Genomic DNA, 71,306 nt, shown 5'->3' on the forward strand with positions numbered 1-71,306 from the left:
AGAGAGAGGGAGAGAGGGAGAGGGAGAGTGAGAGTGTGTGTGAGAGAGAGAGTGAGTGAGAGAGAGAGAGAGAGAGAGAGAATCACCATGTGAATGATCACCTGTTCTGTTTCTGCTTTGACATGTTTGTGCTTTAGAACATTTGTACAGATTTCTGTGTACACAGATGTGCATGTGTATTTAAGTGTGTATGGGTGCTTATATGTGTGTATTTGCATGTCTTATCTAGATTATTGCAGCATAATTGTGATACCTTTGGTCAAATACATAATCCAGTATTCCTAGTATAGTGTATGAATTTTTTTTAACTCAAGGTTAACCAAATGGTCGACTGCTCTTGGTGCCTAGAAGTGATACAAGGGCATGATTCTGAACTACCTATGAAGTTAAAGTAATCTAAAACTGTAGATTGACATCAAATTAGGAAAGACCCTTTTGACTTTACCGACAATTCAAAATTAACTGAATACAATTCATTGCATGAATACCTTCCAACAACAACAAGAAAAAAAGATTTCTCTGATAATTGAACCATACGGGCATAAAAAAAACCCAGAAGAAAACCAAACCCGCCAAAAGCACTGCTACTGTATCGCAGTGGATATTATATTTCTCTGATTGGCTCATATGTGTGTGTTGTGTGCTGTTTAAAGAACCCCTCAGTCTGCCATAAAACTGGATGTTTTTGTAACAGAAGGTAAAGATTGCACAACTAGAGAAGCTACAATCTCGAAAGAACAGTTCAAGTCAGTCCCCCTCCAATGTATGGGGTCAGGGTCAGTGGTGGCCCAGGCTGAAGTGGGCCTCGTGTCAGGTGTTCCCATTGTTTTCCACAGTCTTTGAGCCAACCATGGAACTTTAGACTCAAAAGGTGCAATGAAAATTCCCCCGTGTCTACATTTCCCAACATGTCAGGTCCTAATCTAGTGCCCAACTAGAACGTGCAGCAAATCATGGCCAGAACTGTGCTGTTGGGTAACGGCAACAATCAATAATAACTGTAATAACAAATATAATTTTGAGAGGTTAATAATTTATGTATTGTGGCTAAATGTTAAATTTCAACAATAAATAAAATACAAAGATTGTATGAAAGGTTTTCAAGCATTTTAAGGAATGCGCTCAGACAACTTTGATAAAGACAGAAACACTTAATTTGAATTAATTCTGCAGGCCATTGTGGAATTGTTACTACATCCATCTATGTATAGTACACCTTTATCTAAAAGCAACTACACAAGTCTTTTATCTCCACATGTACTGTATGTAGCTTCAACATTTCATGTCTGTGTTTTTTACAGTTAGAAGTGTACACCCATCTCATAGAGTCAGTATTAATTCCCACTATATGAATGTGAAATCACATTCCAAAACTGTTAAGGTGAAATACGTATGATATAGATTGGTAAACTACACTAAAGGTGCTTACGCTCAGTTCAAATTATTTATCTGAAACAGAAGTCATAGAGTACGGTAGTGTTTGTTGATGTGTTTAATATAGTAACAAAAGTATAACAGTAAAACAGATATCACTATTCATACTAAATCTTTGCATACAATACATACAAAATATAATTTATCTATAAGCTGACCCATTTTATGAAGGATACAAGTTTGTGAAATCATATTAGTATAAATAAGTATGTACAGAAACTTGGTAGCAACTATAAGAGCCTCGTTTTGCTGGTTTATGAGGAATGACTCTTCATTAGTCTATTCCCCTTTTTATCATTTTATCAAAAATGTATATCTGAGAGTATACACACTAAAGTAAACAACCACTATACACAATATACATAGTTTACTTCCCATACACAAGAATGACATTGCTCAATGTACAAATAGCAGAGCAAGACCTTTAGCTATGTACAACATTTAGACAGATTCAGCTCTTTACAGAAGTCACCGCTCTGGAGAACTGAGGCAGGGTACACCATTAAATTAAAAGCCTCTTAATAGCTGAGATCTCAATGACATGTTGGGGAATAAGGCAGAGTCAGAGTCAGAGTCAGAGTCAGATCATTCGGAGTCCTCACTGCTGCAGGAGCTGCAGGAGCTGCTGGAGCTGTAGGAGCTGTCGTAGCACTCGGCTGTGTAGAGGAACTTATGGATGTTGGGGTTCAGCTTTGGTATCCAGGACCGGGGCACCAGATATGTGGCGAGGTTGAACAAGTCCACAAAGACTTTGTAGCGGTCACTGGAATGAAATTAATAATACAAATTAACAAAGACAGAAAATGAACATGGAAACAAAAGAAATATAATGGTTACTCAATTATATATAACACTTATAAGACAATATAACTTTTAGCTGCAGTTAGCAAGTAGGAACAGCAGATCATGCGAACACAAATTTTACATGGTACACTAATGATTCCTCATTAACCTAAGTGCGAAACACTGGATAGCCAATCTGAGGTGAAGTGAGCAGTGTGTCATAAAATGAACCATGCGATATTGCTTTACTGCCTGTCATTTCTAGGTGAAGATAGCAGCACATGCCATGTCCTTCAAGGGGTCTCCTAGCTCTTTAGCCTTGCATGGACTCAAAACCTCATCCAGAGAACATTAAGTGTTCCCCATAGGGTCATCAAGGGGTCATGTTACCTGACAGTGGATCGCAGGTAGTGATAGCCAGATGAGCCCCCAGTGCCAGCTTTGCTGCCGATCATACGGTGCACCATGCACACATGGTTATCTGATGGAGAATGGCAAATGGGGCAAATTATTGGGCATTCATAGTTCTCCAGGTTCAAATATTGGCATAATTGACAAACAGATAGACAGATATTGATTGATTGATTGATACTCACATCTCCATTTGGTCATGAGTGTGTCAATCTCCATGAGGCTGGTAAGGAGCTGAAATGGAACCTGGAAGCGAGGCTCCTCCCTGGAGAGAAAAGAAAGTGTGATCTTCGGTACAGACTTTTATAAGGAACAAGGGATCCTGTCCATAGAATATGCATAGAATATGCTGAGAACACTGTGCTTTACCTATAGAAGTTGATCATCAGAGCTCCTTGGAGGGCTTTGAATGAGAGCCGGCGATCACCTAAGGAAAATGTGACGAAACCCTTGAAATCTCCTTATTTAAAACTTGCTTTAGTTCTGGACAAACATTAAAGATGAGGATACGAGAAGGATGATTCTACATAATTCAGCACTGACCTTTGCTCAGAAGATGTTCATGGCGTTTGGAATCAAACAAGGATGTGAAAAGTTCCGTTTGCTTGCTCAGATCCTCTAGCATTTCCTGCTTGGTCTCTGATTCTGGCATTTTCTGTGATCAGATAAAAAAAATGAAGGGACCTGTGGTAAATTCTCTAACGTGTCAGATGGCCACAATTACAGTTTCCTCACAAAATGTCATCATACAAACCTCAATCTTTTGTTTCTCACACTTGAGAGCCTGATCGACGTTGGCTTCAAATTTTCCCCAGAAGTCGAAGCCATCTGTTTCAAGACCAGGAGTTCTCTCCAGCCATTGCTTAGGGGTGAAATGATTGCGGTGAATGAACATGTTTTCTAAGAAACATGCTGTGTCATGGTCACAGAGGCCATCAACATGCCTGAATAGGTTTGCACCCTGAGTGTGTATTAGAGGTTTACCTCTACTAGCTTCAGCAGGGTTGGCTCCTGCTCCGACTTCAGGATAGCTTTGCTGTCCAGCCCTTGGAAGTTGTCCCTGTAGTGACGTCTGTTGTAGGGCACCCTGAGGCTGTCGACCACGCCGATCTTATTCTCCAGGAGGCGGAACTGTAGACTTTGGAACCCTGAGGCCGGGGTAAGGTATTCCCTGTGACACGGGATTGAGAACATGTATTCACTGCTCATTTTTTTTCATCCTTGTGTCATTATGAATAAGCAATGTCTTTGAAATGTAAGGACAGAACTTTCCATCATCCATTACATTAAAAAATGCATAAATACTGTATGTGCTGCATGATTTACCTGAAGTCATAAAAATCCATGGCTGTCATAGTTTCCAGAACTGCAAACTGGTCAACTAAGAGTCGGAAAATCATGGTGATCCGATGGATTCTGCTGACCACCTTAAGCATATTCCGCTCATCTCGCATCTGATCAAGCATCAACAGAACATATTTCAGACACAGCACAGAGCATAGTTTAGACACCAACAACCAAATACACTATGGTGTATGGTAGAATTGGACAGACACATGGTGAATGGATGTCACTGTGTTGCGCAGACTGCAAGCTACTCACGCCATCATTTATGAACAGCTCCCGGACTGAATCAAGCTCCCACAGAATCTGCTTAAACCAAAGCTCATAAGCTGAAATAGCAACACAGAAAAAATACATGAATCCAGTGCACACACACACACGTTTGTTTTCACTGTACTGAAAGTTTATATATATAATAACAGGATTGACTAAGTGGGTGCTGTTTCCAGTCTCCAGTAATTTGATGTAGGTTTTTTATGACCATCACTACATGTCTTTGGTAGTTTGGGATAGGAAACCTGAGTGGCTCATCCAGTACCTTGATGGGTTATGATGAAAAGGTGTTCATCGTGGATTTTGTTTCCTTTCAGTTCACTCTGCAGCACCTGGGCATCCAGCACCTTGTTCAGCTGTTAGAATGGATCAGTTAGAATGGACCAGTTAGGAGTTAGAATGGACCAATTAGAATGGACCAGTTAGGAGATAGAATGGACCAATAAAACACATGTATCTATAGTCTATATAATCTATAGTCCTGATTTACAAGAGAGCTGGTACTTACCTCCAGGTAATCTCCATAAACAATTCCACCCTTGCTTGCTCTGTTGATGCCCTTCTGTGCGTCATCGTCCTCATCAGTCAGGTGCTTGCTTGTAAACAATCTGTTGACATGATTCACATAATACTTAACTCACTGAAGTATCACACCATCATTTGACAATGATCGACGCACCCGTAGGCTAATCTACGCTTAATTTCATGGTCCAGGGCTGCAAAAACCCTTTGTGACGATGACACAACTAAAAAACTAAAACTAAAAAAAACATCTACAATTCACGGAATCAAATTCACATATTATTATAGGCGTTTAAAATATCAGGCAAAAAAAATAAAAAATCCACCTACTGATGTTTCTTGGCAAGGAAAGGACAGCCGCTCATGATACTTCCTCACTCTCTTTGCTAAATGTTTTGGGTTACGCTGTAATAGTTCTCAAAAATATTTAGACAGCTCAAAGATGTTGCCTGTTTTAAAGGTTTTGGTACAGCCAATCAAACGTCCCATTTCGGACCCCTGCCCACTGACAAAACTTCGGAGGTGGCCAGTGGGAGGTGTGTGTACACACCTCGTTTGCGGGGGCAAAGGACCACCCTGTCCCTCCCCCTGATTGTTATCTTAGTACTAGGTAATCCACGTTAAATCTTCAGCAGATGCTGTGTCATCTGTATGTCTGCTTATCAGTGTCACGTGAAAATGTATCTTTCCCTGCATTCTCTGTCAGAAGTGATGAGTTACTTACTTGCGAAGATATCTAGGTCACGTTCTGAAACGAGAACAGATCATATAATTGGAATTATCTCTCGAAAATCTGTTGCTTATTACTCGTGATATCATGTGACTCGCGTGTTCAAATATATATTTTTTTCATTTGTTCTTTGGATGTCTTACTGGAGTGAGTAATGTATTAGAAATTATGCGAATTGCAAGTGTCATTGTGTTAAGCACATCATGGTAAATATTGAAGAGATTGTTTTTTTTTATGTCCTGGAGAATGCAATGTACTGGAACAGAGTGATACTCCCTCTTCTTCTTATTTCTGTAACTTTGTTAAATAGACACAAAGTGAGAGAATTAATCCGATTCTCAGACTGCTTGCTGTTCACTCTGTGTGTTTCTGATCCTTCTGCAGAAGACTAATACACTTTATACTTATCTCTTATTATAAGACTGATCTCATTAGACTGGATATTATCAGATTTCCATCACAGTAAGGTGTTACAATTTCAATTTTGAGATGCATCATAGAAAAATATGAAAAATTGTTCGGTGGTAACAGGCAGCAGGAGAGGATTTGGGCGTGGATCAGATGGACAGATTGCACCTGCATCCCACAGTTGAGATGTACAGTAGGAGAGGAAGACAAACTAAGAAGACAGAACTAGGTGTCATAGTAGGTTTCCTTAGAAACGTATCAGTGAAAATGACAGTGAGGAACAATGTTACCACAGTCAGCAGGGTTGGCAGGCAATAATCCTACTAGATGGAAGAGAGCGGAGGCAGGTTTTTAAAGGTGTACATTTCATCCATCCACAGTGTGAGGTTTTGGTAAAACTTTATTGCAGCTCCAAATTTAATGTAAAGGGTTGAAGGGAAACCAAACACCAGAATCCAACAGCAGGAAAATGATACATGCATATCTCAATATTGAGGAAATGTACTGCCTTCTATTTTAACTATGAACAAATGACAATATCCATATCAGTTAGATTACATCCGTATCATCTACCAGGAATAATCCACACAGCTGGGGTGTCAAATATACACCTAGGTGAGCTGGTGAATGCATTGACAGCGAATGGGACGGCATTTATGGAGTGATCACAAAAATAGTCTGAAGGCAACCGATAAGAGGGAAACCAGTACACCAGTGCGTGTACTTATGGTCAGATTATCATATTCCCAGGCTGGTAAAAGAAAAAGTTGCACATACATTTTTACAGACTCATTCATCTCAGAAACAGCTGTTCCTCTGCTTCATCAGTGCGATGGACACACTCAAGCTTCTCTCCAGTTTAATTAATTACAATTACCCAGAACTAATCACACTCACATTTGTGTTTAATGCAAGCAGACTCTCACCTGTGACACAGTTAGAGGTCAGGATACAAAACTACATAAAGAAATGACACATAAATCTATACAATGTGTAATAGAGATGCTCAGTATATGCGTATTATTGTACAATTAAGAAGCACAGGGCATCTGAATCACATACTGTATACTGAACTTGACAAAACCACTCTGGAAATGAAATGTTGTGAACCATACTGCTTATTGTCTACCTGGATTTTCTTTACGTTCTGAAACATGGACGTTGGCCTTTTTCATGGGCATTTGTCAAGACTGATTTTTGAATGTTTTTGTTGTCATTGCCTTACTTACTGAGATCAGAGGCAAAACAGTGGGAACAAAATCAATCAATGTTGTCTGGCTGGCTTTGGATGCCCTTTGGAGAATGTTTATTTATATAAAAGCGACCTCAGTGAAGACATGTCAATGAATTTGCCTTTTTTGCTGGTGAGTACAGCGCAGTAACGTGCAAGTGCAGCACAACCCCATAATTTCCCTTAAAATCAGGTATCATCAGTTCATAAGTTATGTAAGAGCTAAATGTTTGTTGTTCACTCTTCAGGGTCACTCATATGATATTACAGGAGTTCCGTCAGGGGAACACTTTGCTGTCCAGCTCAGTTCTGGATCCGGCCCAAGGTAATAGTTTCTAATAAGGCGGGCGACCTAATAAAAACAACACAGCCGATTTGACAACTGTGTGTCTTTGACCAAAGGTTGCCTATAGGAGAGACTCTTCAATGTTTGCTGTTTGGTTAATGAGTAATGCTATAGTGCAAACAAAACTGAAAACAAACGACATATGCCAAAAATGGGTAAATGAGGGACGTGACATCTAAAGGAAAGATTACACTTGGCAAATCAACCTTTATACTCACCAGTGTCATATGCTGGCCTGAAAGATTGTACTGTGACCTTGAGGTGTTTTATAGGCCTATGAATGACAGCACGTGGATTCGTAGAAAATGTAGCCAAATTCCAGGTAAGGCATTTTGTATGTTCTACCTAGATCGAAAAAATGCCTATTTTTTTCGGTAATTTAGAAAAAAGGTCTAAAATTGTTGTAATAACAATTGTAAGAAATATCATGAATAGCCTATAACTTAGACAGAAGAAAATAAGATGATGAAGATGAAGATGATGAATGCTTGTCCTTAGGTCTTTTTGTTGTTTTGATATTGCTGCCGCGTGCTGTGAAGTGGCAGTGAAGCTAATGGCCTAAAGCAGAGGTTCCCAAGGTGGGAGGTGGGGCCCCCAGAGGGGGTGCAGAGTCACAGCAAGTGGGGCGTGGGTTGAGGGTAAAACGGAGCACGGAAACTAAACAACTAACCACAAACTTTGTATGGCAGGGCTCTTACAGCATTTAACTAGCCAGGGTCTACCGTTTAGCCTATACTGTATGTTAGAATACAACAAGTGCCTAACATGACCATTGTAGAGACTGATCACCCAGTGAGAAATTCAAAATGTTTGAAGGGTTTTAAACAAGAGGTCTAATCAAATAAAATACAAATATATAACAATAATAATATATAATAAAGAAATGTTTAACTGATAAAATACTGAAGTTAAACTGATTTATGAACTTATTTTGAAATGGTTTAACTGCTCAAATGTAGAAACAATATGCAGGTAATATGTGAGTGTCTCAGTCTTCGCACTTTTTAAATTGTCAAAGGGGGGCTACCATGAAAAGTTTGGGAACCACTGGAGAGCAAATCTTTGATATGTTTTACGGTTGTAGTGTGCTAGTCTGCGCCATCTGTAGGTTATTATTAGCATAGCATGTATTAAAAAACGACTTGCCTGTGTGTCGGTTTAGCCCGTAACGTAGCCTACCAGGTGTTATTTTACCTAGCAGAACACTGACTTTTTTCAATTACGAAAGTTGAAAAAAAAAACTTTACTTAGTTGATAACATACTCGGTGAAATCACCTTCAAGCTCACCCATGCAAATACGCAATTACTTTCCTTTTTATTGTTATTTTTCTATCAACCCCCCTGCATTATAGACCGTAATTTAGTTTGCTCATGTGATGAAGATGTAATGAAGACGTGTCTGTAATTTACGACTTCCTGTCACTTTTTCAACGGTACAGGAAGTCGTCATCGTGTCAGAGACCAAGGAAATGGAGAGGAACAGGGCCTTATCGATACAGTAGCAGACAACATATTTGTGCACATAAAACGATGTTATGTTAATTGACGTTTACATGGTGGACTAATGTAGATTGTCGGAACCAAATGGAGTCCCATGAGGAAAAGCCTATAATCTACACCATGGAAAACAAGCCGATTGTGACGTGTAAGTGCGCCTTTGAGTTGTTGTTAGCGTGTTAGCTAGCTAGTTGGTTAGCTTGTCTACTGGTCGTACGATGCAGTGCTCACTGCAGACTAGACTGTCTTGCATTCCGGTTAGCGAGTTAGCTTCACAGCTACAGTAGCAATTCAGCTAATGTTACTTAGCTAGCACCGGACAGTGGTGTGAAGATGTAACAACACGATGTTAAATCTCTGGCTTGATTAATTGACACCTCCCCCGATACCTTCTCCATTTGTCAGTCGAAATGTAATAACACATTTAAAAACAGGCAACCCTAAAATGAGTCACAGAGAGGTTTGCTCGTGCTCGTGCTGCAGTTCCGACCGGCTGTGTATGCACATTCTTATTTTCTGAGTGGACGGCTCGGGTGGCCGCCTAGGTATTTTGGACCCAATCAAGGCCTGTCAGTGCCCACAACTGGCATTTGAATGAAGCACTGGGCATGAATGCTCGTGCATGAGTGGTGCTATTCAAGCCCACTATCCACTTACACAGACCACTCATAGACTTGATAAAGACAGAAGGTTTTCAGCTTGGTGCAGATTTGGTCACCCTCTGCTTTTATGCTTTCGGACATTCGTTTCATACTGAGCTCGGTGCCCTCTGTCTTGCAATTTTACATACATATCTTCGGGAGTTGACTGAACAGTATATAGCTTGGAATGTGTGCAATGTTAGCGGAGCCAGATAGTGACCTTCTGTTTGAGGTGCTTACATCTGAAATGTGGACATGCATCTGATGCATCAGGGACCTCCACTGCGATATGTCCTATTCATGTAATGGTCAGAGGGCAGGGTAGGCGTTAAGCTCAGAGATATGTTACATGCTCCAGTTGCACCAGTCATTAAGCTTTCCTTTCCTTTGTAGCAACTAGACTTACTTGAGTATTCAGCCCTGAATGGTGTACCTTAATGGAATGCAATCATTGAATTGAAAATCCATGTCTTGGAATCAGCCTTTAAGAGCCTAAGTTATGCATGGTTAAGTCAGGTGAGGTCATTGTAGTATTGTTGATTCCCCTCAATAAACACTGTAACCATGCTATGAGCTAAGTTTGCATGGGTAAAATTGGTATTCCAGGAGAGCATTATCACAATACCTACAAATAGATTCTGTTTGTCTTCTGTTTCACTCGCACACCTCTTTAACTCTCCCACCTGGTTGAGCCACACACCTGTTCTGCACCTGACCTGCCCACCTGTCCGTATGCCTCTCTCAGGTGCTGGGGACCCGGCCCTGTTCGCGGCCCTGTACAGCGCCCTGGCACAGCAGCTTCCGCGTGAGCCCATGGAGTGGAGGAGGTAAGAGACGACCACAGGGCCACAGAGAGCAGAGGTTGCGCAAACACAGCGCTTCCTCTAGGAGGTTGACAGTGCCTAGTCATGTGCCTTCTCACGTTCCTGTGGGCAGACTCAGCTGTGCCGTTTTAAAGCCTGGGGCAAGTGCTGGAGGTTATGGATCATGTGGTTTTCCACTATATTATATTTAGAGATAAAAAAAAAAGTCTTGGGTTTAAAAAAAAAAAAAATAGGCAAACACAAATATTTCCACTTGCTGGCAGAAAGATAAGTTTGTGCCTTTGAGAATAGTTTACCTTGAATGCCGATTTGCCAAAGAACCTCTTCTCAAATGATTCTGTGTGGAATCTTTCAAAGTTTTTCTGTGGAGCTGTGCTGGTGAGCTATGTAGAGTTCTAGCTTATGTAGCAAACCCCCCCCCCCCTCAGCGAAAACATCCAGTTATGTCAGTCTTCAGAAGCGGGATTGGGGGAACTGCTCATTCAGCGTAAAGTTGCTCCTGATAACTTGGTAGAAAGGAAATGAGTTTGCAGTGTTCTGATAACACCCAAAGGCAGCAGTAGATACACACTGAGGCAGTATTGCCAAAATTGTGGAATCGGATTAAATCACTGTGGCACTCCGCGCTAGAGCTATCTGAACTGAATAGCCTATTCTCTTCTTAATGTGACAAATTATCCGGGTGACATCTTTGCTGATTTTGTCTAATTAACTAGCGGCAGTAATTCATATTTTGTGTTCCTGTAGGTCAACTGGTAGAGTATTAACAACATCAAGGTCATGGGTTTGGTTAGGTTACCCAGGAAGAACTAATGTACTAACACAATGTAGGCCTATATCTGTATAATACAGTAAGTTGCTTTGGATAAAAGCATCTGCTGGATGACTAAATATAAGAGATGACTAGGAAGAAATCTAAAATGGGGCTTGATGTAGGGATAGGCATAACTAATCCTTCAGAGCCTTAATGGCTTTGGTGACTGACTGCTGTTTCACCTGGCTTTCAGGTCCTATGGAAGAGCACCAAAGATGATTCACTTGGAGGCTAATTTTGTCCAGTTTAAGGAAGACCTGCTCCCCAAAGAGGGGAATAAAGCTCTCTTGACCTTTCCCTTTCTTCACATATTCTGGACAGACTGCTGTGTGAGTATTATCTGTGATTTTGTTTGAATAACACCTGACATCTCTTTAGATAAGATTGTGTATAGATGTTGTAAGTGGTCAGTAGCACATATTTTTTTATATTTAGGGTAGAATTGGACAAAGTGCTAAATGTTTCAGTACTTCCAAAAGCCATTTCATACCACCATAATAGAATAGGATTGAACCTCCATTTCCCCTTACATTTTTTGACTACCATTGTATATATGTTCTTCCTTTTTTTAAATCAGAAATACTTTACAGATGTCTAGGTATCCCCCCAGTCTTACCGCTTTAGGTTATTAAGTGCAAAATGGTGTTAGCTTGGGCCTCCCTCATTTTGAGCCAAGACTCAAGACGCTCCTGTAAGTGTTATTGTAATGGACTAAGTGTAGGACGTCCCACAGGACACGGAGGTGTACAAGGCCTCGGTGAAGGAGGACATGCTGCGCTGGCAGACAACGCTGAAGCACCACGGCTCCCAGGACTGGCTCATTGTGGTGGTGGAGAGCGACGCCAAGAAGAAGAACAAGACCAACCTCCTGCCCCGTACCTCCATCATGGACAAGATCCGCAACGACTTCTGCAACAAGCAGAGTGACCGGTGAGTGTCCGGAACGCGGCTGAGGAGAGACTTAGTTAGATTCAGTTTGGGAAAAAAAAAAACTTCTCATTTCGTTGGCTTCCAGAAAGTTCTATATGAGTTTAGTTATTGTTCTGTCGTTCAGGTGCAGGCGGATATAGAGGGCTTGCCAGGATTTTGTTTGGCTTTCACAAGTGCACTGACTGGCATTTGACTTATCATTGGGGCCCTCTGGGTCAGAAGCAGTGATCATTTGCCAAAACAAACAAAAAAAGCTTTCACTTTTTGAACCCGGACTGTTGGGTCCTCTGTTGTCAATTGCAACAGTTTTGGCATTACAAATTAACACCAGTCCAGGCTGGGTGGTGTCTTAATGGATTAAGGAGACAGTGTAGAGGTTACTTAGCTGATCTGACAACAGCAGCGGAAGTGTCGAATTTAATTTTATTTCACCCAGCCTTCCTGTCTTCACTTCACTCCATTCTTTGTAAACTCTCTTTTTTTATCTATAAGGAACAATTGGGTATGGAAGTCTGGACTAGCTAAATTCTTAGAAATATTTTTTACTTTTTTTTGCATTGCTACTGATACCCACACTAACATATACAGAGCAGGTTTTAGATTGTTTATAAATTATATCTAAATGTCAAAGACATAAACTTGACCTATGGATGTTGTAGAGGAAAAGTTTAAACCCCTTGTTAGAAGAGAATTGTCCCTTAGGGGGACCTAAAGCTTGAAATAGCTAAAGCATGCATATTCTGAATACATAGCTGAAAGGAAGCCTTGGCTAAGGTTCAGAGTGAAACCTTGAGTTTATTGATGGTGACTGATTTCCTATGGAGACAAGATCTTTAATGAGATCCCCCCTCTACCCCTCCCCCCTCTCGTAGGTGTGTGTCCCTGGCCGACCCGCTGAAGGAGTCGTCACGCTCACAGGAGTCATGGAGCTCCTTCCTAACGAAGCTCCGCACGCTGCTGCTCATGTCCTTCACCAAGAACCTTGGCCGCTTCGAGGACGACATGCGCACCATGCGGGAGAAGCGCACAGAGCCGGGATGGAGCTTCTGCGACTACTTCATGGTGCAGGTAAGTCCTTCGACCGGGATAGTAGTCCCTTGGGGGGGGGGGGGGATTTGTCAGCAGCTTGTGACGGGTCAGCAGTTCTGGAGGGTCAATGCTAAAGAGAGGCAAGGCTGAACTGATGAAGCGAGGCTAGTGACCAAACCCCTTAAAGGGGTCAGTGGACTAGATTGGGGACCTCTTGATGTAGCGGCTGGGCCATGAGATTGTGTTGGCAGGTGGGTCCGTGGATGTGGGGAGCAATGGAGAAAGCAATGGAGATAAGCATTTTGTTGGGAGAGGGGAGTAAAGCAAACACAGTAGAAATCAGTTTTGCTACTAGGTCTAGGTGGTTTAGAGAGGGGAACCACTGGAGCTGTCAGGTTGGTGTGTGGGTCAACTGTTTTGGATGAACAGGAATGGGAGGGGAAGTGGGTCAATGCTGAAGTAGATGACTAAAGCTACAGGTTTGCAATTTTTGTGTTCCCATGGCAATGTTGTGATAGCAGTTCAAAACTGAAGGCCTGTGAACGAGGAAGGAGGCCGATCAAGGGATCACTGCATGACTACTCAGAATATCAGCATTGTTTTGGCAGCGCACACTAGAAACAAGGGTTCACGTTAGGAACCTAGATTTGAAGAAAGAATGTGTGGGTGTGGGATGTGGGAGTGTGTAGTACTGGATTTCTCTCTCAAACACATGGCCATGTGCCAGTGTGTTTTTTTACAAGCATGTGTTGAAAAATGTTTTACCCTGAGCCCTCATGATTATGGTTGACAATGTGGTGATGATGATGGTGTGTGTTTGTCTTCAGGAGGAACTGGCGTTTGTGTTTGAGATGCTTCAGCAGTATGAGGATGCACTTGTTCAGTACGATGAGCTGGACGCACTCTTCACACAGTATGTGCTCAACTTCGGCGCTGGAGGTAGTCTTATATTCCTTGTCATTAACACTGTCTGTGGGTGTGTGTTTTGACCTGTGTGTACTTGCTTGAGGTGAGGTAAGCATTGTGGTGATACTTTATTTTGGTTGCCCCCCAATATCCTCCCCCAGACGATAAATGACAGCAGTAGCTACGAAATTAAACTTTTGTCCGTACTCCAACTAATTGGTGGGCTGACATAAGGCTGTGTGTACGTGTACTTAAGTAGGGTTGTGTGTGTGTGTGTGTGTGTGTGTGTGTGTGTGTGTGTGTGTGTGTGTGTGTGTGTGTGTGTGTGTGTGTGTGTGTGTGTGTGTGTGTGTGTGTGTGTGTGTGTGTGTGTGTGTGTGTGTGTGTGTGTGTGTGTGTGTGTGTGTGTGTGTGTGTACGTGACTAATTGTGGAGCTTAAATGATGCTCTAGAATAGAATCTGTCTGAGACCCTGCCGGATTTCTGCAGTGGATTTTTTTCTTGAGTTCTCTAAAATGGACAACCCTCAAGCACTAAAGGTAGTGGCTACTGAACCGTGAACACACCCGCTTCTACAGTCAACAGAACTTATCTTGGGTGAAAGGTACATGTTGATCTTGAATCAACATGATGTGTGGGTGTGGGATGATGCATTGTAACTTTTGTGTGTGTGTTGTGCATACATTTTTGTTCAGACTGAAAAAAAGCTTTAATGTCTTATTTACATTGTGTGATAACATCTTGTGCGTGATTATTTGTATGTATGTTTGTGTGTGTAATGTGTGTATATATATATATATATATATATACACACACACACACGCACACACACACCCGACACACGCACCCATATGGAGAGAGAGAGATTAAACGTCCCCTGCTCCCTCTCTGTGCAGACGCGGCCAACTGGCTGGGCTCTTTCTGCCAGCCGGTGCGCAGCTGGAACGGCCTGGTGCTGCGGCGGCCCATCGACATGGAGAAGCGCGAGCTGATCCAGCGCAGCGAGGCCAGCCTCCTGGACCTGCGCAGCTACCTGTTCTCACGCCAGTGCACGCTGCTCATCTTCCTGCAGCGGCCCTGGGAGGTCACGCAGCGCGCTCTTGAGCTCCTGCACAACTGCGTCCAGGAGCTGCGCCTGCTGGAGGTGTGTGTGGACGAGGGATGGGGAAGAGGAGGAGAGGGATGAAGGAGGAAGAGTTATTGGATGTATAGATGTTGGAGATTAGAACTCTTTTGTGGAGTTCGCATTTGTTCTCGCCTTGTCTCACACTTATGTCTAATTTAAGCTCTCTATTTCAAGTGTTTGTAGCTGTTTCTCTCACTTTCACTTTCAGTCTTTGGCTCGTCTCAGTCTGTCTAGCTGAGGGATGGTAGCCGGAGACTTTCTTCAGACAATCTTTGAGTGTTTTTGTCCTTTTTCTATGTCTTCGTCCCTGTCGATCTTCCTCTCAGTCTACCGCTCCTGTACTCCAACTCTACCATCTCTTTCTGTCTCTTGCTTTTTTATTTACTTACATCTGCCGATGTTTTCTGCCTGCCCCCATTGATTAATCCACTTGAAGCTACTTTTCTTAACTGCTTCTCTTGTACACGCCATTCATCCATCCTTTTCCACTGTGTCTCTTTCCTGTTGTCGGACTGCGAACCATTTATGCACTTTCAAGCCCCCTTCTATTACGAGAGCATGTTCAGGGACGGCTAAGGGCGAGATGACTGTTTAAAGCTGGACCATCTTCTGTCGCCGTGTAGGTGTCTGTACTCCAGGGGGCGCTAGACTGCTGGGTGTTCCTCAGCTGCCTGGAGGTGCTGCACCGCATCGAGGGATGCTGCGACCGCGCCCAACTTGAGGCCAACTGCTCACACACTGTGGGACTCTGGACCTACGCCACGGAGAAGGTACGCAAATCGCCACAAAGAAGTCCCATGTCAGATAATTTGGCTGTAATTGAGACTCTCAGAAGGTAACAACAACACAGCCTTAGGGGTTGCATTCCCAGTTTTATATTGTAGACATTGTTCTAGGTATTGTAACAATCTTCAGGGATGATTGATTATGTAGAGAAAGGTACATATGGAAAATTCTTATTTCTCATTGGATGGCAAGTGTACATTATTCTCGAATCAAGACACCATACAAATAGAACCTGTCAAATTTGATATCAGTGCGTTGAATAATGACAACAACAACAGTGGGTTTATAATAGACCAAAACCTGACCACATCTACATTGTTTGCATTTAATTAGCAGTTGCTTACAGTGTCTCACCAAGTGTCCTTGAGCAAGACACTGAACCCCAACTGCTCCTGATTTGCAGGTTGGCAACTTAGATAATAGCCTCCGCCATCTGTGTATGAATAGGTAGATGTCTGAGGCATTCAGGTGTTAAGCACTTTGAGTGCTCTATGAGTAGAAAAGCGCCATATAAATGCAGTCCATTTACCATTTACAGTGATAATGAAGTTATTGTTAACCTTATTATTATGATGTGTGCCCATTGCCCGTACCTCTGCTGTTGTCAGAGCCTTGATATACCAGTGTAGTTACTGTTTGGCAACTAGGTATAAAATACTACTAAGGTTACACCATAAGCCTACACACCCCTCCTCTACATCTCCGTCTAGAAGTCTGGGCACACACTGTTGTCTTGGTGTTCTCAGTGAACAAACATCTGAAGGGCACGAGGAGGCCATTTATCAGATTTTGACACACTGGCCACCTGCAGTCTCACAGGAGAGCCTGGCATGAAAGCGGTGTTTCACCTTGTCTGGTTTTGTCAGATCATTCAGGGTTCCTGCCTTCACACTGGTTCCTGGATGCCACTGGCAACAGTCATTTCTCTTGAGCACCACTAGTTTACAATGGGAGAAAAATATCCCAGATATTTGTGGAGGAGCTTGCTTTGATATGGTTCCCCAGTAGAAGCAGGGACTTTTGTCGCATTTGAATGTTTCCCCTTCTGTGAAAAAATGCCCTCGTCTTTCTTTTGGAACGAATACATGCAATCTACACCACTCACAAGCTTTATTGGGTTTACACAAATACCTCTTTTTTTTCCGAAAGGTTTTTCAGAGCGGAGGTCTTTTTTTTCGTACACTGTGTAACCAAAGATTGCTTTAAAGCTCGAAGGATCCCGGAATATCCCAATCGAAAGGGTTCCTCTGTGGGGACGACCACCTCTGTGTTGTGTATTTGGTATGTGTTGGGGGCTGCCCTCCATAGTCTGACTTACACTGTAGTTTGTGGTGTGTGGCTTGAGTCCTACTGTATACTAAATGATGTTGAGATATCTCGCTGTTCTTGCTCCCACAGTTGAAGTGTCTGGGTGACCTGTGTGGGTTGGTGTCGAAAAATGGGCCTAACTCAGAGGACCTGAACCGGACAGTGGACCTGCTGGCTGGACTGGGTGCAGAGAGACCGGAGACGGGTAAGCAGCAGAACCAGAGGTTCTGGAGGTCCAGGTCTCCAACAGTAGTAACAAATTGACAGGATTAAAAAAGGTAGAAGAATAAAGGGCTTCTATTGCAGCCTCTTTGCCCATTGTGGGATATTCTATGGAGTGTGCCCAGACCTCCTATCCTCTTTGCCCCATCAAGCTGTGGATATAATCCTGTGCAGTATTCCCATTCCCACCCCAGCCTATTAGAACAGGGGCACTGAGCAGGCCTTAATTAACACGACTGCTGTTCTGGCATAGGCCATGACCTCACTGGCTTGTGAGGATTTTGGCAGGCAGCAATGACTGAGCAATGGTTAATCAGTGTGACTGGTCTCTGTGCATGAGTCATGAGCTCTAAATGGATTGCCTATTTGAGCCTCCTTCTGCTAATAGTTGAAAATTGGCTTTATAAATCTAGGGGATAAATCTGTGAGTCAGTCAAAGATCAGTGTTTAATGATACTCGAGGATGTAGGCTAGTACTTCATTTGATGGGTGGGAAAAAGCCTCACTCAAGATGTAGTTATTTCAGATGTCTCAAAAACTAGTCACGTCAATGGAACACAGTGGCCTCTCTAAATACAGAGAGGAAAAGATGTGCGTGAGCAGAAAAGCTTTTCAACTCTTAATATTGGGAGCATCTGTGAAAAAGCAGCTTAAATATCCATTTGGATGCCTGACCACTGGAGAAAGAGGGAGGGAGAGAAAGAAAGAGAGAGTGAGAGAAAGAGGGAGGGAGAGAGAAAAAGGAGATGGAGATGGAAAATGTGATGTGATTGGTTTGAGGTCTTGCTAGTGGAGTTCAGTGGAGGCTCTGAAAATGAATTACTGTGCTATGAGGTCATGGAGACAACACACAAAGGCCAGACTGTGAGCGTGTTTCTCTTCTCCTTCCTTGTAGCCAACAGCCTGCAGAGCCCCTATAAAAAACTGAAGGAAGCCCTGTCGTCTGTGGAGACGTTTGAGAAACATTACCTGGTGGGTACAGTGCAGACTCAGCACGTTGATGGTTAACCCCCAGGGTGACCCCTGGACAAAAATAAAGCACTGTCTTCTCACTGACTCCCTCCCCACTCTCTCTCTCTCTCTCTATCTATCTATCTATCTATCTATCTCTGCTGCTCTCTTGCATGTCTTTGTCTTATCCAGAGGTTTTATGTATTTTAATTAATAACTGAAAGTTGAAGCCAAATATGGAGATTGTGAGAAATGATGACGTATAAACTTGTGCACTCTATAGTCTGATGATCTTTTTTGTATCATTCTCCCTCTTTCTTATGGACTGTTTCTCCATTTTCTGTCCCTCATCCTCTCCATCTCTTATCCATCCACTCCTCCATCTGTCTCTCTCCTCCCCTTCTCCCTCATCACTCTTTCCCCCTCCTCTCTCCTCCTCACCCCCGCTCTCTGCTGTCATTAGGAGCTGTCTCACGCTGCTATGGAGATGTACACGGCGATAGGCCGCATGCGGTCGGCACGTCTGGTCGGGAAGAGTCTGGCAGAGTTCTACATGTGAGTGTGGCTCAAGGCCTCTGCCTCCGTCAGCCTACGCACCCCCCTCCACCCCCCACCCATAGTCAGAGAGGAGGTTCACCATTGTTGACCGACCTTGAGTGTGTGCTCATAACTGAAGCACACCAAACTGATGTACACAATACAAAAAAAACTTTAAATGAAAATCTGGTAAAGGGGGGTAGGTTGTGGAGTTGCTGGCCCTAGCCATCTATTAGTTAGGTTAGGTTTGAGTGAGTGTGTGCGTGTGAGAGAGAGGGATAGAGAGAGAGTGTGTGTCTGTTAATAAACGTGTGTGAGTGTGAGAGGGAGACAGTTTGTGCGAGAGAGAAAGAGTAAGTGAGAGAGAGAAAGAGTGAGTGTGGGTGTCTGGTAATAACTCCGTGAGCGAAAGAGGGAGAAAGAGAGTGTGTGTCTGTTAATAACTCTATGTGTGTGACAGAGAGAAAGTGTGTTTGTTAAAACCCCTGTGTGTGTGTGTGTGTGTTTGTGTGTGTGTTTGTGTGTGTGTGAGAGAGAGAGTGTGTTTGTTAATAACCCTGTATGTGTGTGTGTTTGCAGGAGGAAAGGGGACCCTCAGAGTGCAGACGGCTTTCTGCAGGACTCTCTGAAGTCGTACGTGGCTGAGGGCTGGTCCCTGCAGGTCACACACACGCGTCGGCAGGTGGCCGAGTGCCAGAAACTACTGGGGCAGACTGAGGAGTATCCTTCAGGAGCATACGCTTTCTCTCGCTCTCTTTGTCTCTCTCTCTCTTTCTCTCTCTTTCTCTCTCTATCTCTCTTTCTCTCTCTCTCTCTCTCTCAAACACCCACACACACACACTCACATTTACACATATGCACCGACACATACATGGACGTTTGAGAATGTATGCACATGAAAGCACAAATATGGGCATGTTACTGTTACAATGTAGATAAGTGAGGTACAGTGACATATGGGCCAAACCTTAATACACTCAGTGTCCACACAGACACGTACACACACCTGTGCCCAATCACTCCACCTTTCAACACAGCACAACCTGTCTTCATCTGAACACGCTCTCCACGATCACGGCACAACACAGCGCTGTGCTCTTCTAGATCTTTCCTGTCTTCACATCTGATACGTTGTATTTTGGGCCTGGCTTGCACTTTGGTCTGTAGATGCGTGTTACGTTACCGCCACTAATCCCCTGCAAATGGCGCCATCCTGTAAAGACGGTTTAAAAGAAGACTTTATTACCCACATACACACACACACACACTATAGATAGTGACTGATGGATATGGCCAATAGCTGCATTATCGCCCTTAGAAAAAGCAAAAACCTCAAAAAGTAACATACTTGTTGTTGTAGATGTTGGACAACTGGGTCTACACCATTCATAACGGTCTGTCTGTGAGTTGTCAGTTATGAAGTATTCAACTGCATTTCCAGTGCAAAGACTTTGACTACCTCAAACACAATCACTGTCAGTGTCTCTGTTCGGCTCCTTGACCATCTGTGCCAGCTATCTCCAGACGTGCGCTCTGCTGGCGAGCGATGCCAACTTGACAGATGAGGAGCGCAAGCACTTCTGTCAGGAGATCCTCAACCATGCCAACCAGAGCAGCCAGACCGAGAGCCAGGGTGAGTCGGGTAAATACAAAACAAATATTTATTTAATCTGTGAATAGATTGTGCAATCTGTGTGAGATCAAGTGAAATGTGTTTTTCCACACTTCTGAGTATGCTGACTGACACCCACTACTCTGTTTATCTCTCTTTCTCTTTCCTCACCTTTTACTTCAACACCATTTCACTGTGTTCCTCTGCTTGGTCTCTGTTTCCATCTGCCCCTATGTGTTCATCGCCCTGGCTTATTGTCTTTCCCTAACATTATCTGTGCATTTGTTTCTCTGCCTTCATCTTCTTCTTCTTCTTCTTCTTCTTCTCCACTCTCCATCTCCTCCTCTCTCCATCTCTCCATCTCATGCCTCCTTAATTCACCCACTTCCCTCGTGTTCAACTCTCATTTTTGCTCCTAAATCATCCTTGCATCCTTTTTTTATTTTTTGTTTATCTATTTCCCCCCTCCCTTTGTAAAATCTATTCATTTCTCTCCCCCCCCCCCCCCCCCACATGGTTGTCTTTCAGTAGATCAGAAGGTGGCCCTCAGCATGGCTGCCTTTGCTCAGCTGCGCGAACTGCGCTTCCAGCCAGCCTCCCCCACCGTGCACGTGGGCGCCGCCCTGCAGCTGGAGTTGCGCCTGTGCAGCCTGATGCCCGTGGCCGTGCGCCTGGAGCAGCTGGCCGTCAGTGTCCACTTCAGCCTGGAGCAGCCCGGCCAGAGGGGGTCCTCCCTCTCCACGCCCCAGCGCCGCATCCCGGCCCAGTGTGCCGCGCCCGGCGGTGTGAGCCCGGAGGGCGCGGTGCTGTTCCCGGCCATCAGCCCCGCCGGAGGGGGGCCGTTAGGCGCAGGGATGGGGGGGGCAGGAGCTGGGGCCCCCGCAGCCCTGGAGCTGTACGAGATCCAGGACCGCAGTCCGTCGGACAACACGCTCAACACCACCGGCGTGGTGTGCAAGAACGTGCACCTGTTGCTGCGGCGACAAGACAGCGCCACCTCCCTGGACACGCCCAGCGCTGGTGGCAGTGGCGGCTCCGTGACTTCGGGGGGTGCCGCAGCTGTTGCCATGGAGGACAGCTCCCAGATGTTGAAGACTCGCGATGTGACGCTGTTGCCTGGCAACAACAGCATCCCTTTTACTGCTCCAGTGAGGGCATTTTATGACTACATTTGTGATTATATTTCTGACATTTAATTAAAAATTCTGATTTACTGAATAGTCTTTTATTTCTCACCAATGTATCAGCATTTATAACGCTTACGCCCCCCCCCCCCCTCATTCCTTTGGTCTTTCTCTATCCCTGTTTTTTTGTGTCTAATTATTTTTCTCTCACTTTCTCTCTCTGTTTCTCTTTCGCTTTTTCTCTCCCTCTTCTCCTCAGAGCCAGAAGCCGGGCACGTATACTCTGAGGCAGCTCTCTGCGATGGTGGGGCAGGTGCAGTTTGTGCTGCCTCACATCTACCCTACAGTGCAGTACGAGGTCTACTCCCAGGAGCCTCAGCTCACCATCGAGCCCCTAACAGGTATGTCTGTCTCTGTCTCTGTCTCTGTCTCTGTCTCTGTCTCTGTCTCTGTCTCTGTCTCTGTCTCTCTGTCTCTCTGTCTGTCTGTCTGTGTCTGTCTGTGTCTGTCTGTCTGTCTCTTCAAAAACCTCAGTCTGTCTAAGTCTGTCCTTCTGTCTGTGTTTTTGTTATCAGTCTGGCGGATGTTTGTTCTGTCTGATTGGCTGGCTATGACTGGCAGTCATTCTTTCAGTCTGACTGGATGTGTGGTCAAAGCAATCTGTTTAAAGAAATAGAATAGAGAAGTTACTTAAATAGAAATGGTTAAAGCAGTGTGTCTGTGCTTGTTTCCTAGACAACCTGTTGGCAGGGCTCCCTCAGAAGGTCAAGTTCACCATAGTAACAGGACACTACACAGTAAAGAAGGGTGATGCCCTGCAGCTTAGCAACACAGACTCAATGCCCATCCTGCACACAAACTCGTGTACGGCAAGAATCGTGTCCAGTACTGGAGGTGAGAAAACACCCAACCACGCACAGACACACACACAAATACGCGCATACTTGCACGTACAAACACCCACACGCACGCAAATGCACATACACACACACACGCACATACATACATACATACATACATACATACATACATACATACATACATACATAGGCGGAGATCCCGGGGGGGACGGGGGGGAAAAGTTGTCCCCCCCAACAATCATTGAATTTTTTATTTTTTTATTTTTTTATTTTATTTTTTTTTAATAAAAATACGACGACACAAGCGGTGCTACTTATAGATGTAAAACAATGTGTTTTTTAAGTGTTGAAAAATCATGTTCCCCCTATTCCTCAAAGTGGTTTGGTTCACATGCTGTTTCCAACGGGCAGGGCTACCGGCAGCTCCGTGTTTCAGTTAATCAGCCCAGTAGCCTACACGGCCAGATTGTCAGACTGTTTCCTACTCTGTCCCCTGTCGCTGCCGCTATGATACACGATATGTAAAGAGATTTACCTCATTCTCGAACGCAGTAAGAACATGTAAAGAAGAAGTTTTTTTCTAAACTCCATTTACGAAGTTCCAATCGATATGCACAAGTATACATAAGTTTATTAATGGATTGGCATGACAACGTGAACGTTTGCCGATAACACACGCATGCCGGTAATTAACACAGTTAAGATAGCTAGCTAGACAGTCTAGGACACTGTCCTGTCAGGGGCAGGTTCATGCTAGTTAATAAACGTAGGTCTACATCTCAGTGCCTCTCCAGATTTGTTAAATGATCTGAAGTTAAATGAATGTCATCTTTTTCTGCGGTGGATGAACTATGCTGGTATTGTAATATGGAGTGACAGTGGCGCAGGAGGTAGAGAAGTAGTATTATAATCAAAAGGTTGCTAGTTCGATTCCCTGTTGAGCTGTTTTATAACTTATTTTGAGCATCAAGTTCTCTTGAACTTTGGACATTATTTGTCTGTGAATAGATATTTCGTGTTAGTACATTTAATGCTGTTTAGATAATTCTAAAATTACTTCGAATTTCTGTTTGTAAATGTGATAAGAGAATTCGGTATTTAGCAGTTTATGCTAGCTCTCGTGAAAGCAATTTTTTCATGTCCCCCCCCCGGAATTACACTCTGAAATTTGACCATGTATTGTCCCCCCCTACAATGAAATGGGATCTCCGCCCCTGCATACATACATACATACATACATACATACATACACACACACGCGTGCACGCACACACGCACGCACGCACACACACACACAAGCACGCACATACACACACCCTTACAAACACGCACGTACATACACACACACACAACTGTGACCAATTTCTGCCCTATTAGTTACACGCCTAAAACATCTGCAGGATTGCGCAAAGGAAACATTGTCACTTAGCTAACACTTTCTTTCGTTCTCTCCCTCCCTCAGAGCTGGTTGGAGAGAGCGCTCTATCCATTCATTCCAGCGAGAAGGTGACCAGCATTTCCCTGCCGCCCACCCTCCCCTACCACACGCTGGACTTCCAGCTGGACGTCCTGTGCCACATCCCGGCGTCCCCGGCGCGCCTGGAGACCGAGCGCCTCACCAACGGCGAGGTCCGCCACAGGCCCAAGAGCCGCACACGCTACAACAGCGGCATGGCCTCCGTGGACCAAAAGGTGTGCTGATGTTGAGGGCATTGTGTGACGTGTTATATAGATAGTGTGTGATGTGTGATTTTTCCTCTGAAGGTTAGCCTCCTGTGGTGTTTAGTGTTAGCACTAGCATCTGTTGTCAGACCATGTCAAGTAAACCCTTAAGAACTTTCTAATTGCTTTAACATGCCAGTTACTAAACATGTGGCACACTGATAAATCTCCAAAAGGATGAACTGCCACTTGTACTTTGTTTTCTAATTTTAGGCGTGCGCTGAAAATCGATGAATGTATTGATGTAGAAAGAGTCGGTGCTTGGACTAGCCTTATGTGCGTGTGTGTTCTCTGTTCGCAGGTATCCATAGACTGCCCTTGGTCCATATACTCCACTCTCATCTCCCTCACCTTCTACATCCCCTTCAAGGCCAAGCATTCTCTGCTGTCAGCAGGGAAGAGGTACGACACAGAACACCATGTATAGTTACTGTGCTTAAATGCTTTTGAGTATTTACTTACCGTTTATATTTGTTGCACATAGATGAATCGTGTTTACATGTATATATGCATATACAGTGGGGAAAATAAGTATTTGAACCCCTGCCGATTTCGCAAGTTTGGCCACTTGCAAAGAAATGTGTGATCTATAATTGTAATGATAGGTGTATTTTAAAGTAGCATAACGAAAGAATTGCTAATCGCTAACGAGATGCTAGTGGCTAAAAACTAGCGAAACCTCTTGAAATAACTTTGACACTATGACAAACTAGTTAGTCAACAACTGTCCTAACACAGTCAAACATCAAGCAAATGCAACAAGACAAAGCAAGACGGCAAATAAGCTACTTACTAGTTCGGCAGACAGTAGAAACCGGGCGGCTTCAGGCAAACCTACATTTAGCAGTAATATGTCTACGGACCCTGGTATGGCAATGGCACGGAAGGGATTCTCCATATTAAAAGTCATTGTAGCGCCCCAATTTTTTTTAAGCTATTATTTTAAGGTAAAACTGCTTATCCTAACCCTGAAGTACAATTACTGCATAATGCCACTTTAACAGTGAGAAATAGAATATCAACAAACAAATCCAGAAAACTGCATTTTATAACATTTATGACTGTATTTGTATTTGATGCAGAAAAGTATTTGAACCCCCAAGCAAACAGCAAGAATTCTGGCTCCCAATGACCAGTTATGTGCCCAAGAAGCACACAGATTAGTCCTCATTAGGCCTAACAAGGTACACCTGATCTCAACTGGTGACGTGTATAAAAGAAACCTGTCCAAAGAATCATACTTCACACCTTCAACCTCACCACCATGGGCAAGACCAAAGAGTTGACCAAGGACGTCAGAGATAAGATTGTAGACCTGCACATGGCTGGAATGGGTTACAAAACCATCGGCAAGCAGCTTGGTGAGAAGCAGACAACTATTGGTGCGATTATTCGTAAATGGAAGCAACACCAAACAACTGTCAATCGCTCTAGGTCTGGGGCTCCATGCAAGATATCCCCTCGTGCGGTATTGGTGATCATCCGAAAGGTGCAGAATAACCCCAGAACTACACAGGGGGAGCTTGTGAATGATCTCAAGGCAGCTGGGACCACAGTCACCAAGAAAACCATTGGCAACACACTACGCCGTAATGGTTTGAAGTACTGCAGCACATGTACAGGGCCGTCTGAAGTTTGCCAATGAACACTTGAATGATTCTAAGGAGGATTGGGAGACAGGATGTGGTCAGATGAGGACCAAAATCAAGCTCTTTGGCATCAACTCGACTTGCCGAGTTTGGAGGGGGAAGAATGCTGAATATGACTCCAAGAACACCATCCCCACCGTCAAGCATGGAGGTGGAAACATTATGCTTTGGGGCTGTTTCTCTGCCAAGGGTACAGGACGACTCCACTGCATCGAGGGGATTATGGATGTGGCCATGTAACGTGGAATATTGGGCTTGAACCTCATTCCCTCATTCCCTCCCATTGAAAACGCAACTTTAAGGATTTGGAGAGTGGGGAGTGGACCAAAGGAGGAGTGGACCAAAATCCCTCCTGAGATGTGTGTAAACCTGGTGACCAACTACAAGAAAAGTCTGACGTCTGTGCTTGCCAACAAGGGTTATTCCACCAAGTACTAAGTCATGTTTTGCTAGGGTTCAAATACTTATTTTCTGCATGAAATGCAAATTAAGTCATAAATGTTATAAAATGCAGTTTTCTGGATTTTTTTTGTTGATATTCTGTTTCTCACTGTTAAAATACACCTACTATTACAATTATAGATCACACATTTCTTTGCAAGTGGCCAAACTTGCGAAATCGGCAGGGGTTCTTTTCCCCACTGTATGTGTGTGTCCTGTTTAAATAAAAGGCATACTGCGCATTGCTATACTACATAATTAGTTGTTACGTTTAATACTTAACTAAGTTCACTTATATATACATATAAATTATATACATACTTATCATTTATACATATAACATCTTTGCCTGTTGTGTAATTAGACTTTGAATATCTATTTGACAGTCCAATGTCTTTGCTATCCGAAGGAGGCAGTTTGAAAAGAGTCAAATATGACCTGTGTCCTTGGTTCTCTCCACAGGAAGTACATCCAGGTGTGCCTACAGAACGTGTCGGACACAAACTTCCGGCTAATGGACCCTAGCCTAACGCAGCGGCAGCAGAATTCCTCCTTGGAGCTGGATTCCCTCAATCCTAAAGAACAGCAGGTGAGCGCGCACACACACACACACACACACACACACACACACACGTGTACAGATGCTGTAACACACATATAACAGAAACACACACTCAAATATATCCACGCAGTCATGGAACAGAACCAACAAGATGACAAGTCCAACAACTGGAAAGAAAACATAAAAAATGACAAAAATACATTCCATACATTGTCATGATGTCCTCCTCCCTCTTGCGCTGTAGCTGGTGCACAGTAAGCAGAGTGTGTTCTGCTTGTGGGAGGTGAAGTGGGCCTCAGAGCCTCCCGCCTGTCTCCAGTTCAGTTTCGTTGCCAGCTTTGCCCCCACTGAGCCAGCCGACGCCGAGTTCAAGCCCTACTGCTACGACTTCCAACTGGAAAGGGTGTCTGTGAGTTCACACACGCTTTTATGGATTACACATTCATGGTTTAAGTCCTTAGTTTGTCACTGAATCCCTTTAAAGTAAAGACGGTTTAATATGAAGTATGAAACGTACAATAAAAAGTAAATAATATACTTATTAAAGCTGTAGTGAGTATATGATAGTATCGTACTGTAAGGAATCCGTTTTCCTCTGCTTCACCTTAGTTCTGATGATCTGATGTTCTGTTGACTGTTCCTCAGACTCTGTACTGTTTGAGAGCGGAGATCCAGCCGGCGGACGGGGAACCGCAGTGCCGCACTGGAACCCTCTGCGGGCTGGACGTCTCGATAACACGTCTGACGGAACCCACCGACTCGGAGCGGGACGACGAGGAGTCCACTGAGAGTGAAGGGCTGCGGACCACCAAGCTCATGTATGAGGGTGAGTGTGTGTGTGTGTGTGTGTGTGTGTGTGTGTGTGTGTGTGTGTGTGTGTGTGTGTGTGTGTGTGTGTGTGTGTGTGTTTTACTTCAATACCGTGCCCAGATCTGAAAGGAGAGAGGTAAACAGGTGTGGACAAGGTGCCGACACATTCTCTATTTTAACATTTTTCACTCCATTTGACCAGATGTCTCCGTAATCGAGGCAGATGTGAGTTTAAGTCTTTGGAACGTTGACTGTTTATAGCAGAGTAGGCATTTCTTGATGGGGAAAATCTTTTGATAGGTCAAGAAAAAGTTAATAAAATTTTGTGTGTGTGTGTGTGTGTGTGTGTGTGTGTGTGTGTGTGTGTGTGTGTGTGTGTGTGTGTGTGTGTGTGTGTGTGTGTGTGTGTGTGTATAGTTGTGGACAACAGTAGCAACTGGGCGGTGTGTGGGAAGAGCACAGGCGTGGTGTCGATGCCTGTGGTGGCCAGCGCCACCCACCGGGTGCTGATGGAGGTGATGCCCCTCTTTGCCGGGCACCTGCCCTTCCCCAGCATCAAGCTCCTCAAGTACCTGCCCCACAACGTCACCCCTGTCATCCCGCCCGACACAGGTGGGTGCCGCTCTCACATGCCAGCTCACCGATACACTTTACACACACAGAGAATCCATTTCTTCATAGCTCTCTTCAGGAAATGGAAGGTGCCTCGCGGTTGCCATGGTTGTCCCAGGCAACTGCTCGTCCTCAAAAACCAAAATCCCACTGTGGTTGACTGAGCTCCAAAGTCCCTAACACCCATCACCACTGGTCTTGTGTGTGCTTGAAAAACCTTGTTCCCCCTTCTGCTGCCAGTTCCGCACACTACAGCTTCTTCCTTTCAAAGCCTTCCTCATTTGCGAAGGGAATCATTAACTCAATAAAGTAAACAGTGCGCTCGCACTCCGAATACAACATGTCTGGTCTCATAGCAGTCACAACAATACACGGTGGACCCTGAAGTTGCCTTCTGACATCAGCCAGCAATCTTTCTCTACACTTTGCCCCGTTTGTCAGTACTATTTGTATGTGCCTGGTGTCCAATTTTTCTGCCTTTCTCGCACAAAATAAATTTTACTGTCCCTGTTGTTAACCGGCTAAGAGTAAACCTCAACTCATTTATTCTCAAACATGCCGGTGATTCTAAAACCTAACTATGTCTCCATGTGAGGCGACCCTGGGTCAGGCTGGTTTTACAGCCAGACAGAGTTTTAATGAGCCAGCACCCAACCTATACACAACATGCAGCTTCTGTCTTCACCCACACGCTGACTGAGGTTCTGCGGAGTTGGAAGTACATCATAAGTGGCTCCCACAATTCATTTATTGCAGTTAGCCCAAACCCTTCTCTCCCACTCTGTATTCCACTCCCTCCCTGTTTTTACCATTGGAGCAGTCTTCTTGACCGCTGGATCCTTAGACTGTGGCAAAGTCGTCTCCAGGCTGGTCTTAGCACATTTCAACTCCTCCACCAGGCTGATCATTGGTAACTCAAAATTCCTTTTCCTGTCTTATTCATTATTCTCTCAAATTTCTCCACCTCTGAAATAACAACCTCATACACAATCAGAGGTCAACTTCTGCGTGGTAAAAGCCCAAATTGCAAGAACCAGAATTTCAGTTTACCAGACAAGAAGGTCTTATCAATGGTATTGATAGCCTTATTAATTCATTCTCTCTAAGCTCTGTAACCTGACCTCAGGCACTCAGTGTAACTTCATATATGGTTTAATATTTCTACCATTTCCATATCCGATTAATGTCACCATTTCTCATACATAATAAGGGCTTACAAATGTTTGGCGACTGACTGTCAATGTTGTTTACATCATTAGTTATCCCATTTGTATCCGTACTGCTCACCGGTTTCTTATGAAGATGAGTTTGATTATTATGACACGTAAAGGTTAATACACTTCATCAGTTGGATCCGTTCAACAGTAGTCCCATTTGTGTCCTGGTAGATGAGAATTGCAGTCCAGTGACCTGGAAATTTCCCAAGGCTGATCATTGGACGCATGAGACGAATGGAATCTAATTTCCTCAGCTCTCTCAGCTGAGACGGGATTGATGGCAGATCTTGCTCATTCCCATGCATTGTTTGTGTTTCGTGTTTCTTTTATCTGTCATCTACATGTTGTTCTCTGCCTCGCTCTCATTCATTCATTCATTCGCTCGCTCTCTCACTCAAGCTCTCACTCACTCCGTCTCACGCACGCACACACACGCACGCACACACACGCACGCAATCTCACTCTCTCTCTCTCTCTCTCTCACTCTGTCATACTTATTTACATACGCATACACATCGCTATACATGTCGCTGGTCTTTGTGAACATTCTTATTAACACCCTCCTTTGTCTTGTGTCAAGCAGACAGCTGCCTGGAGAATGACAACCTCTCCCTGCTGGACAAGGGCCTGGAGGACCAGTCCGACACGGCCAGCCTGCGCAGCCGAGGAAGCATCCACTCCTTGGGCAGCAGCGACCAGCCGCTGCCTCCGGCCTCCCGGGGCCTCCCCATGCCCCGCCTGGAGCCCTTCAGCCCCGGCCAGGTGTTCAACTGCAGCCAAGGTCGACAGGTGCTGGTGCTCCCTGCCACCGACGATCACATCCTGGAGGTCAACGCCACATGACCCTGGTGGGGTTCCTGATCTCAGCCCCTGCTTCGTGTGCCCCTCTCCCCTGATCTCAAGCCCCACTAGCCCCCAGGCCTGGGCAAACCCAGGAGGACCATGTGTTCCATACCACTCCCCGTTTTGTGTTCTTGGGAGGTACTGATGAGGGGAGAAGGGTGTACCCGAGCTGGTCCCCCCCCCCCCCCTCCACTTTTTGTTTAAGTCTCCATTTTCTCTGGACTGGCTGATTTGGTGGGTTGTCTTGTTGTGCTCCTAGACAGAAAACAAACAAATTCAAACTGTTGGGTCGGAGCCTGAGGATTTATCTGCCGTCTCAAGGTCATCGCACTCTCCGAAAAGAGCCTTTCAGTTCTGCTTCTTTCTCTCTCTTTTTCTGTCTCTCTTTTTCTTTTGCCCTCTTTTTCTCTCTCCTTTCTTGAACATAACAAATGGACTTGGTCACAAGATTGCTTTAGATTTCCTCTCTTTCCTCTTTAACCATTCTGATAAATTCTCCTGTCTCCTATCCTCCCTTCCCCCTTATTCTACAAATGGGAACAGCTGCGCCAACACACACACACACACACACATGCACACACACACACACACGCACTTACATGTACCATGTACCATGCCGCACACACACACACATACACACACACACATATATGCTCAGTCAGAAGATATTCAGGGAGGGCGGTGATGGGACCGTTTCGCTGTGTTGTGCACCTGGGACTGCTTTGGACTGTGTGCATCCATCTGCACATGCGTGTCTCATGACCACCAGCAAAGAATGGAGGGAGAAGAAAAGAGGAGAAGGCGATTCAAAATGGCGGAAGGAAAAGAGGAGAAGGCAGAGCTCCTCAGTCCTGCTGATATTGTCCTGTCGAGTGCCACTGTTTGGTTGTGCTGCTGCTCCGTCGTGCTTCTCAGTGTTGCTGTGTTAACTGTGTGTGTGTGTGTGTGTGTGTGTGTGTGTGTGTGTGTGTGTGTGTGTGTGTCCTTGATGAGTGAGTGTGTGCTAGATGCGCAGGTGTTCATGTGTCTGTGTGAGCTGTGGGGTGGAGGTCTCCGAGGCACGCCAGGCCCCCCCCCTCACACTCGCCCTGACTGCTCTTACCTTGCAGCCATAGTGCCATCTACAGGCCACTGTATATACTGTTAATACATAGATATTATTTAAGGAGAAAATACTGTATAGGCTGCACCAAAAAAAAGAACAACTATACAGTTTTAAAGCAGGACATCAACAAAATATCCTACCTTTTGTTTTTGCCTGTGCTGGGTGTGAGAGTCACATAATCAAAATACTTAAAAGCAAAACTCTATCCAGCCCTTTTTGTTGATGTTTGTTGTTTTGGGAAAGATTCTATTTGCCTTATCATTTTTTTTATTTGCTCTGGTTCATAAATGTGGAGCACTTTTCTTGTGGAAGAAGCTCGGAGCGTGTGCAGGTGTGCAGCCGAAAGCATTTAGACTCTTCGTTAGGTTCCTTAGACACGTAGACACGCGGCTTGTCTGTCGCCGGCGTCGATCATTCAGTCGTCTGGTGTTGCCCGATGTGCGGGTTATTTCATTACTCTGGCACATGTCAGGTTTTAGTCACGTCCCCATGGCAACGAAGCCTGGGGGTCGGTGAGGAGTGGAGCAGGCATTGTTGTCATAGTAACTCAGCCAGGTGACCACAAACACGTTTCAGTGTTTTTTTTTTTGTTTGTTTGTTTGTTTTTTTGGCAAGGTTGTTAAAGACAATCCTGTCAAAGGTGTGTGCTTGTGTGTGTGACCTTGATGCTAAATTGTGGTGATGTGCTGCTGCCCTTACACACTGGTGTGGTTGCAGACCACATAGCCAATGGTTTGATGCCAGTCTTTGACATTACAGAGAAAAATGTCACTAACTGTATTAACTATCGGGGCCTATGAGGGCATCTTGGGGCCTGAGGCCGAGCATGGAAGACCACCCTGTCCTTAAGGAACCAGCTTGGGGGTTTTGACTTTGGAACAGATGAGGCTGACTGTTGGGCGATTTCACTGCCCACCTGAAGACCATAACTGCAGAATCTACAATGTGGCAGCGTCAGTCAACATTGCTCTTCTTAACCTAGTCACGCCTCACTTGGCTTTCTTGTCTTTTGTCATCTATCCAGAGGCATCATGGAACGAAGTCTCACAATCTCGCGTTTTGTGCCGTGATTGATAAAGAGCTATAGTGACTCCAGCTGCAGCTATAGAAGGGTCAGGATGGAGTCAAGGGTTGTGACCTCTAGTGCTGATGATGTTTGATGCATGGAGCCACAAGTAATTCTGGGTAACACTCAGAGTCTGATGACATATTCACACCAGACAGTGTCCGAGGATACTGTCTAAAAAATGGTGCTCGTGGTAGAAAAGGCCAAGTCAGGTTCTCCATCCATGAGAGTGTTGAGGCTGGGAGAAGTCAGAAACTGTGCACTGTGTTTATCATCACCTCAGGTGTAGCTGTCTCTCCAGTGTAATGAAATAATGTCTGGGCTCGTCAAGGACCCAGAGGAAGTTGGTGTGCTTTTTTTTTGGTCTGTGTACATGTGGTAACGTATCTTGAGAGTAAGGCACTTTGTTTTTTGTTTGTTTGTTTGTATTGAAGTGTGTCTGTGCTCGGTCTGAAAAGTTGGCGGGTGCAAAACATAAAATGTGAAGACTGCTCTTGCCTGTGCTTGTTGCTCTGTGCCCCATGTAATGCATCTGATTCTACCCTCTATTTATTTGGCAAATTATCTTTGTTTTTCCCCCCATGATTTCATTTATTTTTTTAAAGGACTGTAGGTAATTAAATTATTCAGCGACTAGAGGCTGGAAGGGAATCATAGCCTTTGTGACTTTCACACTAAAACAGGACCTCTGCTTTAGTCACGTGATTCTTTAAGGGTTAAAAATGACAATTGACACTTTTTTTTGTTTGTTTGTACATTACTCCATTAGCATCCAGCACCACAGATTGTATTTAGAGTAATTATTTAAATGAGAAGAATATGTATGCATTACACAATTGAAAATATACTTATGTTTTAAAAGGATGGGTTGTGTGGCTGGTGTTTTGTTTTACCACTAGTTGACAAAAGGTCATGAAAAAGGCTACACTTAGTTATGCTTCTGCGACCTGATCCAAAAATGTCTGTATATGACTGGTTGCGAATGCCAATCATGCATTTGAAGGTTCCGGTTCTGGTTCAAGGACATTTCACTATGAACTGTGGGAGGACAAAAATGAACACTGTGAGAGGACTTAAATTAATAAATTCATTGCAATTCAACTTCCAGGAGTAAAGAGATGATCTCCAATTCCTTCGCCAAACAAGATGTACATCATGATCAAATTCTGAAACATTACAAATTATTGCATTACAATGTAATGTAACTATATAATGTCACCATTTCATTGAAAAAGCAAGTACATTGTGTCACTCCTCTTCAACGCCAAGGTGAAGTAAATCTAAATGCATTTTTTTTTATCAACTTCACTATTGAACACAAAGGTTTGCCTTCTACACCCCAGTTATATGAACTAGGGTGTGTTTAGTAAATACATGACTATCATTTTATAACAATATTAGTGGTTGTTAAAAATAATTGTTAATATCAAATAACTTCCAGATGAACGACATTTATTTTGATAGGTTGTATCTGGAAATGTTAGCGGAAATACAGGGTATTTCCTGGAACTGAAATTTGGCAGATATTTGTTATGATGTAGCTAGCTGATGCAGATAGTCCACGAACAACCAATGTAAAGATGAAACAGTCAACCACATTGATAAGTCGAACTGTCGTTTTGCCGATTTCCACTAACGTTACTATTTGGCGCAATGCTGAGCACTCGAGAAATGTTGATATGTTTATGTTACATGTAACCACATTGCTAGCTCGCTGGTCGTAGCCAGCTAGCTAGCTTGAACTGGCTGTGTGGTGCCGCGTAGCCTAACGTTAGTGATTTTGTTTTAACTCTGTTACCTTTTTTTGTGAACTTGTGAACCATGGATGGAATGCTTTACAAGTGGACTAACTATATGACTGGTAAGTTATATGTGCAAAATAGTTGTCGCAGGACAAACCGTACGAGTATTAATCTAACGAAGATGTTATCACTAAAATATAAGCTGTCACGAATTTTGGTAACGTTATGTGATAAGTGACTGCAAGAACTTGCTATTATAAAATATGTTTTGGTGTAGAAAGGCGTTTATGAAATTATATAGCTACTAATATTACATCAGACGTATACATGACGTACATACTTTAACATCATCTTAGCTAAACTTCATATCGTTCACATCGTAACTAACTTACTTGCACATTTTTTTTTCCTTAGCTTGCATTGGCCCAAATAGTAGACTAAGGACATTAGATAGCTATCCTAGCTAGTTAGTCTAGTGTACACCCTCGTAATTTCACAGCTAGATAGAAGCTGTCGTTTTATCTCTGTCGCATCAACTAAAATCAATTCACAGGATGGCAGCCACGCTGGTTTGTTTTGGACAACGGAATCATTTCTTATTATGACTCCCAAGATGATGTTGGGAAGGGGAGCAAAGGAAGTATAATGATGACTGTCTGTGAAATCAAAGGTAACATCCTTTTAAAAAAATTATGCGAAATGAATGGGGAGGTGTAATTAAATGGATGCTCTAGTCTAAATAAACAAATGTTTAGTTGCTTGAATTTCATTTAACTTTCATATCAGTCATGTTTGCTCTTGTGTCTGAAATGTGGACCTTTCTTCAGTTTGGTGCTCTTTGTAAACAAATGTCTAACTGCTTAAATTTCCCTCAAATTTCCAAATATATAATCAGTCTTTGTCCGCTATTGTGTTTGAACAGTTCATTCAACTGACAATACCCGACTGGAGCTGATCATACCAGGAGAGCAACATTTTTATGTAAAAGCTGTGAATGCGGCCGAGAGACAGAAGTGGTTGGTTGCCCTCGGAAGTTCTAAAGCCGGTCTCATCGATACCAGAACCAAAAAAGGGAAAGGTACAGATAGAAAACTTCCTTGCTTTGCAATGTCGACTCATCTCAACTTTGTTTTCTGAGTTCCACCTTCTTCCAAGACTGTCCAATACATGACACAATGGACCTTGAATTCTCTGTCTTAGTCATTCCTTCAAGTGTGAAAATCTCAAAATCCAGTGTTTCCTTTAAAATAACAATCCTACTACCCATGCACCAACTAAAGAGAGTCAAAAAGAAAAGTGCGTGCCGATCATCCCAAAATTATCTATTATTAATTTGGGATGGGGGGTATCCAAACAAACATCGTTTACCACTTGAGGAATGTAGAAGTAGTGACAAAGAGTGTTCACCTTGTTTTTATTGTTTCTCAAGATGTTCCCACCTCTTAAATTTGTGTTAAGAACTGACAGAGACCACAGACTCTTTGAAAACCAAGATGTCGGAACTGCGACTCTACTGTGACCTACTGATGCAGCAGGTCCACACCATCCAGGAGTCAGTGGTTCAAGAAGACCAAACAAGGTCCGACACTGAGGTGACAACAAAAGCTAACTCTTGATAAGAAGATATTCATTTAAATAGCTGTAAGAGACTAGAGACTATAAGGGTTCTTCTTCTTGGGACAACCTTGCAGCACCTTTGAGTACTTTGTAGAACCTTTAACGGTTCTCCAAGAGAACAAGCTGAAAAGTCTTTCTGGCGGAGTGTGTACAAGGTCGTTTGAAAATTTGCCTCATGAACTTATGATTTTTCTTCTTTGATTTTACTTGTTGGTTTTACAAGTGTTATAATAACATACAGCAGGCCTAAAGGTTAAAAACCGGTTCATCTTAATCGTGTGTATGGTTTGCGTTGGGTGCATTTTCACATGAAGAAGTAGAGTAAAGTTCAGCACAGCTCTTACAATTTATAATTGACTTTGTTATGTATTTATTAATTTGCTGACTCTATGTTTTTTGTTTTATGCTTTAATGTTTTATGCTTTTTGTTTGTTAGAGTATGGATGAAGCCTCGTCGTTACTGAGCGCAACATGCAACACCTTTATAAAGACACTGGAGGACTGCATGAAGATTGCCAACTCCAAGTTCAATACTGACCTGCTGACCCCTCCTGACCGTCTGATGTCTCCTGTCTCTTCATCCGCCATACAGATGGCCCGGGTAAAACAGCGCCACCATACTCACACATGTAGGGCAGCAGGGCTCTCACACAAAATAAGGAAATAAACCCTGGTTTATCTGTCAATGTGCTCATGTGTCCAGCTCAGACATTCATACTAGATCATATTTTTATCATTGAAATAGATAGAAATACTCTGGTGTATTGGTTAGAAAATTGACAAAGGCTATATGATATATAGATAATATACTGTTCTAAAATGGAGATGTATTCTTATGGCTAAGATTGTTGAGTTTCCTGGGGTCTGATTATTTGTTTTTTTCTGTCTTTTCAGATGAAGCGGTCCATTAGTCATCCGGGGACCTACAGTTTCGACAGGTATTGTCTTCGGACACGCCAAACACAAGTGTGTTTCTAGTGAAAACATAAACAGACATAAACACACACACACACACACACACACACACACACACACACACACACACACACAGGCAGCTTCTGCACTGTTGTATTATTCTGTCATTTGAATTAGGCCTGTCTGCCCCTCCCAAGGTCAAGCCATTTGCCAAAGGACGGGCTCCCGCCGCTGCCACTCCCGCCGTCGCAGAGGTCGTCTCAGAGACGCACGCGCACGTGTTCAGACACGGACACACTCAGCGACAGCTGCACAGAGGAGACAGACAGTGAGTCATCCAGCCAGCTCTGCTCTGCCCTGCTCATCCAAATCTAGCACAGATCTGTCATGCCCCTCCCAACCCAGTTTAGCTTAGAAGTTTAGCATGGAAAGCTGCTTCAAAGCTCTGTGTGATTTAAAACCAAAAAATGTTGTTTATTTGTTTTAAATTCTGTATTTGTTATGCAGATACTAGGGTTTTGGGGGGGTGGGTGTTTTGGCTGAATCATGGAAATGATGTTTCAAATGTTCTAAAATAGGAACGAGATGTTCAAGAGACGTATGCTAGTAAACACAGAGGCTTGGTCTCTCCACTTACGTGGCCTAGTGTGCAGTACAGCCGCAGCTTCTGTTCCAATATGTATTGAAAAGAAGTTGAGGCAGTATGTTTGAAGTTTTCAAGTAGTTCAAGGTCTCCTCAAAGCTGAAGAATCAAACTTGCATGCACTGAAAAGAGTAAGTGAGCAGTTTTGACCTTCTCTTCCATCTGTAGGAACGTTGCCATATTCCAAAGCCACTGTCAACGGAGACTCCGCTCCCAGCATTCCTGAAGAAACGGGCATAAATGCCAACAGGAACGAGAGGTCTGCTTCAGACATGGACACTCCAGAGTCGGACCTTTCGCTCTGAAAACAGGCATTCTTTTTTTGCTTTATTTTCAAAATTCCTTTGTCTTTTAAAATCTTTTACTTTAATAGATACTGCTATGCAGTCTCAACTTGCATTGCATTACTGGTATTGTAGGAAATATACTATAGTATTATTTCCTTTGCAAGCATTTATTTGCACTTTAAAAAGATGGAGATGAATGTTTGTATTGGTAAAGGTATTTTTAAATGTCGTCAATGCCAGGTCATGAGACGTCTTGACTGATACAGAGATGTGGTAGCGACTCATCAGTGTGTTTTGCAGACGTTCATCTGCAGGTTCAGTGGCAGCCTATTCAAATGAAAACCTACAGAGAACTTTTAGTTAGTGTGGAGTCGAGAGGGAGTCGAGTCCATGTTCCATGGCAAGTCAAACAGCCACTGCGATACTATTTATCAAATTACAACCACTTTTACAGAAGGAGGGTGTCAAAATGTTTGCCTAAATTATAGAGCAAGTTTAGGGGTCTCATAAAGCTACTTAGAAAATCTGTGTCTACATCATGTAGCTTATGGTGACAGATATGTATTTTGTGTACAAGCTTCTGCCAGATTTTACACTATTTCTGGGATATGTGTCAGATACAGCCCCTTTAAAAATAGAAAAGGGGTTTCCATGGAGGGTTTTCCCCCCAAAAGATCCCACTTGTATTTGTTCTCTTACTTTATAACAATCTTTTGTGCAGTTGCAAGGCTATAGGTGGTATACATTTGTCTGTAAGCTCCAGAATGAAAAGGTCAAATTGATTAGACTGGGTTAGTTACTGTACTACTGTATCTGAAAAAAATCCCTGTGAATGGTACTATGGTACTATGTACCAAACCGACCAGAACCACTGTAGACAGAGTACATATCTGTCCCCATAAGCAAAATAATAGGTATACAAAATTTCTACGTAGCCTTTTTGAATCCCTTGTAAATTTGACACCTCTGTAAAAGTGGCTGTAACTTGATAAATAATGACCCCATTGCTGTAATATTTGGGCTTTCATATTCATTTATTTTCCACCAGAAAAAAAAAATGAAATAATTGAGGTGGGGAAGTTTAAAAAAAAAAAACGAAAAAAAAAAAAACTGGTTGCATTGACATGGAATAGCTCTGTGCCAATGAGTAATGTGGATGTGAAAGCAGTTATCTTCTATGTAAGAAAAAACACAGGCAAATACTTGGCATGGACCAGTGTTAACAGTGTTAACATTTTCTGAAAATAAGTGAGTCACTTTATTTATTTTTATGTTTTCTAAAGATGTTCTGAAGAATGTGCACTGCTCACATTATGTCCGTCCCCTAACTGCTCTGCCTTAACCTCGGATCTTCGCATGGAAGGATGTCTCTGACTATTGATGTCTCTGACTATTGACAAGTACTGATTTGTGAGAAGTTAACATGTACAATAAATATATGGAATAAGGAAATATTTACACTTTTGTGTTTGTACAACCTACTTCTTACAGAAATCACTCGACCATTGCACAATAGAATGGTTCTTTAATGTTACAACTTACAATGTAAGTAGAGTATTGTTGAGGGTTTACTGTGAGTTGTGAAGTTGTCCTGGGGCGTAGACAATGAAAACGACAATGAAAATGTTTTGTGCAGTATGTTAACATGACATTATTTCAGTAGTCAGTTATTCAATCATATAGAGATATAATTGATAATCATGAAACGACAGGAGGTAGAGGAGTCGTTAAGTAATCAGAAGGTTGGAAGGTTGCTAGTTCGATTCCCCACTCCTCCTTACCAAGTAGGTGTAAGTCTCCTTGAGAAAGACACTGAACCCCTAACTGCTCCTGATGTAAAAAATGCAAATTCCTTGTAAGTTGCTTTGGATAAAAGCGTCTGCTGAATGATTAAAGGTAAATGTAAGTTTAAAGCCATGAGGACTCTCAGTACCTCATTCAAGTCTCTTTTTAAGTAACTAAAGACTTATTTTTCTGAAGATTTCCAGTTGACCTTCCTTACAAAAGCCAGTACACTTGGCTGTCTGTGATTTGCTCTAAGTTTCAAGGTCTTCCGTTTTCTAAAGTCTCCAGACTGTGCTGCAAAGGACTTAATATAGTTAACCCCTTCATTCACCATTTGTATGAATGGTTCGCTAAGAGTGTATTTAATTTAGAGACAGAATGTTTTCACCTGTTCATTTGATTAACATTGATTAAATGTTCAATATATTTATTTTTAGAAAGAGAAGAAATCTTGTAATCTATTACCCCAAAATGAGGCATAGATAGGCGTAGATCCACAGCACAGTGGCACGTTTAATTCCTTTAAAATCGACAAATGTTAAAGAAATCATTTGATTTCTTTCACCAGTTCTGTCACAACTTTTGTTGTGTGTTTGGTCAAGAAAAAGCTGTCCTACTTCCTCCATTCTTAAAATGTACTTCAAATTCTGACAACATAGTTGCATTAAGTCGCAGTCACATTAAGCTATTTTTGTATGTTTTGTTTAGTTGATTAAACATGCAAACATTAATCAATAGTATGAACACCTCCATGTCTTCTAATTTAACAAGACACAAAACATTTCATTAACAATGGCTGAGAGCCTGAAAGTCATTCATTGGAGCCCATAATAGACGTTTTGTAAGGTCTGTATTCAGGGAAACCTTGGGCCTCATTCTCGAACGCAGTTAAGAAGAATTTAAGAAGGAATTTCTTCTGAATTGGATTTAGGAAAACATTTGTCATTCATGAAAGTTTTCTCATCTGGGATTTGTTCTGAACTTCAGAAGACTTTCCGAACTCGAAATGGCAGTCGTAACTCGGCCAGAGTTTTCTCAAATGCGATTCCTTAAAAAGCCACAAGATGACCCCTTAGGCCCCGTAGGCCATCTTGTGGTTTTTTTGAAGAATCGCATTTAAGAAAACTCTCTGTGTTGGAAGTGTTAATTATTTTTTAAGAAATCGTTGGTGACTGCGTTCACATCAACTCTACAGACATCCTCGGATTAAAATAATTATAATAATAATAATTACGAGAATATTTGTATCATTAACAATTACGTTTCACATGTATAGTCATGATTCTACGAGGCACAGTGATGTCATAAAATAAATAAAAGGACTACACCAGAATGCTGCGCCCGTCTAGTGAGCGTCGTTTAGCACTGCCGTCTGTGCAAGTACGGCAATTCAGAATTTTCATTTGTAGTTCCACATTGGTGGAACGAACTGCCTAGCACTACCAGAGCAGGGGGCGTCCCTCTCTACCTTTAAAAAGCTTTAGAAGACCCAACTCTTCAGAGAGCACCTCCCTTCCTAACTGGCACTTCGACTAGTGCTTAACTTGCACTTACAGCAGTTGCATTCCTGCACTTCGTTTTTATTTTCTAATTCGGTTTTCTATTTCTTATGTAAAGTAGTATTTATTGTTACACTAGGTCTCTATTGCTCGTAGCTTGACTGTTCTCTCCCTTGTACATCGCTTTGGACAAAAGCGTCTGCTAAATGACTAAATGTAAATGTGAATGTACATGAACACTGCAAATGTAAGTGAAAAAATAAATAAGCACTAAACTCAATCACGTTGATATAGCTATAGTGGAATAGAATGGACACATCTACATCCTGCAACGGTCCACCTCTGCACCGTTGAAGTTAGATCTGCGTCTACTCGACGGTGCTCGATTTCCGCTTTGACATGACTGTCGCTACACGATGGTAGTCCTTTGGGGGGATAGTAGTCCCTCACATTGCGCATGCTCAGACACAAACGGTTTACAGCATAAGGCTCAACATCAACATCAACATATCTGGCTTGTCTTAACGCATAATGTAGGTTTATTTAACGTAATATTTAATAATGTTGTAAACGGTTTAAACGTCAACATATGGGGCTTGTCTTAACGCATAATGTGGGTATATTTAATGTTATATTTAATTATGTTGTAAACGGCTAACAGCATAAGGCTCTACGTCAACATATGAAACGAAACTGGGGAGAGACTTTTTGATCCTCCACCTCATCTGTTTTGTCCACTGTGACATCTTCTTTGTTTTTAAATAAATGGTCATGTTTTAAAAAAACTGGCTTTCGTAGCTTTTCTCCATGATTGAAAACGGATCTGTCGTTGTGACGCATGCGCGCGCGGCTTCGCTGACAGTGTCGCAAAATGACGCATGCGCAATGTGAGGGACTACTATCCCCCAAAGGACTACCATCGTGTAGCGACAATGACTCGTTTACGAGTTGCTTTCGTGTAGATTCGGTCGATTCCGACTGCACACATCACTACGGTTGCGTGCCCTTATAAGGAGCTGGCGTGTATGTATGCAAATTCAGGAGCACGAGAACGCGCTTTCAATTTAAGAAAACTCTTCCGGTGGAGCACAGTGTCGCTACACGATGGTAGTCCTTTGGCAGATAGTAGTGTCGCTACACAATGGTAGTCCTTTGGGGGATAGTAGTCCCTCACATTGCGCATGCGTCATTTTGCGACAGATCCGTTTTCAATCATGGAGAAAAGCGACGAAAGCCAGTTTTTTGAAAACATGACCATTTATTTAAAAACAAAGAAGATGTTGTCACAGTGGACAAAACAGATGAGGTGGAGGATCAAAAAGTCTCTCCCCAGTTTCGTTTCATATGTTGACGTAGAGCCTTAACGCTTTACAACATACAACACACGTTTACAACATAATTAAATATAACATTAAATATACCCACATTATGCGTTAAGACAAGCCCCATATGTTGACGTTTAAACCGTTTACAACATTATTAAATATTACGTTAAATAAACCTACATTATGCGTTAAAACAAGCCAGATATGTTGATGTTGATGTTGAGCCTTATGCTGTAAACCGTTTTGTTGTCTGAGCATGCGCGATTATGTTGAGCCTTATGCCGTAAACCGTTTGTGTCTGAGCATGCGCAATGTGAGGGACTACTATCCGCCAAAGGACTACCATCGTGTAGCGACACACAGCTCAGAACACTTCTGCTGCATAGGAACACATTTTCAAGCGTTCATGAATTTGTCGGATGTCTATTTCTTACGTTGTTTTTCCAAAGCCCGTAAGAAACATTTCAGAAGAAACTTCAGAAAATGTTCGAGAATGAGGCCCCTTGTCTTTCAAAGAATGCATTTGAATACTCTTGTATTCGTGACAGAATTAGGACTAGTTTCAGCGACAGAATGAGGCTTGTATCCCTAAAAGGCACATGAAAGAGCTCAGGGATCCAGGTAACCATTGAGATTACCATTCTGTTAGTGACTGATTTATACTGGATAAATTAAGTGTTGGGACTGTGTTCTGAGGATAGGTAATGGGGCTTTACAGAGATTCACACTGATTTAAGATCAGTTTGTGTTTGTTTTTGGTTTTAGCAATGCAATGGTTCATAGTTGAAATTCCAGACTAAGTCCTAATACTTACATTATTTCAATAAAAAGCATTGCATAAAAATGTTCAGTTGTAAGAAAAAATATATGTAATACACTCCAAGGTGGTTATATAAAATATGCGTGATGTAGTCTTGTTCCATTTCACTGAGAAGACAAATAAGGGGATGCTACTGGCAAAGAAATGTCCAAGAGCTGTGTTCACGCCGGAGAGATGGTGCCGCACAATGGCAGCTCAGGCTCTGGGGAGTCTCTCAGTCAGCAGCTGGAAGTGAGAGCTGGCCCACAGCGCACGCCGAGAGCCAGCATGGGGCTTCTCCCGCCAGATGGCTGACGGTGGAGACAATACTGGTGTCCCCATGGCTGTCAGGCCTACAGACAGGCAGACAGAACACGGCATGTAGTGTGTGTGTGTGTGTATGTGTGTGTGTCCAGTATGCAGATGCTATTCACAACAGGGACAAGCCCTACAGGTCGCTCTAGTAGCTAGGTCAAAGAGGAACAGTGATCTGTTGTAGCCAGTCCAGATGGTGTGTGTGTGTTCTTGTATAATGATCTAATTTAGGTTAGTTTTGCATGCATGTTTTAGCACCTAGTAAAAGCTACGATGGACACCTTGAAACTCGCAGTGGGTCAAGCAAATGTGAAGCGAATCATATTTGTGGTGGGTCTAATGTTAATATTTCAGAAACACAACCAGAACTGAACAAAGTTTTTAATTCCCTATGTAAAAAAAAATATTTGAACTAGGTTTAAAAAGCTCTGTCTGAACACTCCCAAATTTCAGGAGCTAACCTTCCTAAATGACCTCTGTCATAGACATGAACAATCTTCTATATGGAGGATATAACAGAAAAATAGGTAAATAATTAAATAGATTAATAAATACAAAATAAAAATAAATCACTCATATTAGGTCACAACTAGACTGTAGCTGGATACTTAAACTGCTACAGAGCTAAATCTGTCTATAGCAAAACACAGAATCTAGAGTTTCTGGGGACCAATTTAGGCTGAAGGCTATTTGGGTGAGCTCCTGAGATGCTGTCAGTGTCCCTCTTGGTGTTTTGATCCTCACTGGCAACGTCAGAGGGAGAATCAGGAGAATCAGAGGACATGCCACTCTTCTTTCTGTCTGGATGCTCAGAGACTGCAAGGGTAAAGCAGAGGTCAGTCTTGTTATGATGCAGTTATACTTTGTTTTTATTAATTTGGCAGACATCTTGCCATACATGGATTCATTCCTAATCATAATGCAAACCAGAACCCTACACCATGCAGGTGTTTAACTTCTGTCATTGCTTTTAGAGCCAAAAAAGATATATAAAATATATATAAAAATAGCCCATTACTTTTTTTTTGGTCCGACACAAATTAAGTGAGACATGAGACCTGTCACTGTACCCCTAGAACAGCCACCAAGCCTTCCTGCGCAAATACAGAATTCATCGTTGATAACTGACACTGACAACCGTCTGACAGTCCAGCAGACCTTTCATTATTTGCCTTGCCTCGTAGATGGTCATGGTAATCTTAATGAGCCATGTCAAGCTTATTTACCCCTGACCCCATATGATTTCCCATCACCGTGCCGTCTCACCTCTGCGGCTCTGGACCCTGCCCTCCGGGGCGTCCCTGTACAGCTCCTCTGGCTCCGGATCCCTTCCCATGATCTGCTCCTCGGAGGCGTGGAGGTTCTTCAGGAGGAAGTAAGTGGTCATCAGGCCCTTGCCCTTCACCTCGATTTCCCCCCGCTCGCTGATGTCGAAGCCTTTGCCCTCCAGGGCCCTGCAGAGGACACAGATAACTAGACCTCAGGACCCAAGGCTGGTTGCGCTAATTAAGTGCTGAACAAGAGGCTTGTGCTTGGGTCACGGTATTCCCTCAGCCCCCAGTATTCTATTCTCCTTTGTGGTGAGTGAGCAGTTTGCCATTTGTGTCTGACCAATGCATTCATCTGTTCGTTTTCAATATAAAGAGGTGGAGGAGTTACTTATCCATCTAAGGACATATGTCTTTACATCTTTAATCCTATAACTAAACATAAAATGTGACTATACTGTATATGGAAATAATTAAAATATGATGAAACCATCAAAACAAATACATGATCTGTACTGTAGGTAAAGTCTTTTCAGCTCCTGTGCTGTTTTTTTTTTCTTCCCAAAACATGAATGGTCCTTATTTAACATAGCAAAGTCTTGGACACTTCTATGAAGCCTGACATTGAGATTGTGTGTGAGGAGGAATGCTAGTGTGGGCTGTTGAATGTTGCAGACATACATTAGGAATATAACATGTGCAGAAACAGACTTTCCACAAGTGCAGTGTCCCTGTGATGTTGATTGTTAACACTGTTCCATGTCCACCGTTTTTAGATTCATGTTTACCTGTCTGAAGGTATCAAGGAAGTCTTAGCTATAACTCCATACATGTAGTACAATGCATGGCAATATTCACCATTGGTTGGTAGATATCTATAATGAGCTTTAAACTAATTTGAGCTGTAAAGCATTGCATATAAGCATAATATCAATAAAAATATATTATTTAAGTGCAGGGCATCTCTATCCCCTGATGTAGTTCTCTACCGATAAAACAAGATATAGAAAGATATGTCATTATTTAACCTTCTAGTAGGGATGAGAATTGATAAGATTTTAACGATTCCGATTCCATAACGATTCTTGCTTATCGATTCGATTCCTTATCAATTCTGTTATCGATTCTTTTTGGGCAAGGAAAAAAAAAGTACAAACGGTACAAACGGGTTTCTTTACATTCATTTTCTTTTATATAATATTCTCTGAATAGATGATGGACCGCATATACAGTATGTATGTATACATTTACATGTTTTAAATAACCAAAAACAAACCTAAGAATAGGTCAACAAACTCTCAAAGTAGGGTCCAGAGACCCATAGCCTAGGGATCCTTTTCCTTGATGGGGTGCTAGGGGGTCCCAACAAAGTAAAAAAGTATTTGTTTTGACTATAATTCCAACCATAAGTAACAGAATGTATGACTGATTTGGTAATAGGTTTCATACAATTTTTTTATAAAACATCTAAACTCAAAAATCTCATCAGATGGGGGAGCCTGGAAAATAATCTTATATATACTTGATATACCAGAGTTTGAGAACCGCTGTGCTAAATAATATTTGAACTTGCCAGTGCTGTTTTTTTGTTGTTTTTAAGTGTATTCTCCTTGAACTAACAATACAACTGACATAAACAAATAGTGAAAGCTGGTTTACACAATGAAACCAATGGCACTAACACAATAGACTGTTAGAGTTTACCTTCGATATTAACAGATGAAGCGCTAACGTTAGCCGCGCTGCTGTTGCTTGGTTGAGATTTCAATGAGATTCCAATGAGATTCATTAAAGTTATTGTCACTCCGTAGCGCTCATTCCTGCAAAATTATTGCATGCAGTATGGACACATGTTTCGGGGTAATGGTAGTTTTTCCCCCCTTTGACGAAAGAGACGTTTTGCAAGCATTGCAAGTGGCCCTGTGGTCATCTTTTTGCGTGAAATATAACCACACCTCTGCCTAGACGCCATGTTGGCTGCAGTCTGAAACAAATCAAAGCTGCGTGCACGTGACATACCTAAACGGCACTTACATGATACTGGAATATATATTTTTAAAAAATCTAAAAATTAAGATTGTTTTGTTTAAAGTATCTATAGCGGAATCGGAAAAAAAATCGAAAAATAAATTATTATTTTTTTTTTTTTAAATATCGATAGCGGAATCGAAAAGGATTTTGGCTAACGATTCCAAGGAATCGGTCCACTGGGAACCGGTTCTTAACAAGAACCGGTTCTCGATTCCCATCCCTACCTCCTAGACTTGCATTGTTTACAAAAGCAAATAAGCTTTGTGTCAGTTCTATTTGCAGCACTTACTTGTATGTAAATGGACTCATGTGAATCTGGTCAGGAATCCCGTGGCTTTCCATGCGAGAGGCTGTGTTGACCGTGTCTCCAAACAGGCAGTACCGCGGCATCTTCTCCCCCACCACCCCAGCCAACACAGGCCCAGTGTGGAGACCTACTCGGATCTACCACACAGAACACACAACCAGAATGTAACGTTGGTGCGTTGACCACTCAGCTTGGCATTTTTTTTGCCAGACTCAAAACATTGCTTTTCTGAAGACTTTCACTCACATTAGGGACACACATCTGCTTCCGAAGCATTACTCGCTACTAAACTCTGGCCTTAGGAGAATCCAAATCATATGTATGAATTTGGTGAGGGAAATGGCTGAACTTGTATTAGTACTTCCTTTCTGTATGTGTGGTTTGCTCAGAGGATTGCTTGTACCTGTATGGGCTCTCCTGTGATAGGGCTGGTCACCTCCCTCGCAGCAATACGCATCCCCAGAGCAAAGTTGGCCACCCTCTCCGCATGCGTCTCTGTTGAAATTGGTACGCCGCCAACTACCATGTACGCATCACCAATCGTCTCAACCTGACACAAATATTAAGGACCTGTGAGTTGTTCCACAGAGTGGTACTATAAGGAGATAAGGAGGCCATGGTTCATGTGTTATCTATAGCAAGGCAGCAACAGAAAAGTTTTACAGGATAAGAAATGGCATCAATCGACACATGTAACTCGTGCTTTTTACTGAATGCCATCTGACCTTATATACATCATGGATGCTTGTGAGGCGGTCAAACTTTGAGTACATGGAGTTCAGCATGTGGACAATCTGAATGGGCTCACAGGCAGCGCAGATGTTGGTGAAGGTCACCACATCACTGAAGAGGATGGTGCAGACTTCAAACTCTCCTGTGAAAGAAATTTGTAACAATCTGCCCATTGACCTTCACGGGTATGGTCAAGCTAACAGGCTTGTCTACAATGTAGAAATTGCGTACACACACACACACACACACACACACACACACACACACACCTGCTTCCACTTTCTTGCCCTCTTTCAGCTGGTTGGCAACGTGTCGGGGTAGCATAGCGTAGAGCAGTGTCTCTGTCTTCTTCTTCTCCACCTCCAGGTTGCGCGACAGGATGCGCAGCTCCTCCTTTTTGCGCTCCAGCTGATTGGAGAGCTCGATCTCGGCCAGCCGCTGCTGGTTGAGCAGGATGAGGTCGCGCGTGGTGTCGTGCTGCGCGATGTCGGCCAGGTGGAGGCCGCGCTCCTCCAGCTCCTGAAGGCTGCGCAGTTTCGGTGAGCACAGATACACCATGCACTCCAGAGACTCCATCCACACCATCTGTCCTAAAACACACACACACACACACACACACACAGCTAGTTAAAAGCAATGTAGATTTAATTACCACATTATCTCACTGTGTTGAGATGTGTTTAGTTACACTATAAGATTCAATTGCAGCCAGTTCTTCCCAGCCTAAGACTGAAAGCCCTTGGCCAAAAAGACCATCAATATCATTTTTATGTCAGATCTGTCTGTCTGCTCATTTCAGAGTGATGTGAATGGGTGCCCCAACAAAAGATTTTTTTTGGTAAGAGCAGGAGCTTTTTTTTGCAAAAAAAACTTTTCATCTCTTTCAGCACTAAAGTAGACTAGAGGCAGCAATTATTATGACCTTTGATGTGTTGACCAGTATGGAGTAAATGAGCACTTGCCAATCCTGCAGGAAACCTGAGAGAATAAGGTAAAAGAGTCTCTGGCTAAGGCCCATTTACCTCTGAGCTTTAGCAAGGCCTGCTGCTGGGTACACTTGGGCATCATCTCCCGCCGTGTCTTTAGCACAAACTGGCTGTTGATGAACTTCTTGATGCTGTCGATGTTGAAGGTGACCTGGGGGTGGACAATGCTGAAGTACTCGTCCAGACGTATGTCAATGGTCTGGAGACCAGGTACAAACTTCTGGATGTTGACACCTGTCTGCTTCACTCGCAGCTACCGGAGACAAACAACACACTCTTACCAAAAAAGGCTGGTACGTTAGGGCCCCTAATCCTCTCAGCCTACTTTGGCTGTCTTTGTCTCTATATACATTTTTAGGTGTGGCTCTATGAAATGCTCTTAGGCCCTTGTGGAAACCCATTCAGACAATTAGTTGCATACCTTTGTTAACAACCTGTAGAACTGATATAAGATACTTAAAAATAATCCTTTGCAATATTCACTATTTAGAGATTAATGTAATGCTTATACAGATTATATTTGTGTTCATACTAAGAAGAAATTTGCTGCAACACTCTCATATACATGCTAAAAATAAGCATTACTGACACTGCAAGCACTCAACTTCATGGATGGAAAGTGGTGGGCTTCATTATAATTGCATATATTGCAATCATTAAAGATTTGTCACTTTAACAGCGTCAAAAACATAATCTTGAAAGAGCAAGACATACAAATAAAAACAAAGCAATAAAACCATCTATTCCCTCACCCACAGAAATGACCGGACCAACTACCCTTACCAATTAATTAATGGTAATCATTAATTCTTCATTTCAAAGCCAGCATTTGTAAAGAGTGACAGGAAGTAGACCTTTGCAGAAGAAATCACATCTCACATGTTTATCAAAGACGATGTGAAAAGGAAAGGCATTGCAGAAAGCCTTCTCCTCAATCCACAGCCTCTCTGGGTATTGTGGGATGAACTCAGCAAGGAGGTTTCCTGGGAGCACAGCAACAGACATGAAACCGGCTTAACAAAATAAGCAAATACTGCAAACTCTTTCTAAAGCAATAGCCCTGTACTACTGCTTAGTTAAATCTAACGAATATGTTCTTCAGAGCAATGCTGAGACAAACCTTGGCCAAATCGAACAATGCTCCTGACAATGTCCCAAGGTGCTTTCTTCCTTGGACATGCAGGAAGGTTGCTGTATCTGTCCTTCAGTCTCTTCATGGTCTCCTCCACCTCCTGTTTTACAAAGACCAGTTGCTATGGTTATATATATATATATTTTTTTTTTTCCTTTTTTTTCCCCTACTGGCCCCTTTGTGATTAACATTTGTAGTCAGAGTTGAACTAAGTAAACTCTACTAGTATGAGATCAATGGGCCTCATTCTCGAACATTTTCTGAAGTTTCTTCTGAAATGTTTCTTACGAGCTTCGGAAAAGCAACGTAAGAAAAAGACCTCCACCAAATTCATGAACGCTTGAACATGTGTTCCTACACAGCAGAAGTGTTCTGAGCTGTGCTCCCCCGGAAGAGTTTTCTTAAATTGAAAGCGCGTTCTCGTGCACCTGGATTTGCATACATACACGCCCCGCCAGCACCTTATAAGGGCACGCAACCGCAGTGACATGTGCTGTCGGAATCTACCGAGTCCACGCGAAAGCAACTCGTAAGCGAGTCATGTCAAAACGGAAAGCGAGCACAAGTAAACGCAGAACTGGTGTGGAGGTACTGTTGCAGGATAGATGTGTCCATTATATTCCACTATGGCTATTTTTACGCGATTGAGCTTATTTATTTATTCACTTACATTTGCAGTGTTCGTGTACATTTACATTTACATTTAGTCATTTAGCAGACGCCTTTGTCCAAAGCGACGTACAAGGGAGAGAACAGTCAAGCTACGAGCAATAGAGACCTAGTGTAACAATAAATACTACTTTACATAAGAAATAGAAAAACAAAATAGAAAATAAAAACGAAGTGCAGGAATGTAACTGCTGTAAGTGCAAGTTAAGCACTAGTCGAAGTGCCAGTTAGGAAGGGAGGTGCTCTCTGAAGAGTTGGGTCTTCAAAAGCTTCTTAAAGGTAGAGAGGGACGCCCCTGCTCTGGTAGTGCTAGGCAGTTCGTTCCACCAACGTGGAACTACAAATGAAATTCCTCTTAAATTCTTCTTAACTGCGTTCGAGAATGAGGCCCAATGTCCATTCTTGCTTTACAGACAGACAGTAAAAAAAAATAGCCTTTTTATTTCTTTTTCTATTTCTATGACATTGTGCCTGTGACACAAGTCACTGTTACTTTATGTTTTTGCTGACCAGTACTGATCAAAACATCATCTAATTATTAAAAAACATTCTTCAGAGCACAAACATACCAACATAGACAAACATATCAAAATCAAACATAGCCAAATGATGCTGCAGCAATAAACTCCATTACTACCTATCTTTTGGCGATAAATAAGTGGATGAGCAATAATTTCTTAAAGTTAAACGAGGACAAAACTGAGATCCTACTAGTCGGCCCTAAAACAAAAAGAGAAATGCTGTTTAATAATTTGGGGAAATTAACTCCCTTGATTAAAACGGAGGTTACAAGTCTTGGTGTTATTTTAGATTCAGATTTAAGCTTCAAGTCTCACATTAACAAGGTGACGAAAACATCATTTTTCCACCTTGAAAACATAGCTAAAGTCCTGCCATTTATAAATAAAAAAGATGCTGAAAAACTGATTCATGCCTTTATTTCAAGCCGTCTTGATTATTGTAATGCAATCCTTACTGGCCTCCCAAAAAAAACAACTGAGAGACTTCAGCTCATTCAAAACTCTGCAGCTCGGCTATTAACCAGAACCAAGAGGAGAGAGCACATTAGTCCAGTTTTAGCTGCTCTGCACTGGCTTCCAGTAACTTTTAGAATTGACTTTAAGGTCCTTCTCCAAATATACAAAGCCCTTAATGGGCTAGGACCAAGTTACATTGCACATTCCCTAGTCAAATACTTGCCCTCAAGAACACTGCAATCATCGAATGCTGGTTTATTGGAGGTTCCCAGCAAAAGCCGTAAGAAAATCGGGGACGCAGCATTTGTCAATTACGCCCCAGTGCTATGGAACATACTGCCTATAGACATCAGGGAAGCCAGCTCGCTTAACATCTTTAAAAGAAAACTAAAAATGTACCTCTTCACATTAGCCTTTAACTAGCTACCATTTCGCACTATATATATATATATAAATACTTTTAATTTCATTTCATTTAAATCTCTACTGGTGATATTAAGGGGTTAGATTAAATATATCTCTATAATTATATATATATATATATATATATATATTTTTTTTTTTTTGCACTATATCTGAGTTATGTTTCTTTGATGTCTATTTTTATGTGCATGTCATTTCTTTGTGCATATTATGTATTTGCTGTAAAGCACTTTGAGCTGCATTCTTTTGCATGAAAGGTGCTATATAAATAAAGTTTTATTATTATTATTATATCAGTTAAAACTGTAACAATGCCTCCATTATGACTCAAATCATCAACAGTAAAAGTGAAGAGTAAAAAAATAAATAAAAAAAAGGTTCTGTTGATGATTAGCATTAGATCTGTCCTAGATCTAGCATTAGCAACCATACAAAGCTGCCTATGGTGCAACAATGACGAAGCACGATTTTCAGTAATAATAAGCCTGGCAATGTTCATTTACTTTCAAAAATGTCTCACTGAAACACTTTTTTGTTGACAATCCAGCTGGGTCTTTTGATAATGTGATGTGATATAACGTGATAAAAGAATGGTAAATGGACTTTGTCAACCTACAAAGCAGCTAACACAGAGAGGGAACTTCTTATCAACACCATTGTTCTCCAAAAGTGGAACCTATGACCTTTATGGTTCCATTTTCTATTGAGCAACATAGATAATGGACTCACACTGACCTTCTTGGCCTCCTCTTTCTGGACTTTGGACTGTCCATCACTTGGCTGGGGTCTCCTCTGTGCCTGGTTTGGCCTCTGGACCACCAGGAAGACCACATGTTCCTTCTTCCCAGTACGCTCAATCTCCTCTGACTGGTTGAGCACGGTCATGTCCACCTCACTATCAAAGAAGTCCTTAGCTACCGCCTCTATAATGCCTACAGAGGTTGAAAAAAATAAATATATAAGATGAATGAAATGTGAGATCAAGTAAATGGCAGTTCATAGCGGTAGTAGTAATCTTCAAAAAAGGGTAAGGTGATTGATGTTGTTTCTCACCAGGCACTATGTGATACAAGCCTTTACGGTCAGAGTAGTAATGGAGCAGCATTCTGCCGTCGTTAGTTTTCTCAACCCGAAAGGAGGGTGCATTCATCTCCTGCAACAAGGTAATGCCCATGACATAATCTGACATGTCCTCTACTTCATGAGAAATACAAAAGAGACTGGAATAAAAAGGACACAGAGCACCAATAAAGTACATAAACTTTTTTTGGAAGAAACCTTCAGGGGTTCTAGGAAGAATCTATAGTGTAAAGATGAACCCGTTTGTCTCCGATTATAATGCTGTAAACTCACTTCATAGGACAATGCCAAGTAACTGTGGAGAGCATCCAGGTTTTCGATAAACTCCACCAGGTTGCCACCAAGTGTGCGCAGCATGGTGTCATAGCCAGACATCTTGCAGAAGCTGAAGAAGTACTCACCAAAGAGTTTAAGCACCACCTCTGAGGACAAATCTTTACAAGATGATGGTAAAATGGTAACTCTTTTTCACTCACACCCAAAATCGCCTTTATTTTGGAAGTATAGAGTGCGCCTATCCTTACAAATAAAATGGTAAATTAAGACGCATACAAAGTTAGTTATAGATTTATAAAGGAACATCAGTACTAGTGAAGCCAATCTTTGCTCCTGGATATCACTTGCAAGCGGACACCCTGAAACAGTGAAAGGCACACTGTGGCCTAATCCTATCACATTTAATCTGCAATAAAATGCACAGCATCTTTGAATGTCTGGTAATATATACTCAGATGTTAGGTAAGTAACTGTCATCATAACACAATCTCAAAAAAACAAATACCCAAACCCTTCAGATTTGCTTCTCAGTAAGTCCACTAGAATTAGACGTGCTGTCACTGCTGTTGCATAACACTGTTCTACACCTGGGAGGATGGTCCTATGAGGGCTGCTCAGGTGTGCAAATCTATCAAAGAGTCACACCTTTACCTGTCCAGCGGCTCAAGTAACACAGGGGAGCGAGTGACACAACAACACCTCCCCTCCCAAACAGGGATCTCCAGCGGGGACATTGTTAGCACCTATGTGGACACAAAAAGCCACTGCAGTCTGCCACTCTCCCAAGGATAAAGTTGATCGAATCACGGCCAGCTTAGAGCATAGCGCCAATAAACACTTTCACACTCCTCACAAAATACACTGCGGACGGGCCTTATGCTGTTCTGTGTGTTATTGCCACAATAACCTGATTTTACAAGCGGGCACATTATGTCGTAGGTGGAGAGAGGTAGAAAGGCGCAGCGAAGGTTCACTCACCCAGCATAGTGCAAGCCTCCTGGACCAGCCTCAGGGTCATGATGTCATCGTAAATTTCATAAGTCATAAATGTGTCCTGGACCTCTGCCAGTGTCCTGTGGAGGAAAGTACGGTTAGGTCCAGCTGTCATAAAGATACCACAACAGCCAACACACATACCACAAGTTTGGATGAAATGGATGCAAGCTGTAAAACACATACTATGTCAAAGCCATTATGATGATGAATCACCTGACGTAAAAAATACTCCATGCTTACTGAACAGAATGTTTAAAAAAGGCACCTTAGTTTTTCCCAAGCATCTTCACCAAACTTCTCTATGACCAGGGACTTCAAACAGGTGTTTATGAAACCGTACTGCACAGAGAAGAAAAGCAACAGGAACTGTAGCCCAAAAATAATCTTTAGGCATAAAATGTGAGTAAACTGAGTGCACACTTACCATTTTCTTTCTGCAGTGCTCCAAACCTTGTTTACACTCTCCCTGTCGTCACAGTATGCCACAGCACTATACTCATGTCTCTCTCACACACACACACACACACACAGTCTCTCTCTCTCTCAATAGGGGAGGGATCTGAGGGAGACAGAAAGAGAGAGAGAGAGACGTATGTGTGAGAGAGAGAGGGAGAGACAGAGCGTCGGTCTCATTACATGCCTTATTCAGATGATTTTGTACTGAGTGCCTGCATAAGCTACATGGAGTTTAGAGTATCTGAATGGGCTACACAGATTGTAGTGATAGTACAGAATTATCAGTTATGTAGCAACTAAGTGGCACTGGATTTGAAAGGAATAGTTGTGTATCACTTGTTCTGCAGAGAGTATAAAGGAGCCTTGTGACATCTGGATACGTTAACCTGACCATTCAATCTAATTTTATGTACATACAGACACACTTTACACAACAGAAGTGGGTACAACCATGTGCAACATCACTTTAATGTCAAATGATTCAAAATTGTATCACTAATTGCCTTACTTCTAAGTTAAACAGTAGGGTATTTGCTCTTATGTAAATTATAAACTAAGAGTTTAGATTACCTATACTACAAAGACAGGCCCCACAGTAGGACTTAATGCAACAAAAGTCAGTACATCTTTCCTTAATGTGATTCAAATCTTTTATTTTTTCAATACTTCATATGTCCACCTTTATTATTGATGACTCAAGCCTCCTCGGCATGGACGATACCAGTGTTGCACACATTTCTACAGATTGTTTTTGGTTGAGGGGTTGTGTTGCCCTCCCTTTCTCCAGAGGTCCAAGTTATAGTTTTCAGAAACTCTTGCGTGTGCTTTGGATCGTTATCATGCTGGAATATTCCTCTGCCAAGCTTCTGGAGACTGGGCGTCATCTTGTCAGCCATTATTTTGGTATATCCACAGACATTCATGGTGCCATCTATAAATGTCATCTCCCCAACACCTTTTGCACTCGTGCAGCCCTGTGTTATCGCACTCCCACCTCCATGCTTCACTGTAAGGACTATGGCCCTCATTCTCGAACATTTTCTGAAGTTTCTTCTGAAATGTTTCTTACGGGCTTCGGAAAAACAACGTAAGCAAAAGACATCCGCCAAATTCATGCACCCTTGAAAATGCGGTCCTACGCAGCAGAAGTTTTCTGGGCTGTGCTCCCCCGGAAGAGTTTTCTTAAATTGAAAGCGCGTTCTCGTGCTCCTGAATTTGCATACATACACGCCCTGCCAGCTCCTTATAAGGGCACGCAACCGTAGTGACGTGTGTAGTCGGAATCGACCGAATCTACACGAAAGCAACTCGTAAACGAGTCATGTCAAAGCGGATTCGTGTACATTACATTTAGTCATTTAGCAGACACTTTTGTCCAAAGCGACGTACAAGGGATAGAACAGTCAAGCTACGAGCAATAGAGACCTAGTGTAACAATAAATACTACTTTACATAAGAAATAGAAAAACGAAATAGGAAATAAAAACGAAGTGCAGGAATGTAACTGCTATAAGTGCAAGTTAAGCACTAGTCGAAGTGCCAGTTAGGAAGGGAGGTGCTCTCTGAAGAGTTGGGTCTTCAAAAGCTTCTTAAAGGTAGAGAGGGACGCGCCTGCTCTGGTAGTGCTAGTGCCCACGGGGCCATCTTGTGGTTTTTTAAGGAATCGCATTTGAGAAAACTCTGGCCGAGTTACGACTGCTATTTCGAGTTCGGAAAGTCTTCTGAGGTTCAGAGCAAATCCCAGATGAGAAAACTTTCATGAATGCCGAATGTTGTCCTAAATCCAATTCCTCTTAAATTCCTCTTAAATTCTTCTTAACTGCGTTCGAGAATGAGGCCCTATGTGTTCACTGTCGTAGTCCTGGCCAGGTTCATGCCAATGTATCCTGGTCTCATTTGACGAAAGGCTATGCACCCAATATTCATGTTCCTGTTGTTTAGCAAAGTTTAATCTGGCAGCTTTGTGCCAAAGAGCAAGCAAGGTTTCCCCCCCTTGTCCTTGGCACTGTCTGAGCTGTCACATGAATTCCGATTTCCATTGACAACCGCTGTGCCAAGTCTGAAGCACGTGTCTGTCTGTTTTTCAGAGCTAGATTGAGCGAGCAGCGCTCTGTCTGTGGCGTCATTTTAAGAGGACGGCCGCGCCACTGAGTCTCTGATTATGGCTCCTGATTACTGCTGCAACTGTTTCAACTGATTTTTAGTTGGTCACCGAAATTCCTGTATCCTTGTCCATCTTTATGAAGTCTCACAATCACATTTTTAAATTCCTCTGGCAATTGTATCCCACGTGGAGCCGAGCTGCAGACGTGCAGATAGACACAGCCCATAGGTCCAACATTGAGAACGTTCACTTTTGTTGCATTGAGTTTCTATTTCGAGGCCTATATTTTAAATATACTCTTTCTAGTATTTGTTTTGGATTGTTCATAATAGGAAATACTCTACTTGTCGACTTAGAAATAATGCAATTATGGAGAGGTGATAGAATTTTTAATCATTTGACATGTAACTGATATTGCACAGGGGTGGGCTCACTGCTGTTATATACTGTACAGATGTAAACATACATTGTAATGGGCATAACTGGCAGTGTTGCCTGTCGTTTCTATTTGAGTAGACATGATTTAAATCATTTAAAAAGATTCAGATGCTTGAACTAGGGAGCAGTACTTTGGTCGGTGGGTTAAGGATAACGACCTTGAAACACTCCAGTAAGAATTCTCTGGACTGTCTGTGAAGCACAAAACAGAATCTAGATCATGTGCTGTACAGCTGCTACCCAGCCCTGAGATGGTCAGAGGAGCAGGGCGCTCTGGGCTTTGCTATAATGAGGACTTATGTATTATGCCCTTAGAAGGGGTGAAACTTAAAATCACTTTCATAGCAGTGCCATGCTAAATAAATTATAAGTTCACAATGTTTTTTTCTGCAAAATGAAGCTTTGTTATCATTTGCTTTTGCTAAGATTGTCAAATTTGAAGTTGGTGAACATGATAAATTACCTGTGATGAGTTTCATAATAATAGCCAAATCTCAGAAACGTGTTCGGTTGTCGTGTGTCAGAATTGATGGTCTCACAGCTCTGCGCATCTTCTCTGTTTTATTGTTATTTTAAAACCGAACTCTAGGGGGAGCCACACCTGAGGATACTCAAACATTCAGACTTTCTGAAACAGAACAGACTTTCAACAGTCATTTCCAAAGGGATTTTTGGCCTTCAAATTGCCTTTTTTATCGATAGTAATAAAAAAGTATAAACTATTATTTTGCCTATTCACTCTCTCCGTACAATTCATGTGGTGTAAACAACACAATAGAGAGTGGCCTAACCACTGTTCATGTTTGAAATTATATTCGTTAAATTGATTTAATTTATATAAATAAGTTATATCTGTTATTTTATGGATTAAAGCTGTGATGTGATCCCAGCTTTTATACAGAGGTTAAAATCTCACCACTAAGTAATAGCCTTGATGTTTCCAACCTTTAGACTTAATTCTGAATTTCTCATATACGTATAACACAAAGCGAGCTCATTTTTACAGCTGTCTCAGAAACATGCACACACAAACAGAAGAACGGGTTTATTATTTCAGATGAATAAGAAAAAGTACCCTGTATACCTGGGGGGGAAAAAACACGAACAAACTCGCCTACTTGAACTTTTCGTCACGTGCTTCCGTCAGACAAAGCTAACGTTTATAGCACCAGCTCAACAGGAGTTAGTTGGGTCTTTCCCCAGGCTACGTTTCACAAGGCTGAAGCAGGTCCAAGCAGTTCTATACGTTAATGTTTAACCAGTCCAGCCCCCCGGGCTATATAAACTTTTATCTCCCAGTGCGAGGAGAACAACTGACAAACTTGTGCTGTTACCGGCTGCTGTCATCTTCTTACTCCTCGCCAAGCGAAGGTAATATGAAACTTAGTAGGCTACCTCCACTACTCTGAATACTACGAATGCAATGCGAATTTTGCTTCCTGCTACTGAAGGACAATTTCTCAATTATGCTAGATAATTCTCTTAGTTGTATTCATATCATTGTATGATCAAAGGGTAATTATCTATCCTTTTTCTATCCGTTTCATTTTGATTTTGGGAGGACCTGTTGATGAATGTCTGATTTGATTGCTGAGTGAAGAGTACACAAGTCTCATTGAGAGAGCTCTGTCTTTATGTATTATCAGTAAGCCTACGTTACAGGCTGTTATTAGCCTACACCCAATGTCTGTGTGGCTCATGACAAACACAATGTTGTCGCCCACTGTTTTGTACAGTAGTATGATTGAGTGGTCCTTTAAGTGTGCTGGTTGTACTATTTCTATTGGCATCTACACATTGTATCCTGATCAGTATCAGTGTGAATTGAGGGTGACCTCAACATCTAACAATCCTGTGTTTGCTGTGTTTTTGCAGTTCCACACCAAGTCCACAGAGTCAGCCACAGGCCTCAATCACACTTGGGAAGATGTTTTGTGAAGGTGCTCTATGTGGTATGGGATACACGGAGAAGGAAAAGGCCCAGAAGACCTCAACTCGGCCAATAATGCTACTGAACATGGCAGCTGACAACAGTGCCTGCAGTGCAGACATCATCTTCAGCCCAGTCAGATGCAGCTCTAATATATCCCAAAGTAAGACAGTGGTAGGGAAGGACAGCCAGACATCCGAATACAACTGGCGTTCTGGCAAGCTCTCTACCTAGGCCTCTCTTTTTCGTGAACAGGCATGAATGGAAGATCTTACAGAATACATAATTACATTACATTACCGACAGCTGCAGGTTGTCTGTATGTTGCTTTGGGTAAAAGCGTCTGCTAAATACCAGTCCGTTACCTTTACATGTCATTGCATTACATTTAGTCGTTTAAGAGACATTTTTTACATTAAGAGATACTAGCAGTAAAAACAATATCACTCTACCAGTAGAGTGCCAGTGGTCCGTCTACTCATCACTGCTTTCTAGGAAATGAACTGGACTTGGAACGGCTTCACCTGATAAAAGGCCTGTTCCGCCATTACAGAGAAGTGATGGGCGTGAAACCTGGACACCATTACAGAGAAGTGATGGGCGGGAAACCTGGACAGGGAGCCTGTGCCCAGCCTCGGCTTGGAAACTTTGAAGAACAATAGCTCATAGTGTCAGTGAAAGTGACTTTTTTTTTTTATTCCAAATGATGTCAAACCAGAGTGAGCAAAAAATGAATACACGTTCAGTACAAATATAGAACATACTGTACATGTTCAGTAGGCTGATGGACATTGAACCAGCACATGGAGCCATCCCAGAATACTCATTCCCAGAAAACTGGGTGCAGTGAGGAAGATGGAGACAATTTATGTCTTTACTGTTGCTAATGAATTTTTGTTCAGTATTTTGACACTGTTCTCTGCCAAAGTCTCTTTGTTGTGAATATTGTCTGTTAACAATTTATATATATTTAAAATTTTTGTTGTGTATTTATTGCACTTGCTATTTAATTATTTTTAAGTTAAGTTCAGACTGTTATTGAACTTGATTGTTCAGAGATTTGGCCTGAAATGTGTCCTGAGTAAAACTGTAGCCAGCTAACAAGACTGCATTGTTTCCATATTCCCAAAGGGATGACTATTTCCACAAGCCCCAAACAGGCTGGAGAAATCATGCTTTAAGGATGCGTGTGCGTGCGTGTGTGTGTGTGTGTGTGGTGTGTGTGTGCGTTAGGGGTGGGTTTTTTTGTTGCATTTTTGGGTCTTATTTAACAACACTGTCAAGCTACACCCCATCATGTAGTTCTTAGAGTGACAGCCAGTTAAACCAGGACAGATCACAGTTCACGTGATCAGTGTCTGACTCATGTTCCCGGGACATCTCCATAAAAATGTTCTGTACACACTGTGATGATGTCTCTTTTATGTACAGAACAGCTCAGAAGGTTACACAGAGCACATGACTTGACTGCAAAGGTGTCATGTATGCTATTATACATTGTTTAGTTATTGTTTTACCTTTTGCTGGAAAGAATGTAAAAACTGCAATACAAAATACATAAATCAGTAGTGTGATATGTTGGTATTGTATGTCTCATGCTTTTGACTAATGTGCTTATGTTCTAAACCCTTTAAAAACATGAAATAAGACCTTTATTTTTCATTTGGTATCTTCTCAGTTATAAAATTGGACAGAAATATAAAAACGAGACCAATAATTTTAGATATTTTTTTAATAGAAGTTCTAATGCTGTTTACCCTGTTTACACAGAATTGCTTATCTACCTGAAAGAAATCACACCAACTTTCACCATACCCATGGTAATATACAATATGTTTCTATCCGCATATGATAAAATAAACTACCTAAAAAAAACAGACTCTAGATTGGGATCTGTTTAAGGTTGGTCTGTCCCTAGCATTACTTATCCACGATTATACTTTACAACATGGAGTTCTGTGGAGTACTCAGCTTCAGTCACTTTATCTCACCAGAGCTTAAAGTGGCTTGCTTTGTTGACTTTACTTATCCAGAACAAATCAGTCACCATTATATTAAATGTATTGTCTTTAAAGAAGTACAATGTAGTGCATTACTTATCCTTCCATGCAAGCTTCATCTGTGATGAATGTCAATCACGGTGAAAAAGAAAACAACTGAAAAAAAATGGATTGTGCTTGTTAACGGACGAATAACACTGAACCGCAAGCCTTTTGTGTCAATTACCTGAATTTTACAGCTGAGGGCAGACTCAACCAGACTGGCCCCTTTAGTTGCAGACATAGGGCTGTTGGAGGGCATTCAAACATTGGAGGACTTAATTATGGTAATATAAACGAGAGGGCCTGAGCTTTCATGCCAAATTTTAATGAAGCCAGAACTGGAATGCCTTTGCTCTCACAAGGACTTTAAGACAAACATCATTAACCAACAGTTGAGGGAAGCTGTCCTATTTCTGTGACACTCTGTGTTGACAGTGCATGCTTTTTAATCTGTCTGTAAAACATGGCAAGGCAGCGGATGCACCCAGGAATCATGATCAGAGAGAGAGAGAGAGAGAGAGATTGTGATATTCACCAAGTTCTTATAAATACAAATGAAATATTTATTAATTTGAGCTCCGTTTTCAAGGAGAGATGAAACTTTATGGCAGGTCATTAAAAAGGGATTGAGGACACTGAATTTAATCCATATGGGGGTTTGTTTGCTCAGCCCAAGGACATGCAATACAACTCTTCGCATTTGCATGGAGACCTTGGGAAGCAAATGCCTTGTACTTGCACAGACCCCTCTGTACACCAACGCTGTGCACAATCTAATTGGACCAGACCCCTGCTCATTGCCACAATTAAAGGAGAACGGGCCAATTTCTGACATAGTGCTTCTGAGCAGAACTTAGGCAACGTTACGGAAAGTCGGAAACTTGAGTGAAGCTTATTTGATTGAGATGAGTTGGTCCAGAAGAGTAAAGTGAAGGTGTCTAGAAGAACATAAACATTACTCCCGCATCAACATTGGTCTAAGAAATACCCACAGAGTTGGTGTCGGAACCCAATAAATCCATCTAAACATGCTTCTTATACTGTACAGGTATGATGGTATTGTGGCTTTACAAGTTATGTGAAATGATGAATATGAATATTTCTCTAATGTGGAATAGTATTGACAGACAACACTATAATACCTACAATGTATACAGGGAAGCAGTTTTGGTAGATATGCAACAACATTTACCTTATTTATTGGATACAGTGACCAACCATCTGTCAGTCTGGTTGGGCAGGATCAAAGCCACATGAGGAGAATCAGGCAATAAGTAAATTCACTCAAGTTCACGTCCTTCCTATCACCACCCACTGGTCTATGTTAATGTTAAACTAGACAGAGACAACCTCACGTTCAACCCACTCTGAACGGCCTTGGCCATAATTCCCAAGGAAAATAGCATATTACATGAGATGCTTTCAGTTTTTTGTTGTCTACCCAAACTTTCAATTCTTTGTCCAGTAAATCTTCAATAATAACTGTTGTTCATGTAATACATCACTGGCTTTAGTCAGTTTTAGCAAAATTAGTTATGATTACAGCTTTTCTTGAATCATCCTTAACATTTTCAAAATGATAAGCCCATTTCTCAAAACAATTCGTACAAACAGAACCAAACAATGGATTAGCTGTACATGCCTGTAACTCACTCAAAATCCTTAGTTTATGTCCCAAAAGTAAATACATTATATAAATAATTGTACTAATGAACATGTTAGTGCCACCAAAATGCATTCAAAATACTTATCATGTCTAGTCATGTTGTCAACATAAAATCAAATCCTGGATGTGCATTCTTTGTTTCCATTTTTCTTTTACTCTTTCACTCATAAAAGTGTATGGCTGGAGAAACAATGGGACGATCTTGCATGCCACATTCAGAAAATAACTTTGCCTTTTGACAAAGTACCAAGTAAAATAGATAGAACCATATTCAGCACTCTTTTGAGTTCACCAAACCAGTCCCTCATGCTGATCTTGAGGAGCCTATTATGCTGACCCAAATGACCACATAGAGTACATAATTTGGCATGCTGCTTGTTATGAAACCCCTCCCATTCTCATGAATGAGATCCCCATGGATGATTTTGTGTAAGGAAGGTGTTCTGTAAAGCCCAGGGTTTTTTGTGTGCCTTTGATCCAATGTGATATATCCCCACTAATCACATGCAAACAATCAAGGTTTGGATTAAGGTTTGAAATAAAGTCATTTAGCAAACATTCCAAAATGACCATGTCAATGAAACTGATTAAGCATGTGGTTGACACACATCATGATAACCCTAAACCATTTGCATTCAATGACTGACTCAATGAATATATACCTTGATGATTTTGGGGGGAAGACTTAACAGCAGACCATGACCCATGATAGAATCTAAATCTAAAATGATAGAATCTAAATGAGCACGCCAAACTTGAAGAACGGACCGGAAGACGCAGTCGGGATTTCTGGAGTTTATTTCAAGCGTGGAGACCCACTCTAAGCGTGTTGCTCAGAGAATGGCCTACCTGATTGTATAATGTGTTGGTGTCAGGTAGAATACGGAGGGGGGAGGGAGACCACACCCTATAGGTAGTGGCAGAAAGGGGAGAGTGGGGTGAGGGCGTTCAGATGCTAATCGTTCAGATCTCAGTGAGACAGACAGAGTACACATCCAGGGGTATGTTACTGAATCAGATGATACAATTAACAGTAGAATATATTCGGTTCTATCACCCTTTTGCATGAATGTGCATAAGCATTTGCAAAATGTTCAAAAGAATGAGAAATTGCTGCTGATGATGAAAAACGGTTCTTTAACAGCTCCACTGATGCAAGGTGCTAACAACAACAAGGTCATTGATTTGATACCCAGGGAACGTTAAGTAAAAATGTACATATGTACTATACTGTAATATGCCTCTCGTATGTATAAATATAATATAAATGTTAACATAGTGATGTTACAAAGTCAAGTTGCAAGTATGGGATCTAACCTCCCTCTCTCCAGTCAAACGAAAAATGAAATCCAAAGTGAAAAATGTATTTGGTTGCTTGTTCTCAGCCACATCGTCATTGGTTGCGGAACTGAGGCCATCTCTGTCTCCAAGGAACCTGTCCTTGAGGTCAGGGACTCACCTTTGTTACCTTTCCCATCCTCGTTTTCAATAGGCTTACCAGGCTGTCTGTGCTTACAAAGAGCAAAGTTATAAAGGAGTAGGCCAGGAAAAGCGAAAGACATAAAGACGAAGGACAAGAAAGAAAAAAAACAATTCAATGGAAACATATTTGAGTCCGTGGCAATCCATGACAGGCGAGATACAATGGAACGAATAAGTGTCTTTTATGGGTTCGTGAAGTAATTTCATAGACACAAAACGATATTAGCACAGATGCTGGCAGAAGCAAGGACACTGCACCTCAAATCAAATTGGAGGTCATTCCTTTCATCACAACAGATACTCCCCCCACAACACTCACACACACACACACACACACACACACACACACACACACACACACACACACACATACCCATGCAACGTCCCCCATTCCCTTTACTTTTTTACTTAATTCTGATGAGTTGAGAAATTATGCGCTTTTGAATATCCAAGCAACAATAAAGTGGGTACAGCGATACAAATCATGGAATGAGTACCATGGTATGGTGAATGTTTTGTTAGTCATTTGTTGAATGATTGTTAAATAAGTCTGAAACTTACATAATAATAATAAGACTGAAACTAGATTGAGGCAGACAGAATATGTCACAGCAGAGGCAGCAGTGACAGTTGTAGAAGCAGCAGCAGCAGCAGCAGCATGTTTCTACAGCACTTTCCTTTGCACACTGGCAGCGATGTGGAGCTAAACAGAAGCTATGCTCCTCTCTCTCTCTCTCTCTCCCTCACTCCCTCCATCCCTCCACCCACACACACACACACACACCCCACACCCTCCTCCTCCTCTCCCTCCACCCCTCCAATAGCATTCGGGTCGACCCTGACCTTGTCCCTCCTTACTCACATCCTGTGCACCACAAATGGGTTCTATTACAGGTGACGTGAAGCCTGATTTATGGCTGGCTATGTCTGCGGAAGGCAGCTGGGTCCGGGGGCCGTTCCTTCCGCGGCTGGGTCCAGCTCGGCCACGGAAGCCGCCTCCCTCACTTGCTCACACAGACAGGCCACGCTATGACACCTGACAAAGAGTCACGAGAGACAAGGCACACCTACTTGAGGTGTGTTTGTGTGGATGAGTTTGCACGCATGTGGACAACATGCAGACGTATGCTGCTGCTGTCGTTTATTTCATCAGGTATCATGCACTGAATGTACAAGGAAGTACATTTTTAGGCACAAAGCTAATTCTCATCTGTTGCCACACAACACAAACATCACACACACACACACACACACACACGGATACTCTCACCTACAGACACACATTCATAACACACACACACACATACACACACACACACACACACACACACACACACACACACACACACACACACACACACACACACACACACACTAAAAGGCCACACCTATTGGTCTTTTTCAGCATTCAATATTCTGAAGGTCTCTTACAGTAATCCCCCCCACTCTCTTTCTCTCTCTCTCTCTCTCTCTCTCTCTCTCTCTCTCTCTCTCTCTCTCTCTCTCTCTTTCTGAATTGTAAAATATGTAGCTGGACATTTCTTTGGATAAATGCAACCGGAGCAAGGACACAATATTTAATAACTGGCTATTTACATCTGAAGTCTACTGTTTTATGGTGGCCTTGGCAGAGACACTTGTTTGTAATTACATCAGCAACCCTCCCCCCTACCTACCCACACCCCCTCACCAACCCCCCACCCCAGGGACATAGCAGACGAACTGAGGTTTTATGCCATACTCGGCTACCCAGCTGATTGACAGGAACAAAGCGCTCTCTTTCCTAGTCAATGAGGACCTCAAGGTTCCTCGCTACCTACGGAATGACCTTCACTGTGAGAGCCTACAGAGGGAGGCCTTCAGACGCGAATAATCGAGATTTTGCTCAAGAAAAGATTTAGAAAATAAATAAAAATAAAGCGAAGGCCCGACCAATTGCCCGACCAAAAGGCGCAAAGGGTCTCTCTCTCTCTCTCTCTCTCTCTCTCTCTGTTTTTTTCTTTCTTCTTGTTCAGGACTGAGGGCATTTAAGAAGAAATGACTTTGAAGGCAGTCTTGGCTTGCTCCGTTTAAAAGGCTGGGGCAAGTGGCATAAAAGGCATGCTGGTGCAATGAAGCAACCATTTTCTCCCAATACAAAGAGAACTAAACAAACCAAAAGACTGTTTGTTTATCTTCTTTGTTTTGAGTCTTCCTTGCCTTCTATTCAAAGTTCCTCTTAGGTGAAGAATCTTAGGCATAACTAATACATTCTGTTTATTATTCAAAACCACTGAAAGACTGACCATGAAGGTAACCCTGGTGATGTTCCTCATAAGCATTCTCTTTTGAAACAGTGTAACCCTCCCTTACTCTTTGTGACGTAACTAATTCAATGTTATTATGACAGTGGAACAGAGTGCACAAAACGGCCAGTATGTACTGCAATGTCCCATGGTACACACAAGTGTAGCATACTGTACATTGTATAATATAACCTGACCACGTATCATTTAAAGGTGGCTCACCACTGTTCATCTGTCAGTTAAAGTCAATTATATTCCATCCGGTTCAGTTTAGTTCATTCTCACATTTTGTTATTTAATAAAATATTATGATATTTAATCAATCATATTTAATTGTTATTTTTTGTATTATTTTTATTTAACTATCTATCTATATTTAAATATCTCACACAGAGATATTTACACAGAGATATTCACTGAAGTATAGCGTACATGCTTCTAAAATAGGCTACAGTCTTTACAGTCATTACTGACAGCCTTTTTCTCTTATCTGCTTTTCCAAACTTCCCGGCAGAGAACCAGCATTGTAGAGAGATGGATCATTCATGCCTACAATATACTGAATTTATAAGAGGCGTTTTCAGTATCTCCGTGGACTTTGGTAGAGTTTTGTATGTCTTCCATTTCATTCAGTTTCATCTCGTCAAACATAAACTGAACTTTCTGTGGTTTATAGTGCCAAAATCCCGGCAATTCAGAGGCTCCAGTCAGACAATGTGACCCAACCAAGCGGTGGAGAATCCTTTAAAAGTAAAATGATTTGTGTCAAATACATAAAGGACATTTTCTGTAGCTGTAGCTGTAGCTTGTTCTCATCTAATGTGTTTTTCACGTGGCTTGTATTTCATGTCAGGATTTAAAGGTGTCTCTCACTACAAGAACATGTATTGTCTAACAAACTTGCCAAACAAACAGAAACGACATCATATAGGATAAAATACTTACATGATAAAATACTTACATGATAAAATCATGCATGATAAAATGCAAAGGAATCAATAGACAATAGTGCCATGTCATGGAGTGACAATGTTCTGTGTAAGTTCATAAGCTAATTTACATGAAATACGCAAATGTAAACTGATTTTCTTTAGAATATGCAGCTTTTGTTTTATACACTTTGTTAATCCGAACTATTCCATCTGGTTTTGTAATGACTCAATGGGTTCTTTGTACAGAATTATAAATTAGGCAAGAGACCACCTGAGGTCTCAGTCCTAATTTATTTGTTTTTCTCAAGATACACTCTATTAGATGCACCAATTGTTTCAAAAAGCTTTATGTGGCTCTTCGAGTGCCAGCGCTCTGCTCCCAAACACAAAAATACGAACCTCGCCCGCGTGCGCCCATTCACCCTTCAACTGCGCCCTTGTCTGTCAGATCTCCGGCGCTGTCAATCAGGCGAACTATTACTTCCACGACCCTGATGGCCGCTTTCACCGTGGCTAACACTATTTGACCCATAATTTACCCCTTTATGCAAACATGAGCCTTTTCTCCCCACCTGTGAAGGCAACATATACATACCCTGTTCTGGCGGCGCCTATAAAGGGTGATGAAGGGGACATAAATAAGCTTGAGAGCCCATTTCATTTTTCAGCAAACACGCTGACCCACCCCTTTGCTTCAATTACAGAACCACAGGACATAAATTAATATGTAAAATTGCCGGTGTATGCTGGCAGAGCCCCCGGCAGCAAAGGCCAACTCCATCAATTTTATGAGGGTGACGCACCCCAGAATGACGGATGCTTTACCTGAGGAGAGATGCGGGTTTGATTGAAAGGCTCACTGGCAGATGAACTGTGGGCAACCCGCATCAAACTGGCGACGCGGAGGGAGAGGGGGAGGGGGAGAGGGGAAACGAACAATCACCTTTAGGAGTGTTTTTTCTGTTTTTTTCTCTTCTCGTCATCCGTTTTAAGAGTGATATGCACTCGGCAGCAGGGGTACATTAGGTTTTTAGGATGCTGAAGCTGTGGGAGGGGTGAATAACTTATCCAGCCTTGACAACACTTACCAAGCGTTTGTCTCTCCCTGCCAATATAATTAGATTTGATCTGAGAAAAGGAGACATTCTATGAGCAGTCACAAGGCCATAACCTTTCTTCCTCACAACTCATTTTTTATATAAGCACTGAAGTTATTGGTTATTTTATTCTGTGTTTTATGGTTGGGTGTACTTTATGAATAAAATATTTGACTTCACATTTGCATGCAGCCATTGTCTACAATAACCACAATATATCTCTTTCACAAAACATCTGATGACTGAATCACTGTTCTGTTCATCACTCTGAGAAACAACTAGTGGTTTACAGTGACAGCGTCTCCAAATTCATGAGTATGGTAGTGGACAGCTCAATGAAGTGATTTTGCTGCTTTACAGATACTTTACTTGACAGATGGCAGCAGTGACTTTAGATAAAGAATAGATGGAAAGTGAAACAACAAACTATTTTTTTTTTGTTTCCCAGGGAAAAGTAGCCTGGTATATCCTGGTATATACTTCCTGAATAGATAGGCCTGACCACCCTCCATTGGGGATTGTTTCCAGTAGTTGCATCCTAATGTGCATAGACCATGGGTTCATTTTGAAACCATTGGTCCAGCCTTTAACCATCATTGTCATTGTCATTGACCACTATAGGATTGCTTTACTTCCTACTTTACGGTGGAGGCTGATATATTAGCCTGTTCCCAAAACCCGTTGGAACAATGTCTTCGCATTTGAATAAATGTACACATTCTTCTTGCTCTGGCTTCAATTATTTGATGTTTTCTAGCAGCGCTACTGCTGTTTTCATTGCTTTGTCTAGCTCTAGCACTGCCACCATTGTTGTAACTACATTTCAAACAAACGCTTCACTTCAACGTCATCGCACTTACGTAGCCGCCCCCACTGGAAGCTAAATTCTCTCCCCTCACTCCCCCCAGCCATATCCGTCAGTCTGATAGGAGGCTGGAATCCTCCCCCCCCCCCCCCTACAATAACTCAGGACTCTGCAACAAAACTGTCCCTTGCACTTTTATCACTTTACCACTTACTGTTATACTTGCACTGCCAATGTGTTACATACATCTCACAGGATGTCTTTTTGCTGCCTTTTTTTGCACTACCTGTCACTTTAAAGTAAACTTATGCTGCTGTACAGGTATCTGTATGTGTATAACTATATGTATATGATGTATATCTATATGTCTTGTCTTATCTGTTGTTGTGCGTGTGCACTTATATGTTTCACCGTGGGAGAGTGGGAAACGTTTTTTTCGATTCCTTTGTATGTCTTAACATGCAAAGTAATTGACAATAAAGCTACTTTTGACTTTTTTTTTTTTTGGTCGCTGATTGGAGGCCACTCAGAATGGCCCAGTGATCCATTAAGGGAGTTTCCAGACTATAATCACAGCGACACCTGAGCTGTGAGCAATAAGCAGGCAAAGCCAGGCAAAGGACCTGCATCTCTTTCATTTTTTTACAACTTGTGAAGGTGTCCACAAGCAAAATGACCATGACGATACCCTCTAGTGCCAGATACTAGAGGCACTCAATGTACCTGTAAGTGTACTTTCTCACTTCCTCCCTTTAAATGGCATTGTTTAAAAAACCCAATCATTACATTTGTTTTCAGAATAAAACTTTATAGGTAATACTACATGTATAGTATAACATATAAAGTATATATATGTATTGCCTGTACAACCACGACTGACTCCATAATAAAAAGGCAAATCAATTATAAATAATTTCCTTGTGAGGCAGGTTCCAATTAACTGTCAACAAGTTGCATCAAAATTGGACTGCTTAGGATGACAAATGACAAATGGGGCCAACAGTAATCCATCAGACAGTGGGACACAAGTGGTCCAGACTGAGGATTAATTACAGCTATGGTGATAATAAGCGTGCGTTAGCGGACTCTCACTGTGGCCCACAAATGATCCCGGTCAGGAAGGGAGAGAGGCGGCAGGAACATGCCGAGCTAACATTGAACGGTGAGATAATGATATTTTCCCTCATTAGCGGCAGCCATAGGCGGAGATCCTGGGGGGGGACAGGGGGGACGTGTCCCCCCCTACCATAAAGTTGTCCCCCCCAACAGTCATTGTAAACACAAATAAATAATTTTGAATAATATAGTAATTAGGGTGACCAGACGTCCTCTTTTACCCGGACATGTCCTCTTTTCGAGACCTAAAAAATGCTTTTGCCTCGTCGGATATTTGTGTCTCTCTGGGTCTTTCACGAAGTATTTTTTACGCCCCTTCATGTGAAGAAGATTGCGGGGGAGGGGGTGGGGTAGTGTATAGCATGCTCAAATCTGGTCACCCTATTTGAAATTCATCATCTTTATTCTGCAAAGAAAAGTGTTAGCTTGCTGTCTAGTCCTGCAAGGTAGCAAACGCAGTAAGAGGACAGCG

At 42.2% G+C, this 71,306-nt stretch overlaps 4 protein-coding genes across 7 annotated transcripts; 2 read left to right on the top strand and 2 right to left on the bottom strand.

Moving 5' to 3' along the window:
• Positions 1 to 1,477: 1,477 nt before the first annotated feature.
• Positions 1,478 to 5,251, bottom strand: tdo2b (tryptophan 2,3-dioxygenase b). Its single transcript, XM_012823454.3, has 12 exons — positions 5,098 to 5,251; positions 4,754 to 4,853; positions 4,511 to 4,601; positions 4,231 to 4,301; positions 3,955 to 4,082; positions 3,613 to 3,799; positions 3,383 to 3,490; positions 3,172 to 3,283; positions 2,998 to 3,055; positions 2,814 to 2,893; positions 2,608 to 2,698; positions 1,478 to 2,197 (listed from the first exon to the last, which is right to left on the bottom strand). Exons 1-12 carry the CDS (start codon positions 5,130 to 5,132, stop codon positions 2,020 to 2,022), a joined length of 1,239 nt encoding a protein of 412 aa, XP_012678908.1. The 5' UTR covers positions 5,133 to 5,251; the 3' UTR covers positions 1,478 to 2,019.
• A 3,620-nt stretch (positions 5,252 to 8,871) lies between these two features.
• Positions 8,872 to 33,541, top strand: trappc10 (trafficking protein particle complex subunit 10). Of its 4 annotated transcripts, none has more exons than XM_031558179.2 (23): positions 8,872 to 9,128; positions 10,367 to 10,448; positions 11,453 to 11,588; positions 11,993 to 12,189; positions 13,062 to 13,257; positions 14,046 to 14,157; positions 15,021 to 15,268; positions 15,874 to 16,020; positions 17,435 to 17,549; positions 18,462 to 18,538; positions 18,981 to 19,072; positions 19,634 to 19,774; positions 20,569 to 20,696; positions 21,195 to 21,814; positions 22,050 to 22,191; positions 22,526 to 22,684; positions 24,113 to 24,342; positions 24,674 to 24,774; positions 26,925 to 27,051; positions 27,269 to 27,433; positions 27,670 to 27,850; positions 28,252 to 28,446; positions 30,247 to 33,541. In XM_031558179.2, exons 1-23 carry the CDS (start codon positions 9,068 to 9,070, stop codon positions 30,504 to 30,506), a joined length of 3,912 nt encoding a protein of 1,303 aa, XP_031414039.1. In that variant the 5' UTR covers positions 8,872 to 9,067; the 3' UTR covers positions 30,507 to 33,541. The 4 variants fall into 4 exon arrangements, with proteins under 4 accessions (XP_031414039.1, XP_031414040.1, XP_012678875.2 ...); XM_031558180.2 differs by having other exon boundaries at positions 21,198 to 21,814; XM_012823421.3 differs by having other exon boundaries at positions 20,569 to 20,687.
• Positions 33,542 to 33,847: 306 nt separating this feature from the next.
• On the top strand, positions 33,848 to 39,339 carry plekha3 (pleckstrin homology domain containing, family A (phosphoinositide binding specific) member 3). Its single transcript, XM_012823423.2, has 8 exons — positions 33,848 to 34,538; positions 34,973 to 35,089; positions 35,342 to 35,497; positions 35,878 to 36,011; positions 36,473 to 36,637; positions 36,931 to 36,974; positions 37,149 to 37,279; positions 37,763 to 39,339. The coding sequence occupies exons 1-8, from the start codon at positions 34,499 to 34,501 to the stop codon at positions 37,897 to 37,899; spliced, it is 924 nt and encodes a 307-aa protein (XP_012678877.1). The 5' UTR covers positions 33,848 to 34,498; the 3' UTR covers positions 37,900 to 39,339.
• A 3,586-nt stretch (positions 39,340 to 42,925) lies between these two features.
• Positions 42,926 to 55,020, bottom strand: gucy1b2 (guanylate cyclase 1, soluble, beta 2). The gene is made up of 15 exons (XM_031558840.2): positions 54,906 to 55,020; positions 54,747 to 54,820; positions 54,464 to 54,558; positions 53,483 to 53,643; positions 53,183 to 53,282; positions 52,865 to 53,061; positions 50,049 to 50,160; positions 49,808 to 49,911; positions 48,965 to 49,181; positions 48,212 to 48,532; positions 47,936 to 48,084; positions 47,614 to 47,760; positions 47,193 to 47,347; positions 44,871 to 45,058; positions 42,926 to 44,420 (listed from the first exon to the last, which is right to left on the bottom strand). Exons 1-15 carry the CDS (start codon positions 54,906 to 54,908, stop codon positions 44,239 to 44,241), a joined length of 2,205 nt encoding a protein of 734 aa, XP_031414700.1. The 5' UTR covers positions 54,909 to 55,020; the 3' UTR covers positions 42,926 to 44,238.
• Positions 55,021 to 71,306: the final 16,286 nt, after the last annotated feature.

Source organism: Clupea harengus, chromosome 21 (genome assembly GCF_900700415.2).
Source record: "Clupea harengus chromosome 21, Ch_v2.0.2, whole genome shotgun sequence".
Lineage (NCBI taxonomy): Eukaryota > Metazoa > Chordata > Actinopteri > Clupeiformes > Clupeidae > Clupea > Clupea harengus.

Bases quoted from the DNA above. Each gene is read 5' to 3' on its own strand.
- gucy1b2 (XM_031558840.2), bottom strand. The intron at 50,161-52,864 runs GTCAGTGTGAGT...TTTGTAAAACAG, and splicing joins AGAAAGAGGAGGCCAAGAAG to GAGGTGGAGGAGACCATGAA. The intron at 47,761-47,935 runs GTCAGATGGCAT...TATTTGTGTCAG, and splicing joins GCATCCATGATGTATATAAG to GTTGAGACGATTGGTGATGC.
- tdo2b (XM_012823454.3), bottom strand. From the start codon at position 5,132: ATGAGCGGCTGTCCTTTCCTTGCCAAGAAACATCA. The intron at 3,800-3,954 runs GTAAATCATGCA...CCCGTGTCACAG, and splicing joins ATGGATTTTTATGACTTCAG to GGAATACCTTACCCCGGCCT. The intron at 3,284-3,382 runs GTTTGTATGATG...ATCTGATCACAG, and splicing joins GTGAGAAACAAAAGATTGAG to AAAATGCCAGAATCAGAGAC.
- trappc10 (XM_031558179.2), top strand. From the start codon at position 9,068: ATGGAGTCCCATGAGGAAAAGCCTATAATCTACACCATGGAAAACAAG. The intron at 14,158-15,020 runs GTAGTCTTATAT...CTCTCTGTGCAG, and splicing joins GCTCAACTTCGGCGCTGGAG to ACGCGGCCAACTGGCTGGGC. The intron at 19,073-19,633 runs GTGAGTGTGGCT...GTGTGTTTGCAG, and splicing joins AGTCTGGCAGAGTTCTACAT to GAGGAAAGGGGACCCTCAGA.
- plekha3 (XM_012823423.2), top strand. From the start codon at position 34,499: ATGGATGGAATGCTTTACAAGTGGACTAACTATATGACTG. The intron at 34,539-34,972 runs GTAAGTTATATG...ATCAATTCACAG, and splicing joins GTGGACTAACTATATGACTG to GATGGCAGCCACGCTGGTTT. The intron at 36,638-36,930 runs GTAAAACAGCGC...CTGTCTTTTCAG, and splicing joins CCGCCATACAGATGGCCCGG to ATGAAGCGGTCCATTAGTCA.